The 72089-nt window shown below is 36.9% G+C and overlaps 4 protein-coding genes across 10 annotated transcripts; all 4 read left to right on the top strand.

Moving 5' to 3' along the window:
* Window positions 1-14174: 14174 nt before the first annotated feature.
* Window positions 14175-21208, top strand: LOC111791526 (adenylyl-sulfate kinase 3). The gene is made up of 7 exons (XM_023672909.2): window positions 14175-14414; window positions 17549-17693; window positions 19631-19780; window positions 20258-20376; window positions 20452-20536; window positions 20627-20673; window positions 20788-21208. Exons 2-7 carry the CDS (start codon window positions 17570-17572, stop codon window positions 20884-20886), a joined length of 624 nt encoding a protein of 207 aa, XP_023528677.2. The 5' UTR covers window positions 14175-14414; window positions 17549-17569; the 3' UTR covers window positions 20887-21208.
* Window positions 21209-28948: 7740 nt separating this feature from the next.
* Window positions 28949-42095, top strand: LOC111791504 (tryptophan synthase alpha chain). Of its 7 annotated transcripts, none has more exons than XR_015420420.1 (13): window positions 28949-29318; window positions 29481-29627; window positions 29716-29781; window positions 30151-30259; window positions 32019-32095; window positions 33604-33681; window positions 34976-35053; window positions 35161-35220; window positions 35294-35466; window positions 40797-40964; window positions 41408-41465; window positions 41602-41700; window positions 41812-42095. XR_015420420.1 is itself a non-coding variant. In XM_023672879.2 (10 exons), the coding sequence occupies exons 1-9, from the start codon at window positions 29130-29132 to the stop codon at window positions 35426-35428; spliced, it is 939 nt and encodes a 312-aa protein (XP_023528647.2). In that variant the 5' UTR covers window positions 28949-29129; the 3' UTR covers window positions 35429-35466; window positions 35595-35743. The 7 variants fall into 7 exon arrangements, 2 of the variants coding, with proteins under 2 accessions (XP_023528647.2, XP_086978729.1); XR_015420418.1 differs by having other exon boundaries at window positions 40797-41147; XR_015420419.1 differs by having other exon boundaries at window positions 41408-41700.
* A 1642-nt stretch (window positions 42096-43737) lies between these two features.
* LOC111791115 (T-complex protein 1 subunit theta) lies at window positions 43738-59644 on the top strand. The gene is made up of 14 exons (XM_023672328.2): window positions 43738-43894; window positions 43986-44154; window positions 48631-48893; window positions 48981-49127; window positions 49213-49374; window positions 50284-50361; window positions 53191-53324; window positions 54665-54737; window positions 54824-54901; window positions 55017-55139; window positions 55208-55302; window positions 57874-58083; window positions 58806-58863; window positions 59272-59644. Exons 2-14 carry the CDS (start codon window positions 44007-44009, stop codon window positions 59338-59340), a joined length of 1638 nt encoding a protein of 545 aa, XP_023528096.1. The 5' UTR covers window positions 43738-43894; window positions 43986-44006; the 3' UTR covers window positions 59341-59644.
* Window positions 59645-70098: 10454 nt separating this feature from the next.
* LOC147793229 (NADPH-dependent aldehyde reductase-like protein, chloroplastic) lies at window positions 70099-71144 on the top strand. The gene is made up of 2 exons (XM_087122091.1): window positions 70099-70573; window positions 70653-71144. Exons 1-2 carry the CDS (start codon window positions 70185-70187, stop codon window positions 71059-71061), a joined length of 798 nt encoding a protein of 265 aa, XP_086978217.1. The 5' UTR covers window positions 70099-70184; the 3' UTR covers window positions 71062-71144.
* The last annotated feature ends 945 nt before the right edge of the window (window positions 71145-72089 follow it).

The following is a 72089-nucleotide window of genomic DNA, read 5'->3' as shown; positions in this document are numbered from 1 at the left end:
AAAATAATTTAAATGATGAAATGCAAATATCCTATTCTAACCTAAAACTAAAATTAAATATGCAACTATCCTAAGCACATGTTACAGTCTCTTAGTCGTCGTGCCGCCGTCATCCATACATGAGCTCCTCGCCTTTACTTGAAAAATGATATGACACATAGCCTGAGTATTTTGAAGAATACTCAACAAGTGACCTCACTACGCTAATGAATTCCAAAAATTTTTAAACCAAAAAATTTGGAATATCTTCTGTTTGAAAATAACATCCTCTCACTTTCATAAAAATCAAGAAATAAATCTCAAAATCAGAATTCTAATCCTTGGGAACGCGTTAATAAACCATACATTAATCAAATGTATCCATAAAAAATATTTTTCTTTTATACTTTCTTGAAAAAATTAAATTGGGTAAGTGTGAATTTATGGTTCTAATTATAAATATTTTATTATTATTTTCAATTTTGGCCAGTCCAGCAACACAAATATTGGATTCATGATCAATCTTCGATATGATATGATATTTACAAATATGAATTATGACCGTGAACGATAAAGAAATTTCGTGTAATAAAAAAAGTCGACTCGAGCGGTTAGAACAAAGGTGATCAAGTATTTTCTTCTATTAACGGAAACTATTAAAGTTGAAGATGATTGTTATTGGACCATGTCTGAGTACACACTTATCCTAGTACATTTGGAAGATCTTACAAACAATAAATAATTCTCAAAACAAAAATTGGGATCTTCCCAACTTTTTCATCAATATATTTAGATAAAAAAATATATTTTTTATTTTATAATTGCCTTTAAAAATATATTTTCCTTTTATAATTCCCAAAAAAAAAAATTTACATTTTGTTGGGTGTGAATTTATGTTTTTTAACATATTCATAAATAAATAAATAAATAAATAAATAAATAAATATATATATATATATATATATATATATATATTTCCCTTAACTTTCGCCAGTCCAGCTACATAAATATTGGAATCAATCACAGAATATCGTGAGTTTAATCGGATTCAAATTATGACCATGAATTGTGAAGAAATTTTGAGTAATCAGAAAATTCGGCTCGAACGGTGAGAACAAAGGTGATCAAGTATTTTCTTATGCTAACAGTGCTCCAATGGGTAATATTAAACGTTTTCATTATGAAACTATTAAAGTCAAAGCTGATGATGGTCGTTTTTAGATCATGTGTGTACACACTTGATCCTTCCTCGATACCAAATGAGTTTGTACATGATTACATGATTACTATGTATTTTGCATGATTTATTCGGAAAAACTTAAAAAATGTAGTCTATAAAAATCACAATATTTCTTACAATTAATTATTACATGATGAAGACCAAGAAAATTAAAAATGTCAATAACAGAATTCAAACCTGCTAAACAGATTTTATGTAGCTTGCCCACTCAAACATATCAACTATTGGAAACTTTATTATTTTAATTCGATAAAATTTGGAAACTTTATTTTTAATTTGATAAAATTTGAGGGATGGGGATTAAATCATAGCCACAAAAGTCTACTCACAAATTATTAGTAAAATCATATTCGTGGATGTATGAAATTGAGATCTAAACTTGAGAAGTTTCCCTTATAAATCCGAGACATTTATAAGTTTCATGCAATTTTTGTGGTAGATTGGATGAGAGTTATTCAATCAAGCCTTGATCAAGTTCGATTGTGAAGTGACTCAATTTAGAACAAGGTCCAAATCTTACTTCTATCTATTCGATCGTAAGAGTTAATCTGGTTCTAGCCTTATTTCTTTGATCAGAATTTTTGTGTGCATCCGAGTCATTCAATCAAGCCTTGATCAAGTTCGATTGTGAAGTGACTCAATTTAGAATAAGGTTCCAAATCTTGTTTCTATATATTTGATCGTAAGATTAATCTGGTTCTAGCCTTATCTCTTGGTTGATAGAATTTTTGTGTAGGGGTGTTAATTTCTTTGATTCGAGGGTTTTTTGCTTCAACAAAAGTTTTGGGATGATGATTAAGGTTGACTTATCAATTTGGTATCAGAGCTTGCATCTTTTGCATTTTTATGGCCGACTCTAGAATTGATTTTATGTTCATTTCGGGTGTTGTTTATCTTCTTTAAATCTATCTATTTATTTTCTGTCATTTCCACCATTCTTCGTCATCTTTTCACCTTGTTCTCATTTTCTTCGATCACATTTAGGTAAAAAAAATACTTTTTATATTTGTTTTTAAAATTGTGATTATAAACGGTCCTTATCATTTATTTTTGAACATTTGTATGTTTACTCGAAGATAAAATAAACTTCTATTCACATAAACTTCTATTCACATTTCTTCTTAAACGATCTAAATAGGAACAGTTGTAATTGATATTTTTTTTCCTTATAATTTATTACTGGTAAATAACTATTAGACCATTCTCACAATCTTGACTACCCTTCCTTTTTTAATTCATTTTTGTTTGGAATAAATATAATATCGTCTTTGTCCCTTATTTGTTCATTTCTTATTTGTATTCGGTTGTTATTTCATAATATGTTATTTCATAATTAACTTATTTTAATTGCCTTAAATAACTAGCTTTTATAACATTCTTTATTCCTATATTAGTTTAATAATAATTTAGTCACCTTCTCAAATAACCTACCAAAGAAATTTAGTCATTCTCCAAATAGTCTTACGTTTGTGAAGAAATCTCGTGTGATTAAAAAAATCGGTTCGAGCCGTGGAAACAGAAGTGAAAGTATTTTATTTTGTCTCCAATAAGATATTAAACGTTTTCGTTACGAAACTATTAGAGTCAAGGCTGATGGGGTTGTGAATTTATGTTTTTTTTTTAAGATATTCATAAATAATATTATTATTTTTCCTAATTTTGGCTAGGTTTACCAACATAAATATTGTAATCACATGATCCATCTTCAACCTGATAACATATTTGTAAATGAACAGAATGAAACTTTTAAAGTTAAAGCTATGGTGGTCCGATCATGTGTGACACTTGATCCTACTCCCTACCAAATTGGTTTGTACACGATTACTATGTCCATTCGATAAAAGATCTTAAAAAATCTTTAAAATGTATTCTCGATACAGTAGTACACCCAACAACAATCGAAACAGAGATTTTATCAAAATCTCATACAAAGAACATTGGAACTAACGGTTGATGGAAGATGTGTTTTTCATGAATCCAGATCGATTTCACTAAAAATGAACTCCAACCATTTCTAATTGACAAAATTTTAGAATATCTTCGATATCCTTTCACTTTGATGGGAAGCAAACAATCTCGAAATCAAAACCATTGCCAATGATTTAATAAATGTATTATTTGTTATCCATAAAAATATATATTTTTTTTCTTTTATAATTGTATTTAAAAAAAATATACTTTTTCTAATTTCCTAAAAAAAAAAAAAATTCGGTGGATTTTTAACCATATTCATAAATATTATTATTATTTTTCATAATTTTCTGGTTCAGTCACACAAATATTGGAATCACGTGATTAATTTTTAACTTAATATGATATTTGGAGCTGAATTGGATTTGGATTCAAACTATGACCATGGCGAAGAAATCTCGTGTCATCAGAAAATCAACTCGAGAAGTGAGAATAAAAGTGATCAAGTATTTTCTTTTGACCCGTGGTCCAATAAGTAGTATTGAACCTTTTCGTTAGGAAACTATTTAAAGTAAAAGCTGAGCTGAGGATGGTGGTGATTGTATTATAAAACTAAGTCAAAGCTGATGATGATGGTGAGGGTTGTCATGGTGTTTTGACAACCAATTTTTATACCTAGAATGACGGCAAATCACTTATATGGTCGCCCATATATATTATTGTATTGGATTTAATCTTCCCTTCTGCTAACAATACTAGTTCTACTGATATAGTCTCTTCATGGTTGCCTCCATTACCTACCCTATGTGGCTCGACGACACAGTAGACTGTAAAGCCTCTCACGGCCAGGGCAGCAGGTCCCGCCTGTGTTGTCATGTAACCGAGGTGCTATTGGCTACTCGTAAATGCAACCAGTTCCTATGTCTGGCCTTAGTTGGAACTCTCTGCAATAGCTCTCTTTCCACCCCTCCCAATGTTAGCCAATAGCCAATATTGTTAGTTGCCTAACTATAGTCATGGAACACTGCTAATCTTTCTAGTCGATCTCCTAAACTTTCAAATCAATAACTACTAAATAATTATCCTAAAATTGCTCTAGGTTAATAACTTCTTTTTCCAAGTCAAACTCACACGCCACAAGCTTTGTATGTCTAGTCGAACAAGACAATAAGAGAAATGAACCTGAAGGTCGAAAGAAGACTTTGCAAGTGTATCATGAGTGTGAGAGTGAGTAGGACAGTTACAAGTCAAGATCAAAAACAATTATTGGTTGAAGCCAGGACTCCCCTCAAGCTCGAGAGTGTCGCGGGTGACACATCAATGAGGGTAGTTCTACCCGTCATGAAGCAAGAACCAAACTCATTTTTCAGGGGCTTGAGAGTCCTAAATGTGGACAAGAGATAAATAGAAGACACATCAAGTTGGGTGTCTTCCAAAGAACCATTTGCATTAGCGTGGTTACAAGCAAATAAGTTGAGGTCAGATAAGACATGCGTCGACCAAGTGTCAAGTTGAGCACAATGCAAGTCCTTATGAGAGGACGACATTGCTACAAAGAGGCAGCCAAGTTCAAGTGGGGAAGAGCCCGAGTGATTACTCACCCGGTAGAAGTGCTCCGAGGAGCGAGCACACATGTATTCCTTGAGCTACCTATTGTCTAAGATAGGTGTCTTCACAAGAGTATCAAGACCCGTATTCGCTCAAGAATAGAGCATTAGACTGGAAATAAAGGAAGAAGAAAATGAATCTACGAGAAGACTGAGAGAAGCGTCAATGCAGCGTTGCCACATGAAGGTGACTAAGTGAGGGTTGGCTGGAGTGTAGTGCCAACGAGGGAAGGAAATATGTTAAAAGTTTTGATTTTTCTTCTGTATGGGGTGTGGCCACGACGAGGGAATGTTGTGGATTGGCTTGAGAGCCCAGGGGTGTGCCACTTTGTGCAACTCAAAGAATACAAGGGTTGAGGTCAAGGTGTCCACGTTTCGGGCACACTCCCCCTAGCTAAGGTGAGGATGTCGATACTAGTTAGTTTTGTCATGGTTTTTCTGGTGAATCTCAGGTCGAGTTCGAGAGAAAGGCGAGGGAGACCCCAAGTGGGATAGCCAACAACCATTAGACAAGTTATTTTGTCATGTTTATGTCGCGAGTCTCAAAGACCGAAGGAAGGTCCAACAGTGGGATAACTCATAAGTAGTGCAGTTTCCATATTCATTTTAAAACAAGTCAATTTCCAACAAGTTAGTTAGCAATCAGTCTGAAGTTTGGGTCTGTCACAATCTCTCACGCTCAAAGGTGAGTAAATATGAAACTATTATTACTCAAAAAGGGTCGCACAATTGAAATATAATATTGTGGCTTGTGTTTAACTCAGCCGAGGCCCCTATTTAAACAAAAGTAAATGCCATAAATAGCTCCGTCCAAAACTCAAATAAACTATTACAAAAACTCAAATAAACTATTCTTTCTAATAAGGATGCTGACTTAACAATTTTGACTAATTTCATCTCAAATAAGCTGCACTAATTTTGACACCCTCCCTTAGGTGCAAGCTTATTTTTTAATAACTACGAGAGCCTTTATGAAAGAGTTCAAACTTCACCTTGGCAAGTGCATTAGTAGTTTTTGTTGTCTCTCGATCTAACATTTCTTTTTCTACCTCTTTATCTGATATATCAAAATCCCTGGTCTTCACTTCGTGATCGATGCCCTTGCTTTCCTTGCACTCGTCATCCAACTGAACTGAAGATTCTAACGAGTTCTTGTCATCCATCCCATTACCTTGTTCTCTTTCACCAACCAAACTGTCTTCCGATTTGTCGCCTTCGTCAGCCACAACATCACGTTCATCCTTGGTATAATTCCCCAAAATAATCTATACATCTCGACTTTCTGATAAACCAACGTCATCACTGCTAGCTTCTATCTCTTTAACCACATCCATGCTCTTATCCAAGAATTCAGCTTCTATTACAACACTGCCTTGCTGAACTTGGTCTAGATTCTCACTTTCAACCTCCCTTTGACCTTTATCAGACTCCAAATGCTTTTCTTCTACCCATTTATCTTCACTCTCAGGAAACGATTCAACTTCACATCCAGTTTTCGATTTCGGATCTGGTTCGGGTTCACGATGCGATTCAGGTTCAGATGCAAGCGCAGTTTCAACCTCAAGGTCAGGTTATAATTCTCCTTCCTTCCTTTTGTTGGGCCCTTTACTCTTCTTTTCATCCTCATTTAGAGTCCAAGAACTCAATTGGGGATTTGTAGATTTCGGATCTAGTTCGACTGAGAATTCATGATCACTACCACTGCCACCATGCTCTGGGGAAGGACAATTTACAATCCTTGGACTTTTTTAGTCCCATCCACCAGAATGGGTCGAAAAACACTCGCTATCTATAGTTCTTAATTCAAAAGATTGATAGTCTAGAAACTCACCTTCATTGGAGGACTGCTTGCATGAAACCACAAAGCTCCTGAATCCTGGAGAACATGCAAAGCTACAAACATGAACAATAGCGCCCCTAGAAGCTTCCCGGTCAGCCTGCAAGTCTAACAAATTGGTAGTTTGATCCAAATCTTCAGAGATGAGAAAATCGTCAGCCTCAAAGACGTCAAGATCATCAAGGGTTAGTTCGAAATCTTCATTTTCGTCGAATCCCAAATCCAAGGCCGTGAAATAAACATAAGGGTCACCAGGGGCAGCAGAATTGGCATCGGAGTAAAAAAAAGAGTGCAGAGGCGAAATTTGGAGAGAATCAAATTCAAAAGCGTAAGTAGTGGAATTAGAATTTTGATCACCTGTAGAGACATCATCTTGATATACGGCTGAAGTCACCTTTGTTGGCTGATCAAGAACCTCAGTGGTTAAGCAGTATTCCCAAATTGAATCTGAAGAATTCTTACTTTCATGTACAACATTTGCTTCTGATTCCTGGATTTTGACTCGGCAATTCGGCTCAATATGGCCTGGCTTTCCGCAACGATCACACACCACTTTCGCTTGACAATCTCGTTTAAAGTGCCCTGGTTTTCCACACCTGTAACAAGCTTTAAATAGCTTCTTTGACGACTCCTCACTTCTGAATTGTTTCCCATTGGTTGATGAAGGCTTTGAATGAAAATTCTGTCTCCTTTGATCTTTGACATACAAGACATCTTCTGACTTTCGGGAAAACTCGTTGCTGCTAGTCATTTGCTTAATCAAGGCTTCCTGATTGGAAAGAAGATTCTCTAGTTCAATTACTGGAGGCTGATTTGCCCACCCTTGTATTGAGGAAACAAAGGGCATAAACTCTTTCCGTAATCCACGAATAAGATAACGCCGTAATCGGGCGTCACTCACGGGCTCCTCCGCATCTAGTTCTGAAATTTCAGAACATAGATTTTTCACTCTCAAGAAATATTCTTCAATAGAAGAATTACCTTGAGTCACCATAGCTAGTTCATTCTCCAGAATTTGCAGTCGAGCGGTATTTTTCTTGGTGAACAACTTTTGAAGTGTATCCCATACTTGCTTTGGTGACTTTAAATCACAAACATGATCAATATACTCTTTGTTGATCAGGGTTCACAAGGTAAATAAGGCTTTCCCGCATTTGATCTTCCATTGTTGACGTAATTTTGCATTCTGTGGAGTATCGGCTGGAATTTCTGTGTCATCACCTTCGATTAAATCCCACAGATCTTGTCCTTGTAGATAAGCTTCCATGCATAACTTCCAATAACTATACTTATTTCCAACCAGCTTTTCCATAGTTATACCCATAGAAGCATTTCTGTTAAAGATCACGTATTTGTTTAGATTGCTGTCAGTTAGTATCTAATTAAATCTCCGTTAGGAGTTAGATTTACTTTTGATTTGATTTGATTAGATTTGTTTACTGGTTTGTTACCAGATTTTCTGTAGATTTTTAGGTAAATTTTCTAAATATGTTTTTGTATTCTCTGTATATATATAGAGCATTTTTGCTCTTCATAATTTAATTATCTCATCAATCATTCAATCAATCCCTCTTTCACTAACAATTGGAATCAGAGCTATCTTCTTAAGGGATCTATGAGATCAATATGGGAGGAGAATCCAGTTTTTCCGCTGTTGCACCACCAGTTTTCGATGGAGACAATTATCAAATGTGGGCAGTTCGTATGGAGAATTATTTGGAGGCCTTGGACCTTTGGGAAGCAATAGAAGAGGATTACGAGGTCCTTCCACTTACAGCAAATCTTACTGTAGCACAAATCAAATTACATAAGGAAAAGAAGACAAGGAAATCAAAAGCGAAAGCTTGCCTATTTGCCGTTGTATCTCAAATGATCTTCATGCGAATAATGTCCCTCAAAACAGCAAAAGAAATCTGGGATTATCTCAAGGCTGAATATGAAGGAGATGAGAGGATTCATGGAATGAAAGCCCTGAATTTGATCAGGGATTTCGAGTTACAGAAGATGAAGGAGTCAGAGTCGGTGAAAGAGTACTCTGACAGACTTCTCAATATCGCCAACAAGGTGAGATTGCTTGGTTCTGTATTAAATGATTCCAGGATCGTTGAAAAGCTGCTAGTCACTGTTCCAGAGAAGTTTGAAGCCACCATTACTACTCTGGAGAACACCAAAGACTTGTCAAAGATTTCTCTTACAGAGCTCTTGAATGCTTTACAAGCACAAGAGCAAAGGAGGTCTATGAGGCAAGAAGGGGTGATTGAAGGTGCCTTACTTCTTAAGCATCAAGACAGCAGCAGGTATAAAAACAACAAAAATTTCAAAAATCAATTGACGTATGGAGATTCATCTGCCAATTATCAGAAGACAAAAGGAGGAGGTTTCAAAAAATCCTATCCACCTTGCCGCCATTGTGAGAAAAAAGGTCATCCACCATACAAGTGTTGGAGAAGACCTAACGCCTTCTGCTCCAAATGCAATCAACTTGGACATGAAGCTGTGATCTGGAAAGCCAAAGATCAGGTGAAAGAAGTAGATGCACAGGTAATTGATCAAGAAGAAGAAAATCAATTGTGTATGGTCACTTCTTCCTCAGACAAAGAATCAAGCGAGAGCTGGTTGATTGACAGTAGGTGCACAAATCACATGACATATGACAAGGAGTCTTTTGAGGAATTAAGAGACACTGAAGTCAAGAGAGTGAGGATTGGCAATGGTGAACACTTGGAAGTCAAGGGAAAAGGCACAGTAGCTATAACAAGCTATGAAGGTACAAAATTTAATCCAGATGTTTTATTTGTACCTCAAATTGATCAAAATCTGTTAAGTGTTGGTCAGTTACTTGATAAAGGCTATAAAGTGTTGTTTGAGAATAAGCGGTGCTTGATCAAAGATGCTAGTGGCAAAGACTTGTTCGATGTCAAAATAGAAGGAAAAAGCTTTGCTCTAAATCCGACGACCTTTATATCCAGAGTTAGTGCCACTGAGATTTGGCACAAAAGACTTAGACACTTTCATCATCGAGGTTTGCTTCAGATGCAATCAAAAAAGTTGGTAGAAGAACTCACTAACATTGATGAGGACATGCCTCCTTGCCGTACTTGTAATTTTGGGAAGCAACATAGGCAACCCTTTCCTAAACCGGCATGGAGAGGTTCGAAAAAATTGCAGCTGTTTCATACTGAGCTTTGTAGTCCTCAGCGAACACCATCATTAAATGGTAATCTTTATTACATTGCTTTTATTAATGATCTAACAAGAATGTGTTGGATATTCTTGCTGAAGCAAAAGTCAGAAGTTGCGGGTGTATTTTGGAAATTTAAAGTCAGAGTTGAGAATGAAGGTGCATGTTTGATTCAGACAGTAAGATCAGATAATGGCAAAGAGTACACTTCAGAAACTTTTAACAGGTTTTATGAAGAGACTGGAATTGAACATCAATTGACAGCACCATACACTCCTCAACAAAATGGCGTCAATGAAAGGAGGAATAGATTCATAATGGAGATGACGAGATGCATGCTTCATGAGAAGGATCTTCCAAAACGTTTTTGGGGAAAAGCAGCAAACACTATTATGTGCTTGCAAAATCGAATTTCAACAAAAGCTGTGAAGGACCAGACACCATTTGAAGTTTGGTATGGTTACAAACGTTCTTTAAAGTTCCTTAGAGTATTGGGGTGTCTTTGCTTCACTTACATTCCACAGCTCAAGTGTGATAAGCTTGACAAAAAGGCAGAAACTAACATTTTTGTTAGGTATAGCATTATATCAAAAGCTTATAGAGTTTTTCAACCACACTAGTTGTATTATTGTGAGCCGAGATGTTCATTTTGCTGGAAATGAGCAATGGAATTGGGAAAAACTGACGAAACTGAATCAGATTTCTAATGCACCAAACAATTTGATCCTTGGTAGCATGTTAGAAGAGTCTGAATATGAACGACAAGATGCTTTGGTTGATGATGCACCTGTCCGAGGAGGAGCTTTCAGTGATCGAGAAAAACAAAATCTGGGAGTTGGCTGATCGACCTCTAAACAGAAAGATAATTGGAGCAAGATGGGTGTTCAGAAAAAAGCTTGGAGTTCACAGCATCTAAACAAGGTGCAAGGAGGAGTGTTAAAGATCACGTATTTGTTTAGATTGCTGTCAGTTAGTATCTAATTAAATCTTCGTTAGGAGTTAGATTTACTTTTGATTTGATTTGATTAGATTTGTTTACTGGTTTGTTACCAGATTTTCTGTAGATTTTTAGGTAGATTTTCTAAATATGTTTTTGTATTCTATATATATATAGAGCATTTTTGCTCTTCATAATTTAATTATCTCATCAATCATTCAATCAATTCCTCTTTCACTAACAACTTCCACCATTCATCTCATTTGAGTAATAATTTCAACCGTATCAACGAGGCTCTGATACCAACTGTCACAATCTCTCACGCTCAAAGGTGTGAGTAAATTATGAAACTATTATTACTCAAAGAGGGTGATACAGGAACAATTGAAATATAATACTGTGGCTTGTGTTTAACTTAGTCGAGGGCTCCTATTTAAACAAAAGTAAATGTCATAAATAGCTCCGGCAAAAACTCAAATAAACTATTACAAAAACTAAAATAAATTATTCCTAATAAGGATGCTGACTTAACAATTTTGACTAATTTCATCTAAAATAAGTTGCACTAATTTTGACATGGGTCATCATCAAGAACAATGTTGATATTAAGTGGGGGAGATTGTCATAATTGTGTCCCAAAAAACTCATTGAGGACAATAACTAGTTTAAGTGGGGAATAATGGTATGGTTTGTGACCTTCACATAGTGGCAAAACAAAGCGATGACCCTCAAATGGCGCTCATCTAGCCAAACGAGGGCCAAAATAGATGAGTACCATGATGTGATCGAAGAGGACGATGCATCATTTAACACACCATAAAGATATGCATTAAAGTTAGGCTGAGGCATAAGTAAGATGGAGGCAATGATACTGACTTGAGTATCAAAGATAGGCTTAATCAGAGTTGGCAGATGATAAGGATCACAACGTTCCAAATATTCATGTTAGCTTTTTGGTCCTTGATCTCACCTTAATTAATTTCAATCAATTAATTGACTAATGTTTTGATGATAACAAACATACTTTTAATTATTAACTATTTTCAGTATTTTGAATTGTCCACAGTATAAGGTCGGGAATAACGATTACAACGACTTTTTAATTACTCAAATCAGAGCTAAAACGAAGAAATTAGAGTCAAGACAACATACCCGACGTGATGATGTGGCAGCAAAATCAAAATGATGGACAAATCAAAATATATCAAAGTATGACATTTATAATGTTGGAAAAGTAACAAATGGTGGAGTTTTTCTTATTATTATATTTCTAAATAAAATTATTTTTACAAAATATAAATTTGAATTTAACAGTTACTCACATCGATTTTTATTATTACTATATTATATTATTATATTATTATATTTTAAAATTTTGGTAGTTACTCAAATAGATTTTATTATTATTATATTATTATATTTATAATAAATTTTGAATTTTCATTTGACCGTTACTCATATAATTTTATATTATTATTATATTAAAAAATTTAAATAAATGAATTTGTAAAATTTTCTTATTTATTTACTTTTAATCTCCACCTTCCATTGTTCTTAACACAATCCAATGGTCAATATTAATTCCTATATTTTACCATTTTTCTCCTCTATATAAACTCATCTTCCCCCACATTTTAAAACACACAACTTACATACATTCTCCAATCCTCATTTGTTCAAAGTCTCCATTGTTTGTTGCTCTTTCCAAGCTTATAAGTTTATTTCTCTTCATCTTATTCTTGAGAGGGATTATTATTGTATTGTGAGGAAATAGTTGTGAGTGTCCCAAATTGTAAATCTACTCCTTGAGAGAGTTGTGGTGTGTTATTATCAAACTCAAATACTTGTATCGATTTTATCCTGCGCCGTGGAAAGGATTGAGTTTGCTCTTGAACTCGTAAAAAGAGCGGTGTAGCGGTTTGGCTCTGATCCGTGGAAAGAGTCGAGAAAGTTCCTTATTCAAATTCCCAAGAGGCGCTTGGGGAGTGGAGTAGGTTGAGTTTGATCAAACCACTATAAAACTACGGTGTCATTTTCTCTAACTCTTTCCTATTTAATTTCAAAATTATTATTGTGATTTATTGCATGTTCTACTTGATTATTGTTTTGACTTCAATTATTTTGTTATAGTAATTATCATCATCTACTTATTTGTAAAAAGTTTCATTATTAGAAAAATTATCACGTTTAAACACTTTTATCGTTGAAACGCTATTCACCCCCCCCCCCCTCTAGGGTTGCCATACCGATCAAACAATTCCAACTAGACCTATTACACGATCCAAGGTCAACAAGATTCAACAAGCATTCATTCTTCATCTACAAAATTGGATAGACTCAGTTCAACCTTTATTTCATGTGTTACGAACTGATTCAATTGAGGAAGAAGCATTTAGAGCTTCAAAGTGAATATTTGCACGGTTGAAATAACAAATGAGGTTGCTATAAATATAAACTTGATTCATAATTTGTTAAAAAAAAAACTTTTTATTTATTATTTTAATTATATAACTAATTGTAATGGACAAAACAGTTGGAAGTTAGTTGTCAAGGTGGTCAACTTCTTTTTATGTTAGAGATTTGAAAGGTAGTAGGAGTAACTTAGCAATGATGACTACTAACTTCTTTAGGATGAATTTGAAGAGTTAGAAGTTTCATTGGTGGAAAAATTATAAATACCCACAGATAACTATGTAAAGACAATTTTTTTATTAGTGAAATTGAGATCTAAGTTGAAACTTTCACTCTTAGAAATTTGAGATCATCCTTGTCGTTTCTAAGTTTCAAACAATTCTTATAGTAGATTGCATCCGAGTCATTTAATTGAGTCTTGATCAAATTTAAAACAAGGTTCCAAATCTTACTTCTAGATCTTTGATCTGAAGAGATAATTTAATTCTCGTCTTATTTGTTGGTTGATGGTTGATCCGAATTTTGTATGAGGAGATGCTAATTTATTTGATTTAAGGGTTTCTCGCTTTAGCAAGGATTAGGATTGCTTTATTAGTAGGACTCTAGACCTTAACCTCAAGAGTTAAGTTCATCCACATGAAATATGAATGCTCACCAAATTTGGTATCAATCGAACATCGGACGAACGCTCCTTGAGACTAGAATATGGAATGGAATGAACGCTCCTTGAGACTAGACTAAATATTAAAATAAAATATAAAACAAAACAAATCATTAAAAAAAAATATTAAAGGAAAGAATATTAAGATATAATATGAAAGCTAATATATTATCTAAATATTATATCTCAACCAATACCAATAATATTTTTAGAATTAAAATATTATTATAGCGTTTGAAAGGGGAAGAAATACGAATTTGAAAAATATTTGGTATAATTTAGTAAAAAATGAGTAGTGATTTTATCATCAATAGAAGGCGTGTACGTAAGGAAAGAAATCTGAGGTGGAATCCACGTCAGCAAACGTGGACACTGGATTGGAAGTGTGGTTCCATTTCAGGGAGAGAATACGAAGAGAGAGAGAGCGAGAGAGAATAGAATATGGAATGCGATGCTCTTCTAAGCGCGAAACCGATGGAATGGAATTGGAAAACTGGCGATTCTGAGTGAATTTAGTGCGCAACAGCCGCTAAACGCTACCTCTGTCCAGATTCATTCCTTCTTTAATTCCTTCCTTCTCTAATTCCTTCTTCTCTGGCTGCCTCATCACTCTTCTCTCTTCAGGGTATTATCTCCTTTTCTTTTTTGGGTATTATCTCCTTCTCTCTCTCTCCCATCGTTAATCTATTTATTGTTTCTTTGTTATTTCTTCTTCATACCACCACTCTTTGCAAATGTACGTTTCTTTATATGCCTGTTCATCTGCTGGAACCTTTTTTTTTTGCATGTCATTTGTTAATTTGGATCTTCCGTTTCAGCGTGTTTTGTGAGTTGATTGGGATGATTTTGAATCTGTCTCCTTAATGGATTAAAATCAAGTTATTCAATTGTCGTAGCTCTTATGAATCCATTAACATGGTAACTCACAACAATGGTGGCTAATGGAACTTATGAGCAATGATATTCTTGCCCATCGGCTTTGATTCTAGGCACTCTTCATTCTGCATTTCGCTTTACCCTCTTAGCTATATGATTTTTCCATTTTTTAGCTGAAGAGAGAAATGCACAACATCCTTCTTGTTGTGAAATTTTTCTTAGTTTTACCTTTAGATTATACAAAAATAACAGAAGGCTAGGTCCTGGTTTTAAAAGGATGGTTTTCTGACGTTTTAAGTCCACATTAAAGTTGAGGAACAAATAAAATGGAGTTGGAGATGGAAAAAGTGCAACAATCAATGTTATTTTCAATATCTATTATGGCCCGTAAGAAAGAAGCTACATGTAATGAAGTTCACCCCAAGCAGATATTGTCCTCTTTGGTTTTCCCTTTCACGCTTCCCCTCAAGGTTTTTAGAATGCCTCTCCTAGGGAAAGGTCTCAACACCCTTGTAAAAAATGTTTTGTTCTCCTCCCGAACCAATGTGGGATCTCACAATCCACCCTCCTTTGGGGCCAACGTCCTCACTGACACTCGTTTCCTTCTCCAATCGATGTGGGACCCCCAATTCACCCCTTTCACAGCCCAGTGTCCTTGCTGGCACACTGTCCCATGTATGCTCCCCTTCGGGACTCAGCTTCCTTGTTGGCACATCACCCGGTCTTTAACTCTAATACCATTTGTAACGGCTCAAGCCCACCGTTAGCCGATATTGTCCTATTTGGTCTTTCCCTCAAGGTTTTTAAAACGGCTAGGGTGAGGTTTCCACACCCTTATAAATAATGTTTCATTCTCCTCCCCAGCCGATGTAGGATCTCACAACACATATCTCTTCATCACCGGCCAATGGTTTTATCGTCCTAATAGTAGAACTTATGAGTCGAAACAAAACCTTCTTAAAATAACATAAGATAATAAAATTGACAAATGGGTCATTGGAGAACAGGCACTGGCATAGGTAGTATAATATCCTCAAATAGCACATAAATATACAAATGAGCGTGTGAGGTTTGCAGAGTACAAAGCATCGGCTTTCCAACGTCCATAAGAAAATTTGGTGGGGGCGGGCAGCAATCCACTTCAGGAAAATGAGATTAATCAAAACAAAGAGTCGTGTATAAGACCTAGTCATGTTTATACACTAACTGCTTAGTGATTATTATTCATCATGTTTTCCAACCATTTCACCTGTCAAAGAAGTACAATAACAGAAAAGAAAGTATGCTTCGAGGACCAAGAAACAGACGTGCCTTGTGGGAGAAGAACTAAAGAAAAGTTCTGCTTTGTTATTTTCTGTGAGAAATATTTTTAAAAAATTCTTTATTATCTAAAAATATGCGTTTTTTGTTGTGAATGGCTGACTGATAAATCTAGCTTCTGTTCTGTTCCCCACCTGTATCCTCCCATCTAGAACTTACAACTTCTGATTCTTAAGGTAAAACATTCATTTCAACATCAATCAATATGGAACCTCTACTTTCATGTATAGGATTATAATATTAAGGATAGCTGTTTGTTTTCCCATATATCACAAGATAATGTGAATCACTAGAATGTGACAGTAAAAGATATTACAGTAATAAAAAATGAAAGTAGATCATGCACAAACAAATAGCAGCGTGCATTATGCATATATGAAAGTAGATCGTACGGATATGATAGAGAGAATAGATTTTACCAGTTTCTTCTCAAAGAAATATGAGATCTTTCTTTGAGTTGAATGAAGAGAATCTGAACCATGAACACTATTTTTCTCTGAAACCAAGCCACACATTGCCTTAATGCTATTAGGATGCAGAATAAGATTCATATAGAATTTCCATTCTAGCAAAACCTATGCTAAGTGAGGTTAAAGGAGAGTGAAAAAGAGAAACAATAGACTGACTTTACAGTCCATTGAATTGAGGTATAACCCAAGAAACCGAATTTTGGGGCTTCGTACATATAAGGATTAAGTATAATGTGATTGTGGACACATAATGTGGATATAATCAGTTAGTTTTCTGAATCTAATCCAGTTTATAAAATGTTTTAGATGGTAAGATGTTATTGGACAAGGACATTACAGTCAGATAACTGGGCGATCCTTTCTCACTCTGCACCCCTTACTGGCAAAGGCAGCTATAAGATTAAGAAGAGATGGGGTTTTCTGTTTTCTATTTCATTTTTGTGAAAAATGATGCCCCTTTTTGTTGAATCTACACCCCTTGCTATGGTCAGTGCCATTTTAAATGTCCTATAAGTTTGCTTGTGGTTACTACATAACATATCTGGAGCGGGTGCAAACAAGCCTCACTGTTTCATGCATTAGGTACTTGAATCTGAACTTGTAGGGAGAGTGCTGGGTAGCAGTGTCGAGCCAGATGCATTTTTTGGTGTCATGGTCGGTCTACTAGTTTTAAATATATAAAGTTGTTTCTATTAGATAATGCAATCAAAATTTCCTAGCCAACTTCTAGGCACAATTTCTTTTCTCATGGTATTTTTATCCACCAAAGTTCATAATTATCATTTGCAGTCAAGTTGTAGTAACTGAAGATTTCTTCTGCTTTTTTTCTTAACTACTTGTCATGTTAAATGCGATAATATTCAGTCTTAAATTTTGACCATTCTTGTAATTTTCTCATCAATTTTTTTATTTTTCTTATAACCCAGTCTTTTTGTTCAATTGTCATATGCTATAAAATTTACTTCTAAATTGTAGGCTGTAGCAATGAAGTGAAGGAGTGAAAATGATCTTAAGTTGACAATGACTTAATAGTAGCAATCCCGATTTGATGATAGTACGGGTTCTAGATGAAGTATATTCTGCATAACTTATAACGTTGTAAAATGATCAATTGTAGAAATAGAAGATCATCACTCAAATGTCTGCTGTGGGAAATGGAAATAATATTTTCTGGCACAACTGTCCTGTCGGAAAGCCTGAAAGGGAGAAACTTCTCGACCAAAAAGGTTGTGTTGTCTGGATCACAGGCCTTAGTGGATCAGGTCTGTTCTCATTTCTGTATTACACATTAGTCATATAAGAATAAAATGTTGCATTTTTTTGTCCTGAACCTTGCTCTAGTATTGTCCTTTTTATGGACTGACGTTTTGAAAGACATCATAAGCCATTTTCTGTTGCTGTAGGGTGCTTTATTAGATTCCAGAGGAGATTAAGTGATGAATTGATTTAGTAGTGGCTTCACTATTTGTTACATTTGCCATTGGCTTGTATTTCTTGGCAGCACCATATATATATATATATATACATACGAGGATGACAAACCAACTGATAAACGAAAGTACAAGAGAGGGTCACTAGAAAGTAGGATCGCTCAAGACAAAGGAGCCTAAAAAAAGGCAAAATGAAAATATACAGAATGTGGCTCCAGTTAACAATTTAAAAGCAGAGGAAACCCAAAGTCACACTCCAAAGCTCTTTCGAAGATTTATCAATATCTTTGAAACTTCTATTTTTCTTGAGATGCCTCCTGTCATAGAAGCCATTCTTTTGGTCTAAAAGGAGGATGGTCAACACCTCCTCCAGCATACCTTGACATCATTATTAGGAGTCAAACTAACACCAATTGTCTCAAGAAATCTAATGCAAAATTTTCTGACATAATGACATCTCCATGCAATATTATCTAGATCCTTAGATCCTTGATTATTCAAAACGCACAGCTAAGGCCTGAAACCAAAGACGAGGATCTCTGGACATAGTCCAAGGTGGTAACCTTCCCAAAGAAACCAACTAAGAGAAAAATCTGATTCGATTAAGGATTTTATTTAGCCTCCTAGAGGTTAGCAGCCAAAAAGGAAGATTAAGGGATAGAGTATCCTGTTGGGATACATACAATCCAGAAGCTCAAAAGGATCAAGGATGAAAATCAAGGGGAGCAATCCTGCTGGATATATACATACATATGCATTGAGCCTAACTTTCACTGGTTGACAATTTTATAGAAAAACATATGATATCCTATATGTATCGAACGAGTTGACATGCACTGCTTGCTAGCTCATTCACTTGAATTGAAAATCAATAGACTAGAGCGTTTCCAAATTTGAAATCATAAAATCTGAACAGAAACATAGCATCCATTTCCAAAGTTTGAATTGGAAGAGGAGATGAAAATCATCACCATCACAGGTGATCGAAAGTAAAAGAAGAGTGCTATAATTGTACATACGCACAAAAGAAATCACGTCCATGTATTGCATTTCTTGAGTAGTCTAGAGCTAGAATTTTCTGCATTATATCAGTAATGGCACAGAGTTCCTTAAGAATTTCCAAATATCTATAATAGTTTAAAATGGCATATATATCAGGTTGTTAGAAATGGGACTAAGAGCATTCAATTTCTTTTTCCCTCTTAATATTCTAGATATCCCTGTTACTGACTCTGAAGGAACCAAATTGTCTATCTGTTAACATGAACTGGACTGTTATTTTGGTTCAATTTTTCACTTGCTTGGTGGCCTACTGATAAAAGACGAGATAAAAATATGTTTTTTTTTGCAAAGGGACAAACCAGCACAGTTATAATCTTTAGTAAACTGTCTCCTACATTCTGTTTGAAATTTCTTAATTTGTTTTGTGGTTTACGGTGCTTGCTTCTAATCTTTGTGCCTTTCAGGTTCAAATCTTAGAGGGCTAGCTCATTAATTTTCAATCTCTTTCTTATTTTTGTATAAATAATTTTTTGTTACTTGTAAAAAAGATGACATGTGAATGCAGATTCAAGGTAGAGTATATCATTTTAATAGTGTTATAAAACGCTTCCAATAAAAGGGTTGTGGGAGAAGCAATAAGGAAGGGTGGATGAAATAATAGATGTGTCTACATTTGGCAAATTTCTCACTTGAGGAAAAATAAACATTCTTATTAATGCTGTTCCTTCAAACATTTTTCTTCTACATATTTCTATTTTATCTTTCAGGGAAAAGCACTGTAGCTTGCTCATTGAGTAGAGAGCTTCATGCGAGAGGGAAGATTTCTTATGTGCTAGATGGAGACAACCTTCGACATGGACTAAACAAGAATCTTAGTTTTAGTGCTGAAGATCGTGCTGAAAATATTCGCAGAGTTGGTAAGTATGTTTCCTTTTGAAGTAGTATTCGAATTTGACTACAACATTCATCAGGATCTTTATTTCATGTTAGATGAACCTAAAAACAACATCCACCATATAACTTGTCTAATTTTATATCATGTGATAAATTTTTGAGCATCACAGTGCATATGTTCTGTTGTAATTTGTCTCACTGAGTTGGTAGTTACTATTCCTTTGAAAGATTATTGTTTTATGAGAATATTTGTTGTAAGAGGAGGAGGTTAGTGTGAAGGAAACAAGGAAACTGTTATAATGACTGTTTATTATAGCTCATGGCATAATAAAATCTTGGAGAGCATCTCTAGACATCCCGAGTCTTCGTGCTCGAGAGTTTTGCTAAACCTGCCTTCAATTTTCATATAACACGCGGTTTTCTTGTTATTTACTACTAAAATGTGTTTATGCGTATTTCAGATATCTAATATCCTCTCCTTGTTTGGGTGTCCAACACAGGGGAAGTAGCAAAACTTTTTGCTGATGCTGGTTTAATATGCATTGCTAGTTTAATATCTCCATATAGAAGAGATAGGGATTTCTGCCGTGAATTATTGCCTGAGGCAAACTTTATTGAGGCAAGATTTTAGTAATGACTGAATCAGATATGTAAATATTGTTTGTCACTGAACATGGAATTCCCCTTTGTTCAGGTGTTCATGAACATGCCTCTAGAATTATGTGAGGCAAGAGATGCAAAGGGCCTTTACAAACTCGCCCGAGAGGGAAAGATCAAAGGTATACTTGAAGAATCCATTTCTTGTCTTGCTCCCTAAACCTCTTGCAGATAGAAAAGAAAACGAACCATCACATTGCACTGTATTGCAGGTTTTACTGGGATCGACGACCCGTACGAACCGCCTCTGAACTGCGAGGTAACAATATCATAAACTATACATGCTTATCAAATCCTTGTTCAACATTTTCATTTCTGTAGTAATATCAAGTCCAAGATAGCTTTATAAACCTTGTACCTGATGCTCTTCCAGATCGAATTAAGGCAAAACGATGGAGTTTGCCCGACCCCGTGCGCCATGGCAAAGCAGATAGTGGCTTACTTGGAGGAAAAAGGATTTCTTGAAGCTTAGTTGCAACCGTTGCCTCGACCACCTGTTGGGTACGTCGAATGGTTCGATGGCTGATGGGGAATATGTTTAAAGAATAGACTGATAGGCAATAAGTACATAATATAAGAGGAGGTTCCTTGAACAAGGAATAGAAGATGTAATTTTAGAAAAAAAATGTAAATCTGATATCTCTGGAAAGAAGTATTATAATAGAGAGATAGATGATGTTGGTTTTATGAAATTGCTCACTTATTCAATCAGTTATTATTGGGAATGCTTCTGACTTGTCTTAGGTTGGACCAAACTGAAAATTTAGTGTCATAATTCATTATTTATTTGGAAATTTGTTTGTAACTAGTGAACCGTGAATAGTGAAAACTGAGAATGGGAGACAAGCTCTGCAGATACAATGTTACTATTTATTGGGCTACCACCGTGAGTGGTGACACAATCGCACTTTCGAAGGCAGCGGACTAGCGATTGTGCGGCACTCACTTTCCAGCGACAAGTGAGTTAAGCCAATTTGTTCTTGCGTCGCCTACGGCCAAGCGACGTACGGTCGAGCCTCTAGCCTCGGTTTTAAAAGAAGGTTTTAGAAAACGAGGAGAGAGAGAGATTTTTGAAAGAGAGATTTTAGAAAGAGACGTTATATAAGCAAGCAAGAGAAAGATAACAACGGCTTAGCATATATAACCTTGGGTAGGGAGAAGTTGACGACTAGTCATATCCCCCTATGCATATATAACCTTGGGTAGGGAGAAGTTGACGACTAGTCATATCCCCCTATAGTACATTCTGGGCCATTTTAGTTCTGGCAGGCCTAGACATGATTTTCTTGAGGTGTCATACGCTCTAGAATTACAAAGGGAAAAACACTAGAATGAAAAGACATGACAAGGGTTTGGCTTGTCATGGGCATGCGGCCATGGGCAACAGGCCCTGGACAGGCATGACCGTGACATCCTCCCCCACCTAATTGGTTGACGTCCCCGTCAACCGACTACTTTCATACCTTGCGATGTGGGTGGCGGCGGAGTTCAGATCTTCGGCTCGTTCCCAGCTTGTTTCCTCTGTAGGGAGATTCTTCCATTTGACAAGGAATTCACGAATCGTCCGTACAGGTCTTCCTATCTTCCTAACCCTGTCGGCTAGGATCTCTTCCACTTCCTTTGTTTCTTTTTGTTTCAGATCGATGCTCGGTCTTGTGGTTGTATTTCGATGGTCGTCGTCTGGATCAGGGTGATAGGGCTTCAAGTTGCTCACATGAATGACGGGGTGAATTTTCATCCATGCGGGGAGTGCAACTCGGTAGGAGGTAGCCCCAATCTTTTTAAGGACTTCAACCGGGCCTTCGTATTTACGAACTAATCTCTGGTCCTTTCGGCTACGAAATCTGATCTGTTCTGGTCTCAGCTTGATAAGGACTTGATCTCCTGCACGGAAATGAAGGGGGCGACGCTTCTTGTCCGCCCATTTCTTCATATGCTTGGAAGCCTTCTCTAAATATGCTCGGGCTATATCTGTCGTCTGCTTCCATTCTCTTGTAAAGTTGTGTGCTTGAGGGTTTTTTCCTGCATAAGGATGATCAATAATATGGGGTAAGGCCGGTTGTCGTCCACTTACAATTTCAAAGGGACTCTTCCCTGTAGACGAGCTTGTTTGACAATTGAAGCAAAATTGGGCGACATCTAACAATTGTATCCAGTTCTTTTGGCGAGCGTCGACGAAGTGACGTAAGTATTCTTCGAGCAAGCAGTTGAACCGTTCTGTCTGTCCATCGGTTTGAGGGTGATAACTCGAGGAGATGTTCAAGGTTGTTCCCAAGAAAGCGAATAACTCAGTCCAGAATGTCCCAATGAATCTGCCATCCCTGTCACTGATGATGCTCGACGGAATGCCCCATAACTTTACAACGTGTTTGAAAAACAGTTGGGCTGTGAGTTCCGCCGAACATAATTTGGGAGTGGGGATGAACGTCGCATATTTTGAGAACCGGTCCACAATAACCAAGATGGCGTCATATTCCCCGACTTTTGGGAGGTGTGTTATGAAGTCCAGAGATACACTTTCCCAGGGTCTTGTTGGCACAGGTAGAGGTTCCAAGAGTCCAGAGACTTTGGCTTTCTCGACCTTATCCTGTTGGCAGATGAGGCACGTCTTGGTGTATTGCATGATGTCGTCTCGCATGTTTGACCAGAAGTACCCCTTCTTTATTAGGGCGTATGTTCTTTGCCATCCCGGGTGTCCGGCCCATAAGGTGTCGTGACATTCTTGAATGAGCTTCTTCCTCAGTTCCCCCGTTCTTGGGACGTACAATCTGTTTCCTTTGGTTATCAGGAGGTCCCCCTCAACCCAAAACTGCCGTGTCTTTCCAGCCTTAGCTAGTTCGACAACGGCTTTGGCCGATGGGTCTTTGTGTAAATGTTCCTTGATGATGTCGCGCATCGATCCGTCGATCTTACTTGAATGAATATGGGCTAACATGCACAGGGCCGCATGTTCGCCCTTCCGACTCAGCGCGTCGGCTGCTTGATTACTCTTTCCCGCTTTGTGTTCGAACTTGAAGTCGAATTCAGCCAACGACTCCTGCCACCGGGCTTGTTTTGCTGTTAATTTTGGTTGATCAAAGAAGTGGCAAGTGGCGCTGTTATCCGTCTTCACTACGAACTGCGATCCTAAGAGGTACTGTCTCCAGACTCGAAGGCAGTGGACTACAGCCAGCATTTCTTTCTCGGAGACAGTGTATCTTCGTTCGGCATCGTTGAGCTTTCGACTTTCGTAAGCGATGGGGTGGCCTTCTTGAATAAGGACCCCACCGAGAGCAAAGTCGGAAGCATCGGTTTCCACTTCAAATGGCTTTGTGACGTCAACCAACCCGAGGACAGGACCCCTCGTCATGGTTGTTTTCAGATTTTCAAAGGCCATTTGACAATCATTCGACCACGACCAAGGGTGGTCTTTCTTCAACAGCTCTGTCAATGGGGCGGCTCGTCGTGAAAACCCTTCGACGAACCGCCTATAGTAGTTGGCTAGTCCTAAGAAGGACCTCAACTCAGATACGGAAGTAGGAACCTTCCATTCTTGGATAGCTTTTATCTTGTCGCTATCCATACTGATTTGTCCACATCTGACGACATGTCCAAGGAAGTGGATGCATGTTTGTGCGAATGCACATTTCTCCTTCTTCACATACAGCTGATTCTGCCGGAGCTTGTCAAACACTAACTTCAAGTGCACTTTGTGTTCCTCGAGGGTTGTGCTGTAAACAACAATGTCGTCGAGGTATACTATGACGAACTGATCCAGGTATTCGTAGAAAACCTGGTTCATCAACGTGCAGAACGTAGCTGGGGCGTTTGTCAAGCCAAAGGGCATTACTAGGAATTCGAAGGCCCCATATCTTGTTATGCACGTCGTCTTGGGTTCGTCCCCTTCGGCAATACGTACTTGATAATATCCCGATCGTAAGTCCAATTTCGTGAAGTATTTGGCCCCGTGAAGTTGGTCGAACAAGTCAGATATTATCGGCAGGGGATATTTGTTGCGTACTGTCACCTTGTTTAAGGCTCTATAGTCTATGCACAGGCGCAACGTCCCATCCTTCTTCTTCTGGAATAGTACGGGGGCTCCATAAGGGGCCTTTGCCGGGCGAATGAATCCCGCCTTCAGCAACTCGTCTAGTTGTTTCCTCAATTCGGCTAGCTCGGGTGGAGCCATCCGATATGCATTCTTTGCGGGCGGCTTAACCCCGGGGAGGAGTTCGATTTCGTGGTCAATGCCTCGACGAGGTGGTAGTGTTTGTGGTAGACTCTCTGGCATTATGTCGGTATAGCTGTCTAATACATCCTTGATTTCCTCTGGGACAGTCTCTTCGGTGGTTGCCTCTTCTATCAGTGGTATGGCCATGAAGGTAGGTTCCTCTCGTGCGAGTCCCCTTTTCAGCTGTATGGCCGAGATCATCCGAAGATTACCTGGTTGCTTGATGCTTGCAGGTATTACTGTGGGGTTACGGTCGGTGATCACCAAGCATTTCGCCAATGGCATTGGGATGACTTTGTGTTCTAGGAGGAACTCCATCCCAAGTACCACATCGAAGTCGTCCATGCGAACCACGACAAGGTCTAGCTCTCCAGTCCAATCCCCTATTTTGAAGGGGACTCCTTTGGAAACTCCCACAATAGGCAAGGCCTCGGAGTTGACAGCTTTCATCTTCCCCGGGTCTTTTCCTACGGTGAGTCCCAATCTTCTGGCTTCTTGATCAGCAATGAAGTTGTGGGTTGCTCCAGAGTCTATTAGAGTGCTCTTGCTCAGTCGAGAGTTTATGGTGGCATCTACGAACATAAGCCCTTTCTCTATTATCTCCTTCGGTTCGACTTTCCGTTGGAGGGCTGACAAGAATTTGAGTGCGCCCATTCGGGGGTTGTCGTGATCTTCTTTCTTGTCTAGCAAAGTCTCGACTCTTGCCTCATTGCTCTCTTGAATGGACACTTGGAGTGCAGTGAGAGAGGCCCGATGAGGACAGTAGGATACCTTGTGGGGGCCTTTACATAGCATGCATTGCAAAGGCGTCGTCGGGTGGTTCTTTTGGTGGTAAGGCCCTCGAGATGTCCCCGCTTGATTGTTCTGAGGAGGTCTATCCGTCCATCCATTCGATCTGTTGGGGCTTCCATTTCGATGGCCTGGTGGTCGGTATGGTTTGCCCCCATTGTTTGGGGCTGGTGTCGCTCTTCTTTGGGACCCTGCTTCGTTCCCACAGTCCACGAGTCTTTCGGCGCAGGCCATTGCGGCAGCTAGGGTTTGGACCCTGTTCTCATGTATCTTTGTTTTGGCCCACGGTTGTAGACCATTTATAAAGAAGAACACCTTGTCCTTCTCTGCTGTACCCCTGATATCCAGCATCAGGGTTGAGAATTGTCTAACGTAGTCCCGTATGTTTCCAGTGTGTTTCAGGGCTACTATTTTCTCCATTGCTATGTGTCCTGCGTTCTCGGGGAGGAATTGTTCCCTCAACTCTCTCTTGAGGTCCTCCCATGAGTCAATGGTGCACAATCCATCCTCGATGTCTTGCACCTTCGTACGCCACCACAGTTTGGCGTCGTCTACGAGATACATCGCAGCTACAGTCACCTTCTTGTCGTCGGTACAAGCCGTTGTGGCTTTGAAGTACTGTTCGACGTCAAAGATGAAGTTCTCCAACTCTTTGGCGTCCCGATTCCCTTTGAAGGCTCTAGGGTCTGGGAACCTTAGTTTGTTGGATCCTGCATTAGTTTGTCCAGCCGCGACACCTTCCACGGCTTTCATGGTAACTTCAATTCGAGTGCTCATGGCGGACATCCTTTCTTGGAGGTCGTCGACTGTTGATCTGAATTCATCAGCCAATCCATTGAACAAACTCATCATTGTGTTTTGTAGTACGTCGAACTCTTCGCCACGTCCCTCTTTGTGTGCGACAGAGCTATCCGGACTATCAGACGGTTTTGGGCTGCTCGTAGGAGCAACTCTTTCTTCGAGCGAGGTCACTCGAAACAACAGTTCTGCGATTGGCAACCCGTCTAGGCGGTTGCCCATTGCGTCGACTTGGACGACTTTCTCACTCAGTTCGGTCACCCGTGTTTCCAGGAAACGGAGGGTGTCAGGGACTTCTTTGAGGAACAGCATTTCCTCCTCTATTAGCGTAAGCCGATCGGCTTGTGCTTTGGGTGTCGACTTTGTCGTCGACATGATTTCGGTCTGTATGACGTTACGGAGCTAACAAAGCTCTGATACCACTTGACACAATCGCACTTTCGAAGGCAGCGGACTAGCGATTGTGCGGCACTCACTTTCCAGCGACAAGTGAGTTAAGCCAATTTGTTCTTGCGTCGCCTACGGCCAAGCGACGTACGGTCGAGCCTCTAGCCTCGGTTTTAAAAGAAGGTTTTAGAAAACGAGGAGAGAGAGAGATTTTTGAAAGAGAGATTTTAGAAAGAGACGTTATATAAGCAAGCAAGAGAAAGATAACAACGGCTTAGCATATATAACCTTGGGTAGGGAGAAGTTGACGACTAGTCATATCCCCCTATAGTACATTCTGGGCCATTTTAGTTCTGGCAGGCCTAGACATGATTTTCTTGAGGTGTCATACGCTCTAGAATTACAAAGGGAAAAACACTAGAATGAAAAGACATGACAAGGGTTTGGCTTGTCATGGGCATGCGGCCATGGGCAACAGGCCCTGGACAGGCATGACCGTGACAAGTGGCAGGCCTATGCGTAGTGCAGCGGAAAGAATATGTCTGGGCCATGAAGTTGGCTTCGGCTCTCTCGCTGCAATCTCTCTCTCTCTCTCTCTCTCTCTCTCTCTTTTTTTTTTTTTTTAATTTAATTGGGTTGGGTCAAATTGATTCAGTTCATCGTATATTTAACCTTAAAAAACCCAATCTAATTGGAAAGATTATATAATCTAACTCACCTCTTATAATTCAGGTTAATTGGTTGGAGTTCTATGTATAAGTAACAAAGATGATGAACAAGGTAATTTTATGTATAAGTAACAAAGATGATGAACAAGGTAATTTTATGTATAAGTAACAAAGATGATGAACAAGGTAATTCTAGAATCGAAATTATTTTAAAAAAAATCCAGAGATGCATCTTAATTTAGAAAAACTTAATTTAAAATTTTGTTTTTATATTTCTTGCTTAAAAGAAAATGATCCTATGGTATGAAAATTGATGATATAAATGTCTATTGTGATAAGTATGTCTTCGATGGACCCTCAAGGAAGAAGTCTTATGATTATCGGAAGGGAAGGAAATTTGAGTTTTTCAAATTTAGGTTAAATTCGAAGGAATTTGGAGTTAGCTCTCTATTAGGTTGCCTAATAACCTCTAGGGTTTAAAGAACTGGTCACACCAACCCACCTCTTGGTTTTTCATCAAATTAAACTGGTTTCAGAAGCTAGACTCAAAGATGGATCTACCAAAGAAAAATTAGAGTAATCAGGATACTGAAAGTTCGTCCCAAACGTCAAAGTCAAGTAATTAGTCATCTTGGACTATTCTTAAGAAATACTTATAGAAATCACTTAGAATTCAATATAAATCCTAAGATAAGTATGATTTAAAGGAATATGGAAAAAAGAACCTAAACCGTCTGTTTTGCTGATCAAGTAACATTAAAATAACCACTAAACGAACTTTGATGCCCATGAAAGTTTAATGGCTATTGGATAAGGCGAAGTAGATAAACCAATAATGATGTAAAATGACCATAATGCCCCTATAGTAAAATACATTTGATACATGACCCAAATGACTTCCAAATATTATGAAACTTCCTTATTTTAACAAAAATCTTGTCTCTCTATACCATCATTTGTCTCTCTATACCACCACTCAGAATCCACAGATTCATTGGACAACGCATGAGTTGTAAAAACTAATATTCTTATGTCTTTAAGGGTCCTTTGAGATATTTTAAGTCCAAACACCTTCCAAATGACCCAATATTTTAAATAAAAGTTTATGTGTAAGAACATAAAAAGTTTACAAGACTACTCCTAATGACCCTCTAGCCAAGACCCGTGATCTTTCTAGAATGTTCAAGAGCATGTTATGATCTTTATGATATTTTAAATGACTCATGCATGGTATACCAATGATCTTTATAGGGCTTAATAAAGTAAGTCAAGACTTATGCCACAAGAATAACTCTTAGGAGCAAGAACTTAAAAACCCAAGAAACTAAGAAGAGAGTTGTAAAAGATAAAAACCAAGAAAAAGTACACACGCAATCCTGTTAGGTATCACTCAAGAATAAAGGATCAAGGTCCTAAGACTCAGAAATCCAAGAACCCCTAAAACTCTTACTGTACAACATGTTCATGACTTAGACTACATCGCTTAGAATTTAAGAAGCCTTGGATGTAGATTTTCACGTGACATCGCTTGGAACGTATGAAGCAAGTTTCAGACTATGTTGCTTGGAACATATGAAGTCTTGTGTATAGGTATTCACACGAAGGAAAAATAAAAAAAAAAAAAAAAAAAAGCTCTATAACATCCAAGGGATAATAAATATTTTTGAATGCCGATAGAAAATATGGTAAGTCCTAATTTTATGAAAGCATTCTGCCGCCATTCTTTTCGCCTCTGGTTTTCGAAAACTTGTCGATACAACAACGCAACACTGCTTGTTCTTGGCAACTACAGCGGTCGTAAACCAAATAAAAAACCGAAACTCCATTGACAATCTGAAATTCCACCAAACCCTTCTTTAACAAATGGATATTGCCTTCAAATCTTCGAGGTTTCTTCCCCTCAACAAGATACCCACTACGTGCATCGTTTCCCCACGTCCTTGTACCATTTCCGTCTTCCAATCCAAGCGCTTTGCCCCGATTGCCGCCCTTACAGCCTCCCCTGCTGCTGGATTGTCCGAAACATTCAACAAATTGAGAGAGCAGGGCAAGGTAAATGTCTCTTTCTACTGTTGATGGAATTGATTACGGAGAATAATTTGATTGAAAATTAAAAGTATTAGGAACTGATTGGTTCTATCTGCTACTTTGTTTGTGGTCTGATGGGATTTTTCCATTGATCAACGTTGTTCTTACTGCATGCATGTTTTAAAGGTCGCATTGATCCCCTACATCACTGCTGGGGATCCTGATCTTTCAACCACGGCTGAGGCATTGAAGGTGCTTTCCACCTGTGGATCAGATATAATTGAACTTGGGGTTCCATATTCGGATCCCTTGGCAGATGGTCCTGTTATACAGGTTTTTTTTTCTTTCTTTTTTTCCTTCCATTTCTCCATTTTTAATCTATTGTTCCTTATTCAGCTGTTTTATGAATGTTTTTCTGTAGGCTGCAGCCACTCGGGCCTTGGTTAGGGAGACAAACTTTAATGCAATCATTTCTATGCTGAAGGGGGTAATATTGTTGTAAATAATATCAGCTTCTTTTCCACTTCCACTTTTTGCTCTTAAATTATTTGATGCAATTGAAAGAATAGCCTAAACTTATTTCGTTAGCTATGTCTAGAATGACTTGCAGTATGCAGATCTGTTATTGAGTGTAGCAACGAAATCATTTAGATGATAATGCATTTAAACAGGCTCTAAAGCTTTGTACTCAATTTGTTAGGAAACTGGGAGTTCACATGTTTTTTATTTTTTGCACATGGCATCTTCAAATCAAATGTCTATGGAAATATGTTACCAGTTCTATGTGGTTCAGTCCTTTAGCCCTTCATTCATGAAGCTGAGTTTAACATGTTTCAATTTGTTTCTGGCTGGTCAGGTAATTCCTGAACTATCTTGTCCAGTTTCCCTTTTTTCATATTACAACCCTATTCTTAAACGTGGTATTGAGAACTTCATGATGACAATTAGAGATGCTGGTGTACGAGGTAATTTAACAAGCTCGACAAATCTTCTTCTATTAAATTAGATTTTTTTTTTCGGATTAATATAATTCTGTCCTGCTTCCAAGATGACGTGCTAAAGGCTAGGCCAATAGTTAATTGATTCAAATGCTAGTTGGTCTTTGCTACAACTTGCATATAAATACTGTATTTAAAGCATCTTTATCCCAGTGAATGGAATGAAGTTGAAAAGTTTGGTTTGGATGCCTAATCACTCGTTGCTAAAAGAACATGGTATTTGGAGATCCTTTTTTAAAATTTGTTTTCATTGTGCACTTTATGGGAGGTTATACTTCAATTGAGCTTGTGTAATTCCTAAATTTCCAGATTTGGTATTTGGAACAATTCCTTGTTTCGTATGAGACGTTTAGTGTACAGGTTCAATGTCTTAAGCTTGGAAGTGTAGTGGAGGGTTTACAAAACTTGTGGTTAGGTGCGGTTTTATAGGAAGCCAAAACTGAGGCAAACATGTGTGCAAGTTTCATGAGCCCAAGTCTAGGAAAACTATGTTTAGGGGTCAAGTTTTAGTAGTCTAGAAATTCGGACCATGAATTTAGGAAAATTGTGTTTGGGGTATATGTTTTAGAAGCTAGAGAATATGAAATGCAACGTGAGTTTTGGTTAGAGTTGTAATAGCCCAAGCCCACCGCTAGGAGATATTGTCCGCTTTGGCCTATTACGTATCGCTCCGTTAGCCTCACGATTTTAAAACGCGTCTGTTAGGGAGAGGTTTCCACACCCTTATTAGGAATGTTTCGTTCCCCTCTCCAACCGATATGGGATCTCACAATCCACCCCTCTTGAGGGCCCAACATCTTCGTTGGCTGGCTCTGATACCATTTGTAACCGCCCAAGCCCATCGCTAGTAGATATTGTCTGTTTTGGCCCGTTACATATCGTTGTCAGTCTCACAGTTTTAAAACGCGTCTATTAGGGAGAGGTTTCCACACTCTTATAAGGAATTCTTCGTTCCCCTCTCTAACCGATGTGGGATCTCACAAGAGTTCTAGTTGATTTAAGGATAGGAAAACAAAGGAAGAGAGAGAAAGGGAGAGAGAAAGAAGGGAAAATGAGGGGTTGGGATTTGGGGGACAAAAGGGGCGGAACGTTGAGGAAAGGAGGGAGAAGCGGGGATGGGTAACTATTTATGAAGTTTTGGGCATTCAAGTTTAGGGTCAGGTTGCTGGTTAGGTGGCAGCGGCTTGAGCAAGAGGCTACTACTCAAGCCTGTTCCCGTCAACATGTGTTGGACTTAAACTCATCCTAAGCTCAACCCCCTCCATGAGCAATAAATGGGCAAACACGTTGGAACATTATATGTGTCTATTTCGATTCACCATTGATCATTGAACTAGTCAATCAGCTACATGATTGTTATTCAAGCTCCTATAATATAACGGTTGAAAAGAATATGTCAATACTCCTAATATTAGGTGGGTAGGGATGCTTGAATTCTTTATAAAATGGGAATATTGCATTTAAAGCTATACAGAGTATTGCATGAGTTGTTAGTATATTATTACGTGTTGCCAACCAAGCATGACTCAATGGATAAATTATCATCCCAAAGGTCGATGGTTCAACTCTCACCCTAACAATCATTGAACTCAAAATATATTATTACGTGTTATGTACAAATTTTTACTTAGATTTTCTTGGTTTACGAAGTTCTATGGAAAATGTGTAACCTTTCTCAACCTTGGGTTTCTGAACATGTTTGTGGTCATATTGCACTTTCTTGCAGGGCTTGTTGTTCCAGATGTTCCTCTTGAGGAGACTGCAGTTTTGAGAGAGGAAGCTGTGAAGTACAATATTGAACTGGTGATATTTTTTCTCATAATGGTTTTATAGATTTTGTAAATCATTTTCTAGGTTTTTAGTTTTTGATATTTATGTAGTAGGACTTAATGTTTGGAGTAGATCTCTCAGCTTTCATAAAGCAATACTAAACAAAAGGTCTGTTGAGCGCCGAGCCAAGCCTTTTCCGCCCGCCTTCCATTTCCCTGCTTGAGACCATTTTTTATTAGCCCAGTCATGAACCACCCTGGTTAGAGCCATGGTTAACTACTTTACTTACTTGAGGTTCTTTCTCGTAAGTGGTATACCTACACCCTTCTTTGTTTTCCAAGAAGATTAGATGATTAAAAAAAGGAAGTTTGCTGGGGTGTACGTTTTGCTTCATTTCAAAGGATATTTTATCAATAAGCCAGGAGAGAGATGGAACTGTGATTTCGCTTAAGATATTGGACTCTCTTCTCTAGACCTCTGGAACATTGCCTAGCGTATGAAACATATAACTGCTTCATTGCAGTGGTAAAGATCAGTTTTATTATAGTTAAATTACAAATTTAGACTTTGACATGAACGTTTACAATTTCAAATCTAGTCCTTAAAAGTTTGGATTTCATTAGACATTAAATTGGAATATATATATTGAATAGATGTGACGTCCGAGTAAAAGAGGAGTACATGAATGAACAGAGACCACATTTGAATGAGAGTGATCCTGATGATAGAATTCTTGACAAATGTTTAAAAGAATTGAAGTTACTACCTATACGAACAAGTGGCGGCTCAATCATAGGACCTCAAAGTTAAGCGTGCTCTACTTGAAACAATTCTAGTTGGGTGACCTCCTAGGAATTTTCCTAAAAAACATGTGAATGAGAACAAAGCATGCTTAAAGGACCCGTGTTGGTTTGTGGAAATAGTAGTATTCACTCTTTAAAACGACAAACAGGTAATGTGGTCATGTCGTAGGGGATGTAGGGGAATGCTAGAACAATAAGGTGTCGAATCCATATTTCAAGTCCTTATCCGAATCTTGGGCATAGAGCATTACAATAGATCAATGACTTTTTTAAAATTTTGAATTTTCAAGGACTTATTAGTAACAAAATTGGAAGTGTAAGGACCATTAGAACTAAAAGTTTAGGGCCCGATGCACTTTTGAAACTTCAGAGACCAAATAGACAAATCTCAGAGTTGAAGAACTAAACTTGTGATTGAACCCTGAACCCGAAGAAAAAATCTTCGGGAGCGGATATGAGAATAAACTTTGTTAATCACATGAATGATTAGCTGCTAATGCAGAAAACAGTTGCCTTGAATGCTAGAAATTAATTATATGAATCAATTGTTCAACTATACTAACCTGCATCCTTTTTCTATTGTCTCTAGGAGTAGAACCAACTTAATAAGGAAACGTATAGCCAATCCCTTGACTCATTCTTGTTATATTCACTTTTTCTATAAGATAATCGCTCGTTTAACCTTGAGTTGATTGCTTGTTCTTATTTATTTTATATTGTTCTTTTACATTGCTAAAGGTACTCTTAACTACACCAACCACGCCAAAAGATAGGATGAAAAACATCGTTGAAGCTTCAGAAGGATTTGTATATCTTGTAAGGCCTTTCTGTTTTCTATGCATTTATATGCTCTAACTTTTGATTTTTTGTCATCTCATTGGTGCCTCGGTGCATTCATAAAAAGATGAAATTTAGTAAGTTTCTTTCTTTTTTGGATTTAGTATTTAAAAATTAACTCAATTCCACTCATATTTCTATAACAAAATCAGAAGAAAGGTGTTCATATTGAAGTTCTTTCTTCCAATTATTTTGCCAGTATTATGGCTGCATATCTAGTGTGTTCCAAGATTCATTTTCAGAATGATATTAACAATGTGGGTGCCAATGAGACTTATCCTTTGTCATATTCCTACAAAGTGACATGCTAGAAAGTTGAGAAAGTTTAGACATCCAAGTTCGACCCTTATTTGTGCAAGATCATTACCAAAGTTGTAGCTAAAAGACTTGAAAAGTTTCTTCCAAACCCGATATTCAATTTCGAAAACCTTTCATTGGGGAGAACAAATCATTGATGGGAGTATATTGTTTTGGCTGTCTTCACATACAAACAGAATTATAGATAGCCCAGAAAGAAAGAGCATGGATTTTGACGAAAAAATAATCATCTCTGTTAAGGGTTAAGGATTGTTGGGAAGGAGTCCCACTTGGGTTAATTAAGGGATGTTCATGAGTTTATAAATAAAGAATACATCTCCATCGGTATGAGGCCTTTTGGGGAAACTAAAAAAAAAGTCATGAGAGCTTATGCTCAAAGTAGACAAAACCATACCATTGTGGAGAGTCGTGATTCCTAACATGGTAGCAGAGCCATGCCCTTAACTTTGTCATGTCAATAGAATCCTCAAATGTCGAACAAAGAAGTTGTGAGCCTCGAAAGTGTAGTCAAAAGTGACTCAAGTGTCGAACAAAAGATGTACTTTGTTCGAGGACTCCAGAGAAGGGAGTCTAGCCTCGATTAAGGAGAGGTGGTTCGAGAGCTCCATAGGCCTCAGGAGAGGCTCTATAGTGTACTACTTTGTTCGAGGGGAGGATTGTTGAGCATTGTTGGGAGGGAGTCCCACATTGGCTAATTAAGGGACCAATAAGGGATGAACATGAGTTTATAAATAAGGAATACATCTCCATTGGTATGAGGCTTTTGGAGAATCCAAAAGCAAAACTATGAGAGCTTTTGATCAAAGTGGACAATATCATGCTATTGTGGATGGTCGTGATTCCTAACAATCTCAATCTCCTCAGTGATTATGAATTAACGTTTCATTGTCAAATTAGAATTCCATTGTCATCTGTCCGGCTTGCAATATGAAATCTGTTGTCATTCAAACTATAGGTGAGCTCTGTTGGAGTTACCGGTGCCCGCACATCAGTCAGTGGTAGAGTTCAATCTCTCCTTGAGGAAATTAAAGAGGTATGTCTGCTTAATAATGAATCCATGAAATGTACCTGAAATCTGTTGATGTTTTAAAAGGCATTGATTTGCAACTTAGAGGCCTCACATTCTGCTATCCACCACAGGTTACGGAAAAACCAGTAGCAGTTGGTTTTGGTATATCAAAACCTGAGCACGTGAAACAGGTAAAGAACTTGATCACATACCATAACATCCAATCAATTGTACAATATAATTGATATGTTGCTGTGTTCATAGGTGGCTGGCTGGGGGGCAGATGGTGTTATTGTTGGTAGTGCTATGGTGAAGCTGTTGGGTGAAGCCCAGTCCCCTGAGGAGGGTTTGAAGGAGCTTGAAACCTTCACCAAATCCTTAAAATCTGCACTCTCTTGATTGAATAACGGAGGGCTGTTTCTTTCATCTATAAACAGGTGCTCAAAATTACTCTTCAAAGATTTCCCTTTTCTTTTAACAGTCAATAAAAATGTCGGCTCATATTTTCTTTGAAGGTATTTGTCAATAATATCATGAGCAAATTTTCTATTATTTTTCTTGGTAGCCAATGGATGATTGCCTGATTAATCAGTGTCTCCGATTGCCTTCTCTTTAAGCTCCATATCAGAATAATTATACCTCAGAAGATCCAATGAAACATGACATTTTCTATGAGTTTGGATAATATGTGAAGACATTTATGGTTTCTATTAAGGGTTCTTCTTTAATACTATGTAATTTCTCCCGCTCCTCAAAAGCCTACGGGAATGGAGTTGATGCTCCCACATCCATAGCATGAGTAGTTAAAGCAAGGGAATGATTTGAAATTTGAGTTATTATTTCGTGCCTACAGACCTGCTAATCGACAATTAGAATCATATCCTTCGAGGGCGCCTAGTTCAAAGAGGGTTCCTCCTTACATCAACTCGTAGTGGAAAAAATAGAAAGAAGGATGCAAGGTAGCTTGCTTCTCTTTCCCTCCCCTATAAGTTAATCTCATCCACATAAATACATGGATTTTTCAGTTCTAAAAAGGGCGTCAATCCTGCTATCCCGATTAGAAAGTAAAGTAGACCCTTTCGGAGCAGACTCTACTTCAACCACAACTTCAAAGAGACTTTGGCTAAAAATTAGGTTCAACCAGCGCTGTTATAATATAGTTTTACTACCAAACGCAATTTAGAAATAACGAAAACATATCAATAACGAAAACGAAAACATGGAACGCAACTCGATTTTGGGAAATAATAATTAGAGAGTATACTATGGAAAAGGAAGTGAATTGTGAAATATAACTCAAGAAATTTTAGACCACGAATTAAAATAACTCTTCCTTAAAACACCCCTAATAAAAATAATATTATATATAAACATTTGAGGACTCTATTCATACAAAGTTTAGAAGTCTAACACATGACCATTACGAAGTTTCGAGAAATAGTTTTGCAAAAGTTTAAACTTGAAATTGATGTAAAAAATCGAATAGATTGTTGACATCAATTTAACAATCGAGAAATAGTTTTGCAAAAGTTTAAACTTGAAATTGATGTAAAAATCGAATAAATTGGTGACATCAATTTAACAATCAGGTAAGTGACCTTACAGTTGGAGACGGTTGGAGTTAACAAATTGATTGATGTATGATGGTGTATGCCCGTGGCTCATGCATGTACCATATTAATTATGTGATGCTTTTATGCTCTTTGCATTGTCATGTGATGTATGTCATGTATGCACATGATATCCATTACTGTAACGACCCGACTTATCATATAAGTAGCGGTCAGGGCCGTTACGAAAAATAATATGATTTATTTGAAAAAGAATGAAAACCATAAAAAACGATCCTTTATTAGAAATAAGTGCGGGTACCCCTTTAAAAGATTTAAAAAACAATGCCCTAAACATATTCAAAACAAAGTAGGAAATTTAAAATCAAAAGGAAATCAAAGATATCGGTGGAAATTTAAAATCAAAAGGAAATTAAAGATATTGGTATGACGGCCTAGTTCCCACAAACTAGGAACTAGGCGTCCATAACATATTTCCTTTTGATTTTAAATTTTAAATTTCCTATTCCTTTTGATTTTAAATTTCCTACTTTGTTTTGAATATCTTTAGGCGACATTGTTTTTTAAATTTTTAAAGGGTACCCCGCACTTGATTTTTAATAAATGATCATTTTTTCATGATAAGTCGGGTCGTTACAAATGGTATCAGAGCCAGACATCGGACGATGTGCCAGCCTTCTCACTGTTCCTCGAAGGGGGTAGACACGAGGCTGTGTGCCAGTAAGGACGTTGGGCCCCAAAAGGAGGTGGATTTGGGGGCGGTCCCACATCGATTGGGGGAAGGAAAGAGTGCCAGCGAGGACGCTGGGCCCCGAAGGGGGGTGGACTGTGATGTCCCACATTGGTTGGGGAGGAGAACAAACCACCATTTATAAGGGTGTGGAAACCTCCTAGCAGACGCGTTTTAAAGCCTTGCCTTGAGGGCAAGCCCGAAAGGGAAAGCCCAAGGAGGACAATATCTGCTAGCGGTGGATCTGGGTCCTTACAATATATTGTAAGACCCACGTTTTGGGCCCATGGCCTAATAACAAAATAAGAGTTATAAAAAAATAAGCCCTAGGGTTCAGCATGGCAGCCAAACCCTTAGCCAGCCACCGCCGCCGCTCTTCCTTCTTTCTGTTGCCACTGGCCACTCTTCCTTCTTACTGCCGCTGCCCTTCTCTCTTTTTCACTTTTCTTCCTTAAGCCGTTGCCACCCAACGCTCACGGTTTCGCAGCCGACTGTTTCCCACACCACTCCGTGCCGCTTCCCACATCAGAAAAACCCCGCCCAGCACCCACATTGCCGCCGTGAGGGAACGTCATCGTCGTTGCCAGATCCGACATCAAAAGGATTAAACGCAACAAAGATTCAACGCCTACATAGGAAGAAGGTTCAGTTTGAGGGGAGTTGGACCGACCTTGATTAGGAAAGGCCAAGAAAGCAGATTCTCTGGTAAGGGACACGCCTATTGAAACTAAACGTTTTGTTTTTTTGAAAAATGGGTCAAACAGACTTATCCTATGGCTAGGTGCTGTGTAATCTGATTGCCGAGTGTAATTTGATTGCTGTGTGTGTAATTTGATTGCTGTGTGTGTAATTTGATTGCTGTGTGTGTAATCTGGTGCTGTGTGTAATCTGATGCTGTATGTAATCTGATCGCTCTAGGTAATCCGATCGCTCTGGGTAATTGTGTGTAACCTGATTGTGGTGTAATATGGTTAGGTTGTGTTGTTGTGTAACCTGATTGTTGTGTAATATGGTTAGGTTGTGTTGTTGTGTATCCTGATTGTTGTGTATCCTGATTGTTGTGGAACTTGATTGTTGTGGAACCTGATTGTGGTGTAATATGGTTAGGTTGTGTAGTCGGTATAGGTATCTATTGCCGACATATTGTGCTTGTAGGTAGCCACGGTTAAGGTTAGGTTGTGTTGTTGTGTAACCTGATTGTTGTGGAATCTGATTGTGGTGTAATCTGGTTAGGTTGTGTAGTCGGGATAGGTGTCTATTGCCAGTATATTGTGCTTGTAGGTAGCCACGGTTAAGGGGTTTGTGGTAATAGTTACACGCTGTGTTTCGGGTAACTAGCCACCAATAGTCACCTTTGGGATGATTCTAGAAAACAATTATCCAAGCAGGGTTACACGCACGCTGTGTGTTTTCGGGTAACCAGGGTAACCAGCCGTTGATAGTCAATTGGAGGAAATAAGGAGGTGAGGTCCTTGTGGTAATGGTTACACGCTGTGTGTTTCGGGTAACCAACTAGGAATAACCACTTTAAAAAGTAAAGTTGAGGTTGTGGTGGCAATAATCACCTCCTGCTTGTTTTGGTACTGTAACAACCATATGAGTAGCGGTTAGGGACTTTACGAAAAATAATGTGATTTATTTGGAAAAGAATGAAAATCATGAAAAACGATCATTTATTAGAAATCAAGTGCGGGGTACCCGTTTAAAAATTTAAAAAACAATGTCACCTAAAGATTTTCAAAACAAAGTAGAAATTTAAAATCGAAAGGAAATCAAAGATATTCAAAACAAAGCAGGAAGCCTAAAGATATTCAAAACAAAGTAGGAAATTTAAAATCTAAGGAAATCTGGTGTGACCGCCTAGTTCCACAAACTAGGCGTCCGCAACATAGTTTAAATTAATAACAAAAGTGCGGAAACGTCTCTCCCACAAATGAGACTATAAAAAAAAACATAAAAATCCTTGAATTGCCCCGTGACTGACTTTGGCATCCTACTCGTCACCTCCGTGCCACAGCTTCGCTTGAAAAATCATTTTAAAAACAGAATGAGTATATAAATACTTAGTAAGGAACTCCCCTATTGGGGTCAACATATAAATCGTCATAAGGCGATCAACCAAAACATGCCGCAGGTGATTATTGCCACCACAACCTCAACGCCACCTTTACTCCTTAAAGTGGTTATTTCTAGTTGGTTACCCGAAACACACAGCGTGTAACCATTACCATAAGGACCTCACCTTCTTATTTCCTCCAATTGACTATTAATGACTGATTACCCGAAAACATTACCCGAAACACACAGCGTGTAACTATTACCACAAACCCCTTAGCCGTGGCTACCTATAAGCACAATATGCCGGCAATAGACACCTATCCACCTGTCCTGACTACACAACCTAACCATATTACACCATAATCAGATTCCACAACAATCAGATTACAGATCAACACAACCTAACCATATTACACCACAATCAAATTCCACAACAATCAGGTTACACACAGCGATCAGATTACCCAGAGCAATCAGATTACACACACAACAATCAGATTACCCACACAGTGATCAGATTACCCACACAGCGATCAGATTACACTCGGCAATCAGATTACACTCGGCAATCAGATTACACAACACCTAGCCATAGGACAATTCTGTTCGACCCATTTTTCTAAAAGACAACATTTAGTTTCAATAGGCGTGTCCCTTACTTGAGGATTGCTTTCTTGGCCTTTCCTAATCAACGACGGTCCGACTCCCCTCGAATTGAGCCTTCTTCCTACATAGGCGTTGAATCTTTGCTGTGTTTAATCCTCTTGATGTGGGATCTGGCAACGACGATGGCGTTCCCTCGCGGCGGCGATGTGGGTGCTGGGCGGGAGTTTTCTGATGTGGGAAGGGGCATGGAGTGGTGTGGGAAACAGTTGGCTGCGGGATCGTGAGCGTTGGGTGGCAGCGGCTTAAGGAAGAAAAGTGAAAAAGAGAGAAGGAAGGGCGGCGGGCGGCGGCAGTAAGAAGGAAGAGCGGCCAGCGGCGGCAGTAAGAAGGAAGAGCGGCCAGCCGCGGCAGAAAGAAGGAAGAGCGGCGAGCGGTGGCTGGCTAAGGGTTTAGCTGCCATGCTGAACCTAAGGCTTATTTTTTTATAACTCATATTTAGTTATTGGACCATGGGCCCAAAACGTGGGCCTTACAATTACACTATATTATGAATGTAATGAAATGTCATGTATAAATTGTTACGTAGTAAAGTTATGTGATGGATTACGTGATGTTTGTCATGTATACAAGATGCATATATGAAATATGTTACCGAGGAAAGGAGAAATGAAATGAAATAAATGGTATGTTAGGAATGAAAATTATGGGACCTCGTGCATGTATGTATGTCATGTGCATTGAGATACTTTTCTGTTATGTTATGCGTACCTTCGATATTTATGTTCGCCATGATATCATGCAGGATCTTTCCTTTTCTGAGTCATCCAGTAACGTGTAATGCGTTATGTCTGACTAAGTCAGGCCCGGAGGTATGTATATGAGCTCGTCTGGTGGAATCATGTACGCGTACGTGGGTTATGTGGAGAAGTTTCATGCATCCAACTTTGCTCGGAACTGAAAAGAGCCTAAGGTCATGTTATAGTTTTAAAAGATAGGTCTCACTCATTTATTGTGTGTGATTGCACTACTAACTTCAATAGTAGGGTAACTTGCTGGGTATTGCCACGTGCTACCTTATATTTTTTCAGTAAAGGTAAAGCTCTTATACACGAATAACGGTGAACAAAGTCCATGAAAGTCAAGACAAGTCATGGTAGGGCAATATAACACATTAAATTTCATTTAGGAGTTGATAGGTGTTTTTAATGCAATTTGTTTTATGTGCAAAGACTATTTTATCTTTATCTTTTTGTTTTGAATTAAATATAAGTCCATGACATTATTTTAAAATTATTTATTATGAGTTTCCACGTGTGTATTTCATACAGTGGTGTCACTAATTTAGGGTAAGAAAATTATAGGCGTTACATCTTCCTTTTCTCATTATGTCTTACCTTATTCCATATGTTGTAGGTGGATGCTGAACAAAGATATTATACTCCTCAAGTAACGTGCTCGGTGGAAGAAACATGTATTTCTAAATTACATTTAGCCCACAAAACTTTTTATTCGTTCCTTTAATTTGAGATTTTTGTTGTTGTTATAATACACAACCAAATGACTAATTTTAACAAAGGTTAACATTCAATTTTTTTTAAAAAAAAAAGTATGAAGATTAAGTACAAGACAAGATGCTCAGACCTGCCTGTAGTGAATTTGGGTGGAATAAAGAGTTCAAGTGAGAGGTATTCAATGCATGGGTTAGGGTAAGATTGCAAATTCATATTGTTCTAAATTTATATTTGTTATGAACATCCAAATGCAAAAAGTATACACTATTCTCACTTACAGAGATGACATCAAATGTTTTCGAGCAGGTGGAAGAAGATGTTCGATTGGGTTCAGAGGAGTACTATGTCCCAGAACCACCACTATTCGATGCCCTAAAAGAGATGTTGGAAGAGGATATGTCGAAAATGCCAACCAGTAGGCATACTAGATTGAAACGCCGTCGGACATCGGACAGGGAAAAATGATGGGCGTTGTATGGACACCAATAAATATGAAAACAATTCATTTTGTTCACAAGGACAACTTCTTATGTATTGTGATGTAGAGAGGAGATACTGGTGAGTGAACAACTTCCACCATTTTTTTGTTCTTTTGCTTTGTTTTTGATGAAATTTGGTACATATATGAATTAAATATAATTATTAGTGGAAATCTTTTTCAATTGAATAAGTAAAATAAAATAAAATAAAAAATTAGAGACATAATGCCTAGAAAAATAAAATAAAATCCATGTGGATAATTTGTTGCAATGATATGAGATTGTGGATACAGTTATTTGCTTAAATTTATCTCCAAGGGTTAAAAAAAATAAGGAAAAAACATGCCATGAAATGGACTTTAGAATTACATGCAACTTATTAAACACAAACTTCAGAATTCAACCCAGCTTAATGTCATAGTTTCACTTCTTCAATTATGTGGCGTCGTGATCTTAACACGCTCACGATAAACGTCATTCATATTTTTCACCCGACTTTATAGCTTCATTGGATCTTAGGCAAGATTTGTCTTCGCCAACTACATATCACTTGTGCGGAATCCAAGCTTGTTTGGCCACACATACTACCTGCGTGTGCATATTCGATCATCTACGACACAACTAACTTGCCTCTACACTAGACCAAGTCATTCAGCTCGACCTTGCCTCTACTTGGAGCCAAAGTCTCTCAATGCAACGTCGCATCCTATCGTCTCATCTTGGTTCCCAATTAACATGACCCTCATGTTTTGACGTCATCCCAAGTCTCGGGGTGTCGTGGGCCATCACATCTCACTCTATCATGCCTTCTAGAATGGACCCACATGTCATTCATAATCTCAGTGCATCCATCCATTCGGGTTCAATCGAGGCATTGACCCTCCGTGCTCATGCCATGTCATTTATGGATATCGTATTGATAGCGAGTGCAAAATTCAACCTCTAACACTCGGGTTAGGGCGTAATACTGGCACACTCGTGCCGCCTAGTACTGTTCTTGAGAGATCTATTTCAAAAGAAGTCACCCGAGACACTCGTCTCGGAATGCTCACCCTCACTGTGACACACACATGTACCATAGGATAGTTTGCTTATGCCATAGGGCCAGGGTTAGTGGAGGGAGCTGACACCATGCCTTGAGGTATTTTCAATGCTCCTTGTGTAGATGTGATTTTGGTGAACGATCATATGGTGTCGTGGAGAGTCCGTTCGATGTCCGATTGACACCAAATTTGGCGAGCATTCATATTTCATATGGACGAACTTGACTCCATAACCGCATGCCTAGAATCCCCTTGGAACCATGGCTTTCGAGGTTAAGGTCTGGGTCCTACTCGGCCCTTCAACAGGCCTATTTTTGACACTCGTGGCTCTTGTCTTGCTTATGCCTCGTCTTTTCTTCAATACTATTATGTGTGGTGTGTTAGATGATGCATCGTCCTTCTCGGTCGCATCATGACACTCGTTTAGACCCTCACATGGCCGAATGGTCACCGCTTCTCTTACCGCAACGTGAGTCTCACAACCTTTTGTTTACAAGAAAGTTGTGACACTCGGTACCCCAACATTCACTTCTTAAACTCCAACTTCAAATCTCAATCTAACTCAGCACCTTTAACATTAACTTCTGGACCAATTTATTAACTCTTCGTTTCATAACCTAACTCAACTCACCACCCGGTCTCATGTCACTCAAAAGAGAGAAGAAAAAAAAAAAAAAAAAAACATATTTTACATTCTATTTCCTACTCCTCTACTCCGTACGCAACATTCATTAGACATTCTTTTTAACCATCCTCTTTCTATTTTTCATAAACCCTATTTCACGTTAACCCACCCCCTTCCCTTCCATTACCTGCCACTGCACCCTGCACGCTGCACTCTAGCTGCCGCAGTCTCAGTCTTCCGACGTAAGCGCCGACGCCCTCTCTCCCGCTCTCTCTCTCTTAACACTCTCGCCTCTCCGAGCAATCGGAGTTACTCATCTCTGTTTTATTTCAGGCTTTTCAGAGGAATACGAAGATGGGTTTCCAGATGCCGTCTCATGGAATTCAATCAATGCTTAAAGAGGGTCACAAGCATCTCTCGGGTTTAGATGAGGCCGTTCTCAAGAACATTGACGCCTGCAAACAGCTCTCCACCATTACCCGAACGTCTCTTGGTCCCAATGGTATGTTTCATCTGATCCTGAACCCTATTGCTTCTTTTTTCCCATTTCCTTCCATTTTATGTCATTTTCAGTACTAAAAACGAGAATGCTATGCTCCCATCCACTTTTTTCTGAAGCAAACCGATTTTAGTCTTTTCCTGTTTTATATAGTGACTCGTCTTCTTCGCATTATCAGTTTCTTATTACGCCACCTAAGGGAGGCCTGGTTTTCCCTTCCAAGTGGCAATATCTCTGTAAAGAGGGACAGAGATACATTAGATTCAAGATCGGCTAATAATTCTAACATGATCTTCTGGATTAACCTTGCAATTATAAAGATAAAGGTTGATTAGGCGAGATGGTTAAGTTTTTTTAGAATTTCACGCCTGGTCTGATATACAAACATTTCAACATTCATTCTGAATTTAGCTATCAGTAAGTCAGCTGCGAACCTAACCGTAGCTCAACTGTTAAAGACGTTATATTTGGACCATTCAAATCTCGACCTTCACATATAGTTGAACTTAAAATCAAAGTCACAACACACTAAGTACTGATGATAAAATGAAGTTGGAGAATAATAACGGGCACTTAAAGTTGGAGAGTAATAAAGTTCTCATGCAGTTTTACGATTCTGAACGACATAACTATGCTGATAATAAAATGAAGTTTAGTAAGATTTAGATGGAAGATCCGAAATGTATTTTTGTAACATGAACGGTTTAATGCCCATGCTAAGTATTTATTCTCCACCCGAATGGTTTTTTCACTCAACTGTTTGGTTTATTTGTGTGGAAAAACTGCTAACTTTGTACTACCAGCTTGGTGAAATTGCTAGTTGAAATTGCAAGTACGTCATTGGTATTTTTACATTGTTAGTCACTGTTTTGATCTGTTGAAATTCCTTGCTAACGAAAGCATTCCACACTAATATATGATTATGGTTGGTGGGTCTGGGATTTTATGTTAAAGTTGTGCTTGGGAAATATTCTGTGTAACATGTCTGTAGCTTGATTACTGAAGAATTATGTTAACTACCTCCAAATTAGTATTGTTATGAAAAGTTCCAATTACAATTAGATTTTGTCCTTGGTTTTAGACTCTTTGTAGGGTTAGCACCAATGATTTTATTCAGAGATCTTCATTTATCGTGCTTTGTTATAAAGCAAGCTTTTTAAAGTTATTAATCATCTGCTATCATTTTGTATGCTCATTTTCCGATGAGATTTGGGGAAGATTATGATGACTTCTTATTTCTCATGTGCCTCCTTGGAGTTCCCGTGATTGGATAGTGAGGTTTTGTTGTGTCTGATGTTCTACAAAATAGGAAAAGTTCTTTGGCATTTTTTTTTGGAAGCTCTTTAGTATACTTGTAATGACCCTATTCCTATTTCGATACCTCGAATCACAGGTCGCCATGTACATTCAAGGGTAAAAAAGGCAATAAAATTTTCTTTTGTAAAATTGGGGACACAAGGAATTTTAAATTTAAATATGCATTCGAAGTTGACATAAAAGTAGTTTAAAGGTAATATCTACATAGTCAATTCAAAACGGTTTACAAAAAATACATACGTTTCGAGAAATAGCATTTAAAAATGACAAGAAGGAAGACAATTTGATCTAAAGGGCACCCCCTGCAGCTGTACGGCTCCGCACTCTCCCACCATCAACAATGGTCTACACTCCATCTGAAAAAAATAGAATAACATGGAATGAGTATAAAAGTACTCAGTAAGCAACCTACTTGTAGGCTCTTGTCAAACTTAATCCTATGCACGGAAACTTAAGCTATGTGCTCATAACTGTTTTTAACAAACTGGGGTTAAATGACTATACCAAACTTGACCGGTCACTTTATAACTACCCTCAACATACCTCCTTTAAAGAGAACTCAATCCCTCTTAGGTTCACAACCTAGAGGTTTTCTATTTTCTCTCGACTCTAGGTTTCACGTATGTCTAGGTCTTTCATCTGTTTTGCGCAAAGTGTGCCTTGAGTCCCTGTGGCCCATGGATGGACCATAGGGTAATACTCATAAGTTTGGAGGAGCCCTTTTTGCTCTAAATGGTGACCGTACTCCATACATATTACCTATTGAGCTCTGATTAGTGGACTCTCCCTAGTGGTGTCCGACAACATGTACCTGTTTCTAAGATCAGTAAACTACCAGTCACTACGCCCTTTTTAGGGTGGTACAGTAAAACTACTTGCTCATGTACCCTCATCGGGTTAGAATAGTAAAACTACTTGTCACTATGCCTTCTCTAGGCTGGGATAGTAAACTACCTGCTCATGTACCCTCATCGGGTTAGAACAATAAAACCACCTGTCTTAGGAACATAACTACTTGTTAGTTTGCCTTTTCAGGCTAGAACAGTAAAACTACTTGTCACTATGCCACTCAGGCTAAAACAGTAAAAAGGCCATGACTCTCCCCACTAGGCACCGCTATAAGTACTACAGTAGTATACCCTTTATGATCCCTGAAATCCTCTATGGGTGGCCTTTATGACCCTTGAAATCCTCTATGGGTGGCACTTTATGACCCCTGAAATCCTCTATGGGTGGCAACTAAGCTATGTGTAACAAGTAGACCCTGACTTCTGTTAGTTAGTTCACGAATAGGGGTTGTGCCTTACCTGTCCTTACAAGGTACCTAGTCAACCCAAGGAGGTGGAACTCATGATTGGGTGCTAGGACCAAAATATATGAAACAATAATTCATAGTCTATGGAAACCATAACTATCACTCTATGATACATAGCTATATTCACACTCATGACGGGGTAATAACGGGCTATCCAAACCCTAAATCATGCATAATAAACGTATAAAAGCATACAACATGCTTGTCATGCTCATTAAGTGATAATAATCTAGCCTCAACATACTGGAAAGCATAGAAGCCTAATGTTCTATTGGAGTTCACAATCATGTATGCGGAAGCTATATAACTGTAAATAAGTTTAAGTGGTAAACTGTTCACATTATCTAAGCACAATTATCATGAGACTAGGTCAAACTAGGCTCCTAAACATATTACTCAATCATTGCCCTCAATCCTTATCGACTCCTACAAGTATTTCTTAGAAACTTGCTCCATATGGTTACTTACTTGATTGTAGACTTAGACTTTCTGAGCTTGTTTTGGGTCTTCGAGGATATTCCAAATTTCTCCAAAATTCCTCGATATGCCCTAAATTAAGTCAAAACAACAAAACTGATGAAAATGGCTAGCTTCAAATTCGTTAAAGAAAAGGTTGAGAAGCTAACCGTTGATGTACGGTCATCTTCTCCAACTTGCGTGCGTGCCATTCTGTGTGTTACAATACTTGGTTGGAAAAGAAGTAGCTGAGTTTTGGGGATTAAAAAGAGAGTTTTCTTTTTAGGTAGGGCTACAGAAGGTTGCCTCTTAACTTGTTATTTTAGTTTCATTCATTCCCTGATGGTTTGCCTATGTTCCTTTTATCCTTTTTTAATTTTTTTTTTTTTTGAGGTTGACTTTATTTCTCCCTTCCATCTTTCTAAAGGAAGTTGGAACCTTAATAAAAAAGTTTTTGTTTTTTAAAGTGTGGGGAACTCAACTGTCAAGTGTAATGTGCAAAAGGAAAAAGAGGGTTCGTTTTACTATCTATATGTTTTTTAAATTATAAGCGTGAAAATGGAAAAATATGAACAAAATATTTTTATATGAAAAACATACCACTATAAATGATATTATAATGGGAACTTTATGAAAATGAGGACCACCGTAAGATATCATTTGAAGGTATCGGCTTTTAGACAACTTATGTTCATATTTCTTTTTAAAAATAGAAAATAAAAAAAATAACATAAAAAGGTGCCTTGCCTCAAAAGAGTGAGGCACCTAGGGCTGAGGCATCCTTCTAAGTTTTTTTTTAATTTTTATTTATTTATTTATTTATTTTTTTCATTCTTTTTAATGGAAGTTAGCTTTGAATTAAAAAAAAGTAATTGTTCAAAGAACTACTTCTAACTTTTGTAGCCCATAAATCTATTTTTCATTATTGAATGTTGTAAAAATGAGAGTAAAAGGTAAAACAATCCGGTACAATCTAACAATTTTTTCTAAAGCCATCATCTACAATAAAGCTCTATAGGTAATTTTTACTTAATGTCTAAGGTTGGAGCATAATGTGGATGTTTGAGAGAACAATTAGGACAATAATGTTCAAGGATTGCTTCTCCAACCTCTGCACTTGTTGTTTGTGTTAATGCATATCGACTTTTATTCTAATTATACATGCATACACACACACACACACACACACACACACACACATATATCTATCTATCTATCTATATATATATATATATATATATATATATATATATATATATATATCTGTATATATATATCTATATGTATGTATGTATGTATTCAATGTTTTCTTTCTTGAGTCTTTTTGTACCGTTCTATTCCAAACTTAACCATCTATGTCAATGGTCTTATTCTTAAATATCTTTTCTCAGGAATGAATAAGATGGTAATTAATCATCTTGACAAGCTTTTTGTCACAAATGATGCTGCCACAATTGTCAATGAACTAGAGGTACAGCATCCTGCGGCCAAAATTTTGGTTTTAGCAGGTAAAGCTCAGCAAGAAGAAATTGGTGATGGGGCTAATCTGACAATTTCGTTTGCGGGGGAACTTTTACAAAATGCTGAAGAGCTCATCAGGATGGGTCTACACCCTAGCGAAATAATCAGTGGCTACACAAAAGGAATCAATAAGGTTTCTCACTTTGTACAATGGTAACGAAATACATAGATATACTTTTATAACATGGTATTTTAATATCTTATCTTCTTTTTGTTTCAGACTGTCGAGGTTTTGAATGAACTAGTGGAGAAAGGTTCAGAAAATATGGATGTTCGTAACAAAGAGGAAGTCATTTCGCGCATGAAAGCTGCTGTTGCTAGCAAGCAGTTTGGACAAGAAGATTTTATTAGTTCTCTAGTGGCTGATGTATATTTGCCTACTCTTGTTGCAATTGAGTAATTATCCTGTAAACTTTTCCACCTGCAAATTATGTATACTTTTTGTGTTGCAGGCTTGCATTCAAGTTTGTCCTAAGAATCCAGCAAATTTTAATGTGGACAATGTTCGAGTTGCAAAGTTATTGGGAGGTGGTTTACATAATTCTTCAGTAGTGCGTGGCATGATCTTGAAAAGTGATACTGTGGGAAGTATAAAGCGAATTGAGAAGGCCAAGGTACAAATCATCATTTATTTACACTTCCATTATGCTGAACGTGTTTCTTGAGTACATTCCTACTTTTGATTCATGTTCTTCTGTGAGGTTATAGATGCTCTTATTTTTATTAATTTGTTTGTTCTTTTTATATGTTTACATCTGGTTCAAAAAAAAAAAAAAAAAAAAAGAAAAAAAAAAGAAAAAGAAAAAATATATATATAAAGAAAAAAGAAATTAGGTAACTACATCTCGACTGCTGCTCCATGAGGCGTCCCTGATAATATGCTGACCAAGATTAGAGGGCAGTGATTCTCTAAGGAGATATTTTGTTTCTAAAAAAGAAGGAAAATGTTAAGAGGTTCTTTTGGGGAATTAGAAACAGTCCTTGTATATTTGAAAGCCATTGGAATAGTTTTGATGGCTAAATGGCAACCACAGATCATTTCAGCTTTAAGAAATGAAATTAGCATTGCTTTAATTGCAAGTGCTAATTCCTTCTGCGTGCAGAAATGAAATAGAAGAGAGAGGAAGATAAGAAATCTAATTTTTATCTGCATCTAGGGTAGCTGTGTTGCTATCATTCATTTTTTACATTACGTGGTTTTAAATGTCAGGCTGTATCCATACATAATTAAGATGATTAATGACAGGCTTTTTTAAAGTGTTTTTTTGGGATGCTGGCTTTGTGATTGTGATAGACGATAAGGATTCTTCACCTGTTTTTAACTTGTATTGCTTTTGTTTTCGCAAAGAGAAATTAAACCTTGATTAATGTGTATCATTAATTTTTATGTATAAAAAGGACTTGAAACTCTTATTTTATCGTACTTCTCAAATATATATGTGAAACTCTTTCTCTAGACTATTTTGGTTTTGATTTTATTGAACATTTTTTTTTTTTTTTTTTTTTTTTTTTTTTTTATGTAGGTTGCTGTATTTGCTGGTGGCGTTGATACATCTGCAACGGAAACAAAAGGAACAGTATTAATTCACACTGCTGAGGAGGTAAATCTCAACTTTTTTTAATATTTTCAAAGCTCATTAAAAGGAAGTTGAAAAGCTATTATTTTCTTTGTCATCACGGTTTTGATAAGTGTGGTGAAAAACTGCCACAAGGATGCCTCAGTTGAGATTTGCATTAAAAACTTACATTCTTAATGTTTTCTCCATTGACTGACCCCAAAGGACTGCAAAGAAACCGGGATGCTACAAAATCTGGCCCTTATCACGAAACAATGGACGCATAAGGACCTCCAACATCATAGATATCACTCCCTTCTCTAATTAAGTAAACATCTGAATAGAAAAATCCCATATAGTTCAAGCCAATGGCATCCCTAATGAATGGATGAAAATGTCGATGTAGAAATTGATTCGATAAATTGATTATATATATATATATATATATCAAAAAAGATCCGGATATCACGAAAACTTATAATTTTATTTTTTTGTAAATTTCTAAATTGCACTTTAACATTAGATCATTTGATCATAAATGATCCTTTTTAAGTACATATCAATAATTAATGTTTTTTTAGTTCAATAGCTATGGGGTGAGGATCGAACAATCGACCATTGGAATAGTTATTAGTGCTTTTAGCCACAGAGCTATGCTTGGATTGACAAACGAATAGTGATTAGAATAATTCATCAATAATCTATTATATCAGTTCAAAGAAATACATCATTAACAACAATAACAATAACAACAATATAACATTAATAATAATTTCAATTTTTTAATATAAATTAATTAGAAATATATTAATAAAATAAAATAAATATACCGGAAAAAAGAGATGGAGAAAAATAATGAATAGAAATATAAAATATAAAAAATATAAAACTAAAAAATGTTAGACTAAAAATTGGGAGATGGAGAGAAGAGAGGGAAGTATGTGAGGAGAAGAATAGAAGAGACAGGATATGTGAGATAAAGTTGATTGGCAGAAATTTGGGAGAGAGTGGGAATGATATCCCTAGTCCCACATTGAAAATCTGAAATGAGAGGGTCCATGACCTTCATAAAAGGAGTCTTTTGCTCATTTTTTTTACAAAGGTTTTCCTCACACAAAACAATATGCTATTGGGTGCTTTTATGGTTAGAGAGAGTTCTTATAGTGATGTTTGGTCCCATATTAGATTCTTTGTTTCTCTCTAGGCCTCTGTTTCTTGGCTCTTTTCTAATTATTCGCTAGGTCTTATTTCTCGTTGTTGAATTCCATTCTTGTAGTTTGATTCCCTTTTATGGGTTTTTCCTTTTTGCATGCCTATGTATTCTTTCATTTTTTTTCACAATGGAAGTCGTATTTTTTCATTAGAATAACACAGCCTTTTTGAAGATAATGATGTGTAAGAGGAAACTTGGAACAAAGAGGGATGTCTCTAAGTATTGGATCCATTTCCTACAAACCATTTGACAAAAAAGGTATTGAATGCTGTGGTGCATTCTTTGCATGAGGGCAGCAGAGGGATCTTGGTCATATTATTTGGAGTTAGTGATTTACATTTTGTAGTCTGGAATTTCTTTTGAGGAGTTCGATCTAAGCTTGGTTAGGCATAGGGGTTGCAGAGAGATGATCAACTCCATCAACGTGTTTGGAACGTGTTTAAATGAATGCTTGTTTGGCGTGTGTCCAACATAGAAACTCTGCTTCTGCTTTGTAAGCTACACCTTATCATGTAAAAGGAGGAATCATTGACCGATTGAGAATTACCCACTCTTGAACCTCATGGGACAATTCCTTCTTGTCTCCCTATTCGAAAGAGTATGATAGATACCCAAAAAGAATGAGGAGGAATTCCCTAAGATGGGCAAGATAGAGGCCGCTGCATGTTAGCTCATGTTAGGCAACAGATACAAACAAGGGGATGAGGCACAAAGTGGTTTATCTCTCACCCACCATTCCTCGAACTAAATATCTGAATCATCTGCAGTAGAGCATTTCACAAATTAGGAAAAAAATAAAATAAAATAATAATAATAAAAAGAAAACCTAAAAATATCATTTCACAGCTATCCTTTGCAGTTCGAAACCTAAGGGTCCCTTTAAAAATTATTGGTGCTTTCAATACATTCTTTCTAGGGAGTTACTGAAAATTTGGTTGGTGTCTGTTGACAGTTGTTTAACATGGAAGAGACGTTGTTGTCTTATGATGGGGAGGTTTTGTTTTCACCTGCCATTTTGTGAGAAGGGTTTAATTTTTGGTGTAGGTTTTTTTGGCTGTTTTATGGGACATTTTTCTTCTTAGTGACAGGAGAAATTTTAGGGACCTTGATAGGTCTGGAAAGAGATTTGGTCAATTGATAGGTTTAATATGTTTATTTGAGTGATTCCTTCTAGTAGTTTTATAATTATTCTTGAGGCCTTATTCTTTTGGATTAGAACTATTTTTGTAAATTTAGCTAGGTTTTGGCTAGCTTCTTTTGTTGGGTGGCTTGTTTTGTAGGCCCCTCTTGTATTCTTTCATTTTTCTACTGCAATTTTTCAGTAAAAACACGTATTAATAATACAACTAGGTGCCCCCTGTTTATTTGAGGCAGTCGTCTTTGGTAGCAGCAGTAATCATGGGAATCCTACTTCATAGAATTTCTTGTTTTTTTGTTATTATTTTGATTGGAAAGATACATTTTATTTTTGGGTGTTTTCTTGTTTTATTGCTTATGTTTATCTTCTTGTTTTGCTTGGTTAATATATTCCTTTAATTTTTCTTATAAAAAAAGGATATTCTCTTTCTTTAGGTCTCTTTTTGAGGTTGTTTTTTCTTTTGCTATTGCAATTATATTTTTTTCTTGTAACATCAATTTATACATGTGCTTATCAATTGTAGCTACAAAACTATGCGAAAACTGAGGAAGCTAAAGTTGAGGAGCTGATAAAAGCAGTTGCAGATTCAGGGGCCAAAGTAATTGTTAGTGGAGCAGCGGTTGGGGAAATGGCTCTACATTTCTGTGAGCGCTACAAGTATGTTGAGTTTTCGTTCTCTGTTGTTTTTTCGTTCTCCAGTTAAGTGTTAGAAAGGTGGTAGAGGATCTCCTTTTCCTTCTTTTTCGCGAGAAAGGAAGGTTGTTCTGGTGGCAAGCTGAGGTTTGTGTTATTTTGTGGGATTCTTGGGGGAAAGGAATAACTGTCTTTAGAGGGTTTGAGAGACCTTGCAGTGATGTTTGGGCTCTTATTAGGTTCAACGTTTCTTGCTTCAGTGGTTAAGCTGTTTTGTAATTATTTGTTAGGTCGTATTGTGCTTGATTGGACACTTTCTTTAGCTTGCCTCCCTCTTTTGTAGGAGCTATTTCTTTTGATGGCCTCTCTTTCGTGGGTTTTTTTTTTTTTTTTTTTTTTTTTTTGCATGCACTTTTATTCGTTCATTTTTTTCCCTCCATGAAAGTTCGGTTATTCATTAAAAAAATGTTAAAAGGTTGTTGCTGAATAAAAAAATGCTATATTTCTTGCTCACTGCGCTCATTGAAATTTATGTTTGATGTAAAATAGATTTTGTTGGATGATGATAGAGGGGGTGTTTGTTCCATCTTTTGTTTTAGGATTAGGGTGGGATCTTTCGGGGTGCTAGCAGTTATCTTTTAGATGTAGAGGATTGGGAGAATCTTTAGGGGGTTTGAAAGTACGGGGAGGTGTGGGCTGTATTCCACATTTTCTTTTAGGTGTTAGTGTCGAATGATTTTTACAACTACCAGTTATCTCTTATTCTCTGCGATAGAGCCCTTTAGTGTGATTGTTAGGCTGTCTCTTCTTTGTAGGCTCCATTTGTAGTGTGCTTCTTTCTTTCTTTGCGTATTTGTCATTTCATTCATCTTATTAAGAACTCTATTTATTTATCCAGGTATCTTATAAAATTGTTACAACCTATGAGAGTTTGAGAAAAATCAATGAAGTTTTGATGATAAAGCAAAAAAGGGTATCTGTTTGAAAATACTTTTGTTCACTACATCATTCTCATTTCAATTTTGGAGAAGTCATAATTGATTGTTTGATTGTTTTTGTTTTCTTTACATTTGTCTAATACATCTCTCCTGCAAATATTCATTTTTTTTATCAAATCTTTTCATCGACTCCATACCACATTCAAGCATGTTTGTAATGTTGTAGTGTATCCAAATATGACTATGATGTGGCTGAATGATTTTTGAATTTAAAATTAACAGTTAAAAGTTTGTATGTACTAACTTGCGTTGCTGATGCATGTTGGGAAGGGTTGGTTTATGTGTTGGATTTGGATGAACTATCCAGATTAGATCATTCTTTTTTATCAGATTCTTTCCTTAATTTCATGCACTGTTGCGCTGCAGGCTTATGGTGTTAAAAATTAGCTCAAAGTTTGAGTTGCGGAGATTTTGTCGCACAACTGGTGCTGTAGCCATGGTAAGATGTCAAGGCTTTGTTATTGATAAAGTTAGATTGTTTTCTTCATTGTCATTGACATGATTCCCTTCCACACCAAACAACAGTTGAAGCTCAGCCAGCCAAATCCAGATGACTTGGGTCATGTGGACTCTGTCTCAGTTGAAGAAATTGGTGGTGTTAGGGTATGTTATCTATATTAGCTTAATTATTTTTCTATTGCACTGTTTCTTCATGATTGCTTCTTCATTATTTCTGACATCATAACTGATTATTTTCCCTATTGATATTACATTATAGGTCACAGTTGTGAAGAATGAAGAGGGGGGTAACTCCATATCAACAGTTGTGTTACGAGGAAGTACTGATAGTATTCTGGATGATCTTGAACGGGCTGTTGATGATGGAGTTAATACGTACAAAGTATTTCTCTACATATATACTGTTTATTCTTGGAATTATTTGGAGCTTGCTTGATGATTTTCTTTCAGGCAATGGCGAGGGACAGCCGCATAGTGCCTGGAGCTGCTGCTACTGAAATTGAGTTGGCTAGAAGAGTAAAGGAGTTCTCTTTTAAAGAAACAGGGTAATTATTTTATTTTTTTAAAAACAATATAATACTGCACAAGAAGATCATTTTTTTATAAGGTTTTTGAACAGAGTCTGTTGTTAACAGCATTTCTCTGGAAAGATAAGGAAACGGTTTTGCACAACTGATATAAGCAGCGTGAATGCAAACTGCAGTTATATTAATATGTAGAATAATTGTTCAATTAGGGAAAAAAGTTCTCTTTCTAGACTCCTTTTGTCCTGAGATTTCTTTTTGCAGCAGTAGAGTTGAGGAGGTCTTCTAGGGTGGATGAGATGTACAAGGATGAGGAGAATTCGTTTGCAGTAAAGAATTTTAAAGGTTAAGAGTTGGTATAAGATGTAGAGGATAGTAAAGCTAAGTTTGTGGGGTTAACCTCCTACTTGGTTTCCTTAATATGCTTGGCTCTTCATGGCTGTTAAGCTTGTTTTCAAGGACCTGGTGAATGCCTTTAAGAACCTATAACTCTTTATAAATTTAAAAGGAATAGTGATCTCTTGTTGATTGAGAAGATTTGAATGGAAAAGGGTTTTATTTTCCCCTTACATTCCTATACCAATGTAGGGAATTTACAAAAAAGAGGGAGATGATCTAACAGAATCAGAGCTATAAAGATGGAGAAGCTGATATCACTTATACTATGAGATATAGCTAAGAAATGACATGTTGAAAAATCTATCAAAAGATTTGCTTTTCCATTGAAGATACGATTGTTCCTCTCAATCCAAACTGACATAAGAATGAGTTGATTGTTGTAGTAGCAATTTTCAAAATGGCCATTTTGACAGGCCCTTTTTGAACAAAGCTTGGTATTCAAATTAATAATAGGGGTGGTGGCGAGAAGGGGAAAAATACTAGGAAGTTAGGAATCCTCAATTGAGATTAGGGGAAAGTAAAACCTTTTGTTGGATAGTTGGGGTAGTCATAGAGTTTTTGAAGAGAGACGGGGAAACCAACAAAAGCTTGAGCGTTGATGGAGAGATTTTAGCAGCTGCTTTCGTTTTGTTGGGTTAGGAACTTAGGGTTTTCTTTAATGCCTCTTGCGTCTTCTTTTGTGATCTTTCATCAACCAAGGAAGTATTTGTTTCTTAAAAGTTACGTGTTTGGCGCTTTAGGGGCTATTTGTATTATTCATGGTTCATTTTCCCCTTTCCTTTCTCCTTTAAAAACTAAATGTTTCGAAACTGAAGATTCTGGTTTTCAAAGACCTAAAATGATGAAATCTAAAATTTCTTGAAAAGGGGACTGCATTGGCTAATGCAATTTGGTTTCTCAGTTATATGCAAACCGATACTTATACGACCATCTATGCATAAAAACAAAGTCCTAAACCCATACGCTAAATATAGGTTGCTTAAGTAGCCTTTCTGTTGAAATCCTGTTTAGGGTTGCTATGGTAGTGTACAATAGGGATTGTTGCTAGTTGAGTGAAGAGATTCTAATGAACTCTTCTTTTCAAGATAAAGACCAGAATAAAGAGTGTCTTGTGGCAATCTTGTTTTGTTATCTTGTGAGGGGTGTCTCGAGTGGAATTGTCGGATTTTAGAGGGGTTTAGAGGTGTTTGGAGGCTTGTTGGATGGCGTGAGATTTAATCCGTCCGTATGGGCGTCCATTAATTAATTTGTTTTTGTATTAATTAGCTTGGTATCATTTTTTTGGATTGGGCTCCTTTCTTGTAGTTGAGGACTCCTTTTGTGGACTTGTTTTTTTGTATGCCCTTGTATACTCTTTCATCTTAGCACTTACTGCCCAATCTGCATTAGTATAAACTTCTATTTAAAAGTGATGGTGTTTACTGTATAAGATACCTTTCCCAAACGTTCCTTTTTGATATCTCAAAATTCTATAAGCAACTTCAAAATGAATTGGTTTAGTTGCATGCATAAACTAACTTACCATGCTTACCACATAGCAATATCAGGACGCATATGATATAGATATATTGACCTTCCAAGAAGACTATGGTATCGGTCTTTTTCCAAGGACTTGTTTTTTTTTTTTTTTTTTTTTTTTTTTGATTAACAGAGATACTTCTTTGATCTTGCGAATTCTATCCCTAAAATATCTGAATGTTTCCGGATCCTTGATCTGAAATTCTCTAGCAAGATTTTTCTTGAGTTCAACTATACCTGGTTCATCGTCACTTGTGAGAATCATGTCATTAGCATAGACCATCAAAACTAAGATTTATTTTTCTCAAAAAATAGTTAGTATGACCCTACTTGACGTTGATTCTTCAATACAAAAATAGTTTTCATCAATTGGAAGAAAAAATGAAAGAATCAAAGAAGTAACTTTAGTTTCTTATGGAGTTCTCTATTCCGTGCCTGCTTATGATTTTTCCCATTAGTTTCTTTAGATCATGAGAAATATTGTAATGCCAGCTCTAAGTGTCCCATTTAACACATTTCTTTCCATTTTGATTCAAACTAATGCACTATTGTTGTTTAATTTGGTCAATGTTTTGAATTATGTCAAAGGGTTGCTATTATGAGTATTAGATCAGAGTTAGTTATTTTATTCTATGATTGAAAAACTACTGATGACTTTTCCTTGTCTGTATGTAGATTGGATCAGTATGCCATTGCAAAATTTGCAGAAAGTTTTGAGATGGTACCAAAAACATTATCTGAAAATGCTGGGCTAAATGCAATGGAGATAATATCATCATTGTATGCTGAGCATGCATCCGGAAATACTAGAGTGGGTATAGACTTGGAGGAAGGGATTTGCAAGGATGTTTCCAAGATGAATATCTGGGATCTTCACATTACAAAGTCAGTCTTCATTCTCTTACAGCGTAAATAATTATGGTTATTCTTATGAAACTCTTAGTTCAATGCTTCGTACAATATAGAATTACGTCTCTTTCTTGAAGTTACATTTTACTTGAAGCACACCCCTTTCTGGGACCTTTAGATAGAATGCTCAATTTTAGTGCCTCAGTAGTAGTGCCGTTAACTTGATTCATTGAGTGCTCATTAATTCCAAACCTTGATAATGAATTTTGATTCATGAACCTCATCGTGATACTTGGTGCAATGCAGTATCATAGTGAACAGTTCAACCATATATGAACTGTCCTAATTGAAATAAGTTCTGTCCCATTATAGATTCTTATATCACATCAAGTTTGTTAAGATTTGTAGTGTTTCTTTATTCTTTCATTGATTGAGTTGAATCCCATTTATATTACTATGAAATACATAAATGAATCTTTTTTGCAATGACAAAATCTTAAATGTGTTCTGAAGAAAAAATTGTTCATTATTCGGGGTCTCAAAAGGGGGTTTACTAGTTCTTTTTGGATGCCATTGTTTTTTCATTTTTCCTGGATAAAAGTACAATTTATTAGAAAAAAAAAACACCATTAGTTTCCTTAGAGTGGTGAAGTGTCATTTATTTGTTATACCATAAATTTGTCCTGTTAATTATATTATACTGATGATGACTAACTCATGGTAACATCCTCTTTTGTGTGGCTTTTTTTCTTTTCTAGGCTCTTTGCTCTTAAGTATGCTGCAGATGCTGCTTGTACTGTCCTTCGAGTGGACCAGGTACTACAAATATTTTTGTCAAACTATATTCTTACAGTATTCTTCATCTCCCTTTCTATGTCAAACTCATTTTGAGACAGAATTATTAACGACCTCGATTGATATTTAATTTGTTAAAACCATATATATATACATAGGACAGCTGATACAAGCATCATTTCATAGCTTCTCTTGATCCATAATGCGTAACTTATCATGTGTGGACATTTCGGGGGCGGGGGCGGGGGATTATGCAGGAAAGAATTCAGAAAATATTGTACATTTCACACTTGACCCTTGCCTTCTTGAGAACAAGGGATTAATAATATTGCTGAACTGGACTTGAGTAACGTAAACCATAATGCGTAACTTATCATGTTTATGTGGTGTAGATGTGTTTTAGAATGAATGTTAAATCCCATGTTGCAGATAATAATGTCAAAACCAGCTGGAGGCCCCAGGAGAGGAGCGCAGCCTGCGGGGATGGATGAGGACTAAACGCTCAATTGGCCAACTCCTACAAATCATTCTGCATCTGCCCGCAAGTTTTGATTAAGATATACCGAAATGGTTTGTGTTTGTATAAGGGTGGTGTTTTTATTAGGTGAGGAGTTTTCTGCCGAAAACGTGGCGTTTTGCGATTGCCTCTGCAAATAGGACATATCTTTTTATTGATCACTGCCCTTTGATTGTTGGATATAATGTGTTGTTGATGCTATAGCGCGGCTTATTGTGTTAGTAGGGAACTCCTGTAACTATTTAGAATGTGTTGATGGCAAGCTAGCTCAGCTAGGTTTTTGCATCCTTTGTTTCCAATTCATCTTCCCGTTTTCCCCCTCGTCTTACACTCGTTTGGGTCAACTTATGTGCATTTCAACTTTGAATTAATCTCATGAGACGATGGTCCGTTCTTATAACATTTTATTGTTCGAGAAACTTATAGGATTTTAACATCTTAGATAGGTGTCTTTATAGAATAAACTTGTTCTCACCATCTTTTTACCTTCTTTTTCTCTTTTTTCTCTTGTTTTGATAATCATTATATTAAGTTGAATTGATAGAGATAATATATTATTCTCATTAATGTTAAGTTTTATATCTAATGATATTCTAAATTTTTAATTGTGTTTATTATTATGTATATGATTTAAAAAGTGTCAAATAAATTAGTAGACAGTTTTAAAATTTTGAAGCCTATTCAACACAAAAGTTAACATTTTAAAAATCCAAAACCTATTGTGAACAAATATGAAACTCCAATTGGCTAACTTCTAATTTAAACTATTTATTTTGATTTTGTTATTTTATCTTTGTTTAGATTTGGAAGCACTTGAGTGTCTCAATATTGGATTGCGATATATTTGTCTTTTCATTTATATTTTATTGCAAAAGTATGGTTGATTGGATAGCTTTTTATTATTATTATTATTATTATTATTTATTTTATTATTATTATTATTATTTTTTTTTTAATTTACTAGTTAGTTAACTGTATATTTTTTTTTTAATTTACTAGTTAGTTAACTGTTACGATAAAAAAGAAAAATTTGCTTTTCAAACTCAGGAAGAAATTAAGAATACTCATATGACTCGATAGCCCGATTAATCCAAATTATCTTAATCCAAATTATCTAACCCATGCCATAAAAATTAGACTATTTAATATATGTTACTCGTAAATGTTTGATATTTGAATTTGATACGATTTTAGTTATTAAATTTTATTTAAAAAATTTCTGTTTTTTATTATTATTTAGGTATTAGGTATTTGGTTGTATATTTTCAGTTGTTTAAGAAGTTTGAAAAGTTGAGAAGTTTGTTTTTAATAATTAGAATTGAAAGACAACCTAGAATTTATTATTAGTATATTTAATGTACAAAGGTTGAATAGACTCGATAATTGAGGAGTTAAATTAAGTTTCGTATATAGACTTATAGAAAATTTATGTTTATTTTATTCCTAATTAAGTTAGGAATTTAAACTAAGGCTATTGAGTGAATATTCAAATAGGTGAAACCTCGACATAAGTGAGAAAGAACTTGAAGGACGAAAGCAAACTTAAGTTGGAAGGAGAACATTGGCTAAGACTTGTCTTACTTGGCTAAGACATTTAAGTAGCCATACTATCGACTCGGTTGGAAAACTTGTTTTACGTATGATGAAACATGCCAAGTAACTCTTGATATGATATTATGATGTGTTATAATGATGTGATGATGTTATGATTATGAGATTTGATATATTATGATGTCTTACAATGATGCTATGATGCTTTGATGATGTGATGTACTATGATGGTATGATACGTTAGGATGATGATACATTATAATAGGAGGACATGAGATGTATGAAATGTCATGTTGCAATTATGATGGGGAGTTTTCTAATACACAACCCCTAAATGATATTAAGAGACGTCATGCATATTGTATGTTCATTTACATTGGGATACTTCCCCTTTTATGATGAGTACGAATGCATAGACTATGAGGATGATGATGATCATCATGCCTTGCATGATATTCGAGCGTTTGTTGTACCTATAGACGTCCGACTACAGTCTAACTCTACCATGCAGGCTGAGGGGGTGTGCGAGCCTGCTTGGTGAGCTCACGCTCGCACATGTGGGTTGTGTGTAGGGAAGTACTACACATCCAGTTTGTCCGAACTAGAGGTCACCTTTATGATGGTTTTAAATGGTAGGTCCCTAATCATGATGTTTGCATTCCCTGACCCCAATAGTTGGGTCACTTACGAAATATTTTTTAAAATATTCAAGTCATGTACTACTTCTATATTTCAAATAAAAGCAAGGCACCTTTATGGTTGACACATTAAAAGACCATGACACTTACATAGGTAGTTGCATTTAATTTTATAGATCTTATGTTAGCATAGGCATTGCTATTTTTATATTTACTTATGTAAGTGAATGATTAAAACTTTTGAAACTTAAACAAAAAAAAATTTAATTTTAAAAATGAAAAACTATGAAAGTCCATGTAACGACCCAGATCTACCGCTAGCAGATATTGTCCTCTTTGGGCTTTCCCTTTTGGGCTTCCCCTCAAGGCTTTAAAACGCGTCTGCTAGGGGAAGGTTTCCACACCCTTATAAAGGGTGATTTGTTCTCCTCCCCAACCAATGTGGGACATCACAATCCACCCCGCTTCGGGGCCCAGCGTCCTTGCTGGCACTCGTTCCTTTATCCAATCGATGTAGGGTGATTTGTTCTCCTCACCAACCAATGTGGGACATCACAATCCACCCCCCTTCGGGGCCCAGCGTCCTTGCTGGCACACCGCCTCGTGTCTACCCCCCTTCGGGGAACAGCGAGAAGGCCGGCACATCGTCCGGTGACTGGCTCTGATATCATTTTTTGTAACGACCCAGATCCACCGCTAGCAGATATTGTCCTCTTTGGGCTTTCCCTTTCGGGCTTCCCCTCAAGGCTTTAAAACGCGTCTGCTAGGGGAAGGTTTCCACACCCTTATAAAGGGTGATTTGTTCTCCTCCCCAACCAATGTGGGACATCACAATCCACCCCCCTTCGGGGCCCAGCGTCCTCGCTGGCATTCGTTTCTTTATCCAATCGATGTGGGACTGCCCCCAAATCCACCCCCTTCGGGGCCCAGCGTCCTCGCTGGCACTCGTTCCTTTATCCAATCGATGTGGGACTGCCCCCAAATCCACCCTCCTTTGGGGCCCAGCGTCTTTACTGGCACACCGCCTCGTGTCTACCCCCCTTCAGGGAACAGCGAGAAGGCCGACACATCGTCCGGTGACTGGCTCTGATACCATTTTTTGTAACGACCCAGATCCACCGCTAGCAGATATTGTCCTCTTTGGGCTTTCCCTTTCAGGCTTCCCCTCAAGGCTTTAAAACGCGTCTGCTAGGGGAAGGTTTCCACACCCTTATAAAGGGTGATTTGTTCTCCTCCCCAACCAATGTGGGACATCACAATCCATGTAACGGAACCGAAAAAAAAAATGATGGTCGTCGGCAGACCCGAAAACTCCGGCGAACGCCGGAGTTTTCGCTCGCACACGACCCACAAAGGGCGGCCGAGGGCTGGGATGCCACAAATCGCGTCCCCGACCTTCAGCCACCCTGAAAGAACCTGCAAAGAAACGAAAACGGTAAGGAAAAAGGAGAGAGAACAGAAAACCGACGGAACTCCGGCGAAGCCGAACCGTACGAATCGACGTCGAAAACCCCCATTTCACACCACAAAAGTAATCCCAGAACCCTTTACACACATCAGGAGTAGGTTCTACACGAATCCCGTACGGTGAACACCGTCGGCAAGGAAGACGGAACGGCGGACTTCCGAGCTTCTCCAGATTCGGGAGTGCGAGACCCTTACCAACGAAATCTGTACCAAAAATGGGGTTAGGGTGAAGGATAAGCTCGAGAACGGGGAAAAAAGAGGGAAAAAGGACGTCGGGAGGATAAGCTCAGGAACGGGGAAAAAAGAGGGAAAAAGGACGTTGGGACGACGTTGTCGAAGAGAGAGAGGGACTGCCGGAAAATCGCGCAGGCAGTCGGGCGAAGAGGACGAAGTCCGACCCGCGATCCGGATCCAGAAACCCGAACCGAACCCCGTACCTTCGGTCAGCCCAGAACCCACGTTACCTACAGCCCAAACACCCGGCCTTCAACTGCGAGCCGGCCCATCACCGCGTGGCCCGTCACCTGCGTTCGGTCCGAGACCCGCGAGCGGCCCGTTAACCCGCGCCTCGACCCGAGACGCCTGCACACGCGTCGCTCTCGGATTGTGCCACGTGTCACGTCTGCAGCGCGGCTACTCTCGGCTCAGGCGGCTTCATCGGCTCGACAGCGGCTCGGCGGCTCCAGCGGCTTATTCAGCTCGGGAAACCTGTTTCCAGCCCATTTGACACCGTTTTGACCCTCCCGGACCTAGTTTCGGCCCTGTTTAAGGAACCAACCACCAACGGAAGCGTAGAACGTCCACGAGGAGCTAGGAGCTTACGTTATATTCTAGGGAGTGCTTCGGCTAAGGCCTACAAAGTAAGTGGCTCACCCGTTGTAGGTTACGCGTTAATTGCTGTATGTTGGCACATGCCCGTGGTTATGCACGTGCCATTAAATTGTATGCTAGCTTAATGTGTTTAAGTACGAAATCATGTGAACGTGAATGTATGTTATCTATGTTGCTTAGTTGATGTGATATGAATGTGTGTGACCCTTGTATGATTATGGCTTGTTGTATGAGTATTGAAATGTAACTGAATGAATTGTATGACATGAAATACGGTAAATTGCATGATACATAACCCCGCTAGGAATATGTATGATATGTAACGAAATGAGAATGAGAATGACATGTAAGCATGAAAACGTGACACGGGGTTATGTTCATTAAATGATGACTGTAGGACTAGTGGGACCTCATGCATATTGTGTGATCATGCATTTGGGGGGATAACCCTATCCCATCACGAGGGTACGGACGCGTACATCCAAATGGCAGGACAACGATCGTTATGCCCTGCATAGCGCTGCCGTGACAGTTTTAGTTTTAACGGGTCCCGGTGGGCCCTCAGAGCATGCCCACCGGCTAGGGACAGTGGCCCAGCGGTGTGCGAATTAGCTGGTGAGCCCATACTCGCACGAATGGGCTGCGTGTAGAGTATATGGTACACGTCCACGATTACCTGTTAGGATTACACCGTAGGGAAAACGAAACGAAACGAAATGAAACGATAGGTCCCATCATTTCATTGCAGTCCACGATTACCTGTTAGGATTACACCGTAGGGAAAACGAAACGAAATGAAATGAAACGATAGGTCCCATCATTTCATTGCATGTGTTTGTCGCATAACCCCGATAGGGGGTCACTTACTGAGTATTCTAGAAATACTCAAGCCTCGTGCTACTTTACTTTTGCAGATAAGGGCAAGGCACCCATGTGACAACGACGACGGCATCGTACACCCCAGGATCGTGGCACATGCATAGGGTAGTTGGTTGTTCTTTTTCCATTTCGTAGTCTAGACCGAATTTGGTTGCATCATTAATATAGGTTAGTATAGGATGAAATGTATTTGCATAATAAACCTTAGGGTAGAATAAAATATGCATTTTGGGTTTTTGTTTCTTTTCCTTTCTTTCAATTTTCTCTTTTTCCCTTGTAACCATTTTTTCTCTGAGGTAATAAAAGGCGAGTGCGAGTCGCATTAATGAATAGGGCCCATTAAATGTATATTCCGCCTTTCAAAGTATAGTAATGACCTTAGATTTAACAGGTAAAATATTAAGGTCGTTACAGTCCAAATGACTAACTTCTAATTTAATAAACTATTTATTGATTCTGTTATATTATCTTTGTTTGGATTGGGAAGCACTCCACTGTCTCAATATTGGATTGGGATTTAATTGTCTTTTTATTTATATTTTATTGCAAAAATTGGTTGATTTTTTTTTTTTTTTTTTTTTTTCTAATTAGGTTTGATTGAAATTTTAGAAAATTAAAAATTTGATTCAATTTATGATTGACATTTTTTTTTGTCACATCACAAAGGTTCTTCATCCATTTACTAAAGGGTCAAGTTCAGGTTCTGGAGTTCACTCTCAGACATCTTTCTTTCCTCTCCTTTTATTTTTTCACTGTACAAAAGGATCTAGAATCTTTGTGTTTCGTCTTTCCTTCCTCTTCAGTCTCATTAAAGGAATCGGTTAATTAATCCACCTCGAGTTAGTCTAAATGTTTTTTTTTTCAACTCAATTCAATTGGACTCATGTACATTATTGCAATAAATTACTAAGCTTTAGTTTATAACGATTTATTCTCTATATTTTTTAATTTGTAAAATTTTAATTTAACGTCTCAATTTTAATAAATAACACTTCAGTCTCAATATCTTTAAAATTTGAAATGATTTAGTCCAAAAATAAATATTTATAAGATTTAATGAAATTGCTTACACATCATAGATTAATAAATTTAATATTAAAAATTGATACTTGATGTTGAATCTGTGACGAGGACTATTACAATAGGGACTAATTATTATAAGAATTCACTAAAATGTTATAAATTTAAAAGTATATAAACTAATTTATTATCGACTAAAATTCAAAAACTAAAATATTAGTTGGATGGAAGTTTAGAGATCATAAATTCTTTTTTAACAAAATGAAAATACCATTATATCTTTTACTTTTATTTCGCTATATTATAACTTATTCCATTAAATTGTAAAAAATAATTAAAAAAAAAAAAAAAAAACAATTAACCTTCTTAAATAGTTTATGACTAAATTAATAAAAATATAGCTACCTTTTGTATTTTGTCTAAAAAAAAACTTTTAAATTTTAAATTTTTTTAACAATACAATTAAACTTTTAAAAAGTCCAAAAAAATACATTTTAACTTTAGCTTCTATTATATTTAAACACGAGAACATTAATGAGAATTATATTCTCAATCCCACTTTTACTTCTCATTCTTAACATGGTATCAGAGCATCGATCTTTGTATTCTTACATATCAAAATTTACTTTATGGCGGAATCATCTAAATCTAGGTTTAAAACTTCGGATGTTGATTTAACATATACTTATTACATTCATCACTCTAATCAGCTAGGATGTTGGAACAAATTATGCAGTAAATCAGTTATGCATGCTCCTATTGCCAAAAAGAAAAATTGGTTTAGTTGATGGCACAATTGAAGAACCATCTCAAGATGCAAATTCAAAAGAATTTGACCTTGGAATCAGTGCAATAATATGATATTATCGTGGTTAACTCATTTAGTTGAAGTAGATATCGCTGAAGGTATTATTCACGTTAAGATAGCTCATCAAATGTGGATGGATCTTCACGATCAATTCTCACACAAGAATGCTCCAACAATTGTTCAGATACAAAAATTGATAGCATTGATGTCATAGAGAACCATGGCACTGTCAGCATATTTCACCCAGATCAAAACACTCTAGGATGAACTGGAAGTGCATTGCACACCATTTACCTATAATTAACGCCAAATACATGTTCATTATCTTGGTCTCTCATTCCTCTACCACCTAGCCATAAAACTATTGGCTGTTATTGGGTGTACAAGATTAAATACAACTTTGATGGTTCTGTTGAACGTTATAAAATTAAGCGGGTAGCAAAGGGATACACTCAGGTTGAAGGTATTGATTACGAATAGACATTTTCTCCTACAGCGAAACTTACTACACTTCATTGCTTACTCACTGCTACTCGACAATGATTCACTCATCAGTTGGATGTTCAAAATGCCTTTCTCCATGGTAATCTACATGTCTTTACCACCAGGTCTTCGCCAACAGGGGGAGAATGCAATATGTCGGCTACAAAAATCTCTTTATGGGTTAGAACAGGCTTCTCGCAATTGGTTCTCCATATTCTCTACCACTATACGAAATGCAAGCTACACTCAGTTCAAAGCAGATTAGATTACTCTTTTATTTACTAAGAGTAGAGATACTTCTTTTAGTGCAGTTCTTATCTATGATCTCAAAGAAATTAAACATCTCAAGACTAGTTTACTCGAGAAATTCCTTATCAAAGATTTAGGGAATTTGAAATATTTCCGAGGCATTGAATTTTCTCGATCTAGAAAAGAAATTTTATGTCTCAAAGAAAGTATGCTCTAGAAATTCTTCAAGACACAGGTCCTTACAGGAGCACGTCTAGAAAAATTCCCTATGAAGCAAAATCTGAAACTTACTTTAAGAGAAGGAGAGAAGTTGAATGATCTAAGTAAATAGATTGACATATTAATGTATTTAACTGATACTATGCCTAACATAGTGTATTCAGTTCGTATGCTTAGTCAATTTATGCATGAACCAAGAAAACCAAATTGGGCAGCTCTTCGAGTTCTGAGATACATCAAAGGTACCCTGGTCAAGGACTTCTACTGTCATCTGAAAACAACTTGAGATTACAAGTATATTACGATCCTGACTGGGGTGGTTGTCAAAACTTCCAAACCATCTACTTATGGGTTATGCATTTTCCCGAGAAATTCAATTATTTCTTGGAAGTCTAAAAAGCAACCCAATGTGTCCAAATCATCAGCAGAAACCGAATATCGAGCTGTGTCAAATACTTGTTTAGAGTTAACTTGAAAGTTCCGCTATTCAAACCAACATTGTTATATTGTGATAATCAAGCAGCATTACATATAATAGTCAATCTAGTTTTTCACGAACGTACGAAGCACATTAAAATAGATTGTCATATAGTTCGAGAAAAGTTATAAGCTGGAATCATTAAACCGTGTCATGTTTCGACTCTCATTCTTAATAGTACCCTTCAAATTTGTTGAAAATTTAAAAAATATTCTTATTGTTAGTGGTAGGTTTAAAAAACACCAATGAAATTATACAAGTAAAAATTAAAAAGTTCTTATTGTCTATACATGTTTGGAAACTATGGCCACTTCATAGAGAATCTCCTTACTTGTCCATTCACTATTTTTGAAACTGATACTAACCATAAAAGCATTTTTTTTTTTTTTTTTTGAAATTGTTTAAAGTGTTTTTGAAATTCTTTTTTGAAACTTTTTTTAAATTTAAAGACTAATCCAAAACTAATTGAAAATTTTGAAAATTTAGAGGTATTTTTAGATGGAAAATTCAAAATTATAATTTAACATTGATGAGAAATTATAGAAAGTCATTAATTTCTTTTTTAGTGTTATTAGTATGAATATGAGTATATTGTTGCAAATTATATTATATAATTAGGCCATGTTTATGTATTTGTAATGAAAAATTAATTGTAATGCAAATAATAAGACAAAATTACATTCTTTTAATTGTGTTCATTTTGAGTTGGTTGGAATGAACCTCATTAGTGTTATAATTAAAATGTTATTTATTATTATTATTATTATTTTACTTAATTCAAATTTTATTTAAATTCTTATACTTCATAAAAAATAAATTTCATTAGTTTATTTCAATTTTCAATTTAGTGAAATACATCTTCATATAAATACTCTTCAAATTATTAAAAAAAACACACACACACACACAATTTTTAATAAGATAGCATTATTTAATATATTTTAAAATCGCTTTTTATTTTTTTATTTTTTGTTTGGTAACAAATTAAACCAATAATTACTAATAAGAAAACAAATAATTGATTGAGTAACTTTTTTAAGTAATTACATATTTGAGAGCATAGATATCCATTTAATTCGAACGTCAAAGAATCTTTATATGAATAGAGAATGAGTAAGAGATTTTTATCTATTAGCTTACTTAATAAAGATGAGGGGTTGTTTGCACTCCACTTTTTATATATAATAATTTATCTTCGTGTCTTAATATAATAATATTTATGCATAATGAAAGCCAAGTCTTATTATATATATATATAAATATATTTTTTAAAGTGTTAAAAACTAGGTTGAAAGTTAAAAAATTATGTTCTAATATTATATTATATTTTTCTTTATAATATATTTTTTAAATTGTTGGGATGTTTTAAATGTTTTATTTAATATGATTTTTATAGAAAAATATAAATTATCTATTTTTTTTTAATATATATATATATATATATATATATATATATATATATATATATATATATATATATATATATATATATATATAAATAAATGGAGAAAATTATATATATATATATATATAAAAAAAAAAAAAAAAAAAAAAAAAAAGTATGAAAATGAAAAATGAAATAGGAGGGATGAGAAAAGGAGAAAGAATGAAATAGGAAATTTAGAGGAAATAGAAAAAAAAAAAAAAAGTGGAGAGGGAGAGGGAGGAAGAGAGGATGAAGAATGACAGAGGAGACCAACACCTAAAACAAATTCATTTCATTAAAACTACTTTGTTGGATACCAAAATTTAGTAAAGAAAGAAAATATGGAAACATCGTGTAAATATATTATTCCTTTGTTTGTTTGTGTTTATGTTGATAAGAGTTTGAGTTGAGCTATCCTAACACCACCAACAAAATAAAACAAAATAAAACAAAATAAAACAAAATAAAATAAAATTAAATAAAATAAAAATTAAAATGTTGAAGCAGTAGGTAGCATTAAGAAAATCGGACAAAAAACAGAAAACAGGAAAGAAAAGATGTTTAGATTTATGAGGAAAAAGAATGAGATTTAAGTTAAGAAATAGGATTAGTGACGCAAAAATGTTTAGATTTATGAGGAAAGTGAATGAAGTTTTTAACAAAGAAAAACGTCTTGGATGATGAACCAATCCTCATCACAATCCCCTCCTCCCTATAATATAATCTATCTCTATCTCTATCTATCACTCTTCACTCTTCACTCACATTCAATCAAAATGGCTACTATGCCTTCTCCTCCTCCTCCTTCTTCCCCCCTTCTGCCTCTCCAACACCGCGTCGCCATTGTCACCGGCGCTTCTCGCGGCATCGGCAGAGCCATCGCCCTCCACTTCGCCTCCCTCGGCGCCAAACTCCTCATCAATTACGTCTCCAACTCCGCCCAAGCCCTTCTCCTCGCTTCCCAAATCAACTCCTCATTTCCGGGCGCCGCCCTCACTCTCCAAGGCGACGTCTCTGATCCCGCCACCGTCGCAGCCCTCTTTGACAAAGCGGAGCACGCTTTCAACTCCCCTGTTCACATTCTTGTCAACTCTGCCGCCATCATTGATCCCCACAAGCGCAACCTTGCCGACCTTCCCTTGGAGGACTTCGACAGGATTTTGAGGCAACTTCCTCCTATTTATCTCCTTTTTTTATTTATTTTTTTTTTTTTTATTTATATATATATATATTTTTTTTTGCAGCGTGAATGTAAGAGGATCGTTTCTGTGCGCGCGGGAGGGTGCGAACAGAGTGAAGCGCGGGGGAGGAGGGCGGATTATACTGATTTCGTCGTCCTTGGTTGGGGTTCTGAGGCCTGGTTCGGGGGTCTACACGGCATCGAAGGCGGCGGTGGAGACGATGACGACGATACTGGCGAAGGAGATGAAAGGGAGTGGAATTACAGTGAATTGTGTGTCGCCGGGGCCGATTGCGACGGAGATGTTTCTGACGGGGAGGAGCGAGGAGGAGGTGAAGAAAGTGGCGGAAGAGTGCCCAATGGGGCGGGTGGGGGAGGGCATGGATGTGGCTCCATTGGTGGCGTTTTTGGCTTCCGATTCGGGGGAATGGGTTAATGGGCAAGTCATTCGAGTTAATGGTGGCATGGTTTGAAATTCGGCCTTAAACATGTTCAAACCCTCTTCCACGTGTAAACAATCATCCAAATAAATCAATAATCATAAAAATTAAATAAATGCTTTTAATTGGATCATCATTAAATAAATTTAATTTCAATCATTGAAAATAGAATTATTAATAAAAATAAAAAGCAAGAGAAAACTCATTTTTATAGTGACTCTCATTAACTAGTATACTTTCAAATTTTAAATTTTAAATTAATGAATTACTTTTTTAAAACTTATCGAGTGAATTAATAAAAATTAAATTAAATATAGAAATTGAGACATCTAAATAAGTCTATAATACGGTAAAAAGTGAAAGTTTTATAGTGAAATTTGATAAAACTTTCAATTTTTCCTTTTTAAATATTGATGAAAAACATTTTATATTAAACTTTAATTTAGGTCCTTTTCATTTGTTCAAATTTTGATTCTATAATCTTTTGTTTTAGAAGTTTTTGTCAACCTATAGAAACTCGAATAAAAACTTTTTGTTTAATTACTATTTAAACCTTATTTTTTGTGAAATTTTAATTTTGCTCGCTATAGTATATATGTTACATAAATCTAACACAAATTCTAGATACAATAAAAATTCTTTAAAACAATAATTTTTTTTAATTTCAAGTACCAAAATTAAGGTTTAGGAAGTACGTAAACTTATACGGAAGGGGCACAAAGTAGAAATAACCAAAATATTCGATTCTAAATGATCAAAATAAAAGGTGGGAAAGGACCCAAATAGTTCTTTCACCAAAAAGATTTAAAGCATTAAACATCAAATTGAGAATAAGATTAAAGTATAGGAAATAAAAATGTAATTTAATCTTTAAAATATTACACCAAACAAATGACCATGGAGGATAGCAGTAAGCAACAAAAAAAAAATTATCCCTAATAATATTATATTACAATATTGGTGTCTACTCTATTTGGTCTATTTGGTGGGGGAGAACGTTTAAAAAGTTATATATTAAATTTTCATAAATGAGATGAACACAAACTAGTGTTCATGCTGGT

This window comes from Cucurbita pepo, chromosome 3, assembly GCF_057944985.1.
Source record: "Cucurbita pepo subsp. pepo isolate OVF chromosome 3, ASM5794498v1, whole genome shotgun sequence".
In the NCBI taxonomy this organism is placed as follows: domain Eukaryota; kingdom Viridiplantae; phylum Streptophyta; class Magnoliopsida; order Cucurbitales; family Cucurbitaceae; genus Cucurbita; species Cucurbita pepo.
This window is presented reverse-complemented; position numbering and strand designations above follow the sequence as displayed.

Excerpts from the sequence above, each read along its gene's own strand:
- LOC111791115 (XM_023672328.2), top strand. The coding sequence starts at position 44,007 with ATGGGTTTCCAGATGCCGTCTCATGGAATTCAATCAATGCTTAAAGAG. Across the intron at positions 55,303-57,873 it reads TTCTCTTTTAAAGAAACAGG|ATTGGATCAGTATGCCATTG; the intron begins GTAATTATTTTA and ends GTCTGTATGTAG. Across the intron at positions 58,864-59,271 it reads CTGTCCTTCGAGTGGACCAG|ATAATAATGTCAAAACCAGC; the intron begins GTACTACAAATA and ends CCCATGTTGCAG.
- LOC147793229 (XM_087122091.1), top strand. The coding sequence starts at position 70,185 with ATGGCTACTATGCCTTCTCCTCCTCCTCCTTCTTCCCCCCTTCTGCCT. Across the intron at positions 70,574-70,652 it reads GACTTCGACAGGATTTTGAG|CGTGAATGTAAGAGGATCGT; the intron begins GCAACTTCCTCC and ends TTTTTTTTGCAG.
- LOC111791526 (XM_023672909.2), top strand. The coding sequence starts at position 17,570 with ATGTCTGCTGTGGGAAATGGAAATAATATTTTCTGGCACAACTGTCCT. Across the intron at positions 20,377-20,451 it reads CTGAGGCAAACTTTATTGAG|GTGTTCATGAACATGCCTCT; the intron begins GCAAGATTTTAG and ends CCCTTTGTTCAG. Across the intron at positions 20,537-20,626 it reads CCGAGAGGGAAAGATCAAAG|GTTTTACTGGGATCGACGAC; the intron begins GTATACTTGAAG and ends ACTGTATTGCAG.
- LOC111791504 (XM_023672879.2), top strand. The coding sequence starts at position 29,130 with ATGGATATTGCCTTCAAATCTTCGAGGTTTCTTCCCCTCAACAAGATA. Across the intron at positions 29,782-30,150 it reads TCATTTCTATGCTGAAGGGG|GTAATTCCTGAACTATCTTG; the intron begins GTAATATTGTTG and ends CTGGCTGGTCAG. Across the intron at positions 32,096-33,603 it reads TGAAGTACAATATTGAACTG|GTACTCTTAACTACACCAAC; the intron begins GTGATATTTTTT and ends ACATTGCTAAAG.